This window comes from Alosa alosa, chromosome 3, assembly GCF_017589495.1.
Source record: "Alosa alosa isolate M-15738 ecotype Scorff River chromosome 3, AALO_Geno_1.1, whole genome shotgun sequence".
In the NCBI taxonomy this organism is placed as follows: Eukaryota; Metazoa; Chordata; class Actinopteri; order Clupeiformes; family Clupeidae; genus Alosa; species Alosa alosa.
In genome coordinates this window covers 36,964,724-37,036,812 of record NC_063191.1, presented here as the reverse complement: position 1 = coordinate 37,036,812, position 72,089 = coordinate 36,964,724, and the positions used below count along the sequence as shown (strand labels likewise).

Here is a 72,089-nt window from a genome sequence, read left to right as displayed (position 1 = left end):
AAGACTATATACCAGGGACGTGCACAGGAATTTTGAGGGGCAGTTGCTCTGACCTGAAAAAAGGGCACCCCCTAAAAAAATAAAATAAAATAAAAAATCACGGGCTATATGCAGGACTGAGAATAATAGCGTCTTTTTTTTATATATATACACAAAGAAGTAAAACACTGAAATACAGCACTCATTCACCTTAACTTATCATTATTTTAATGCCCTTAGTGGTATTTATGTTCTGCTCAGGCAAGATGTTTGAAATGACCTCTAAAATAGCCTGTTTTTTTAGATTACAATTATTTAGCATGCAGCTCTTTAATCCTGTACTTTCTAGCATCGTCTCATCTCATATTTGGTAATCATCACTTAGGCCTTCCTGTCCTGTGCCTCCTCCTGGTCCACATTTTCCTCACATATTCTGGAGGCTTGTGACTGCTCCTCACCTTAAATGTAATGTAATTATGAAACATTGCCATTAGTAGGCTACAATATGAGTCTGATTAATTAATCAATTCGTCTACACAGTGTCACGTCATCTTTATCACAGTGCAAAGTATTTGTCTCACCTGCTGGTTGGCTCAATACCCAAAATACTAGTGATAGGATTTAGGGATTTATTTTGGCTATGTGATAACGGGCTGCTTCTCTGCAAGCTATCTGTCTGATTATTTAGGCTAAACGTGGCAAACTCAGCCTGGATTTATGAAGATTTTAATTCATTTCATAACACTTGATGACGATGATCGTTCGTTTGTTATACATCCAGGGGCGTGCAGAGACCTTTGAAGGGGCAGGGGCTCAATTTTTTTTTTTTAAAAAGGGCACATGGAACAACATGTTCTTGTCTACACAGAGATCATAGGCTATAAGGCTACATCTTATTGATTAAATTCAAAGCTAATTTTAATAGCCTAGAAATCTAGACGCACCCTAGCGGCAGCAAATATGTTATTGCCTAGTCTGGCTTGTCAGGCTATAATTTTAATGTTTATCACAGTGAACTACCACCATTAGCAAGCTGGTGTCTTGCAGATTCACGTGCTGTGTGTGTGGCCACTGAGTGAATGTAGCCTACTGTAAAAAGAGAACGACCTGTGATGGTTAGTTAAACAACTACAGTAGCCTATGTCGTCGGCTTATGACGATTTAGAAAAGGTTTGCCTACTCTGTTTTATGAACTAGGTCTTCTAACCTAAGCTACTATAACATAGTAACCTAAACAGAATATGTTATGAACGTTCAGCCTTAGATTTTCGAAGCTGCCAGGTTATTGAAATGGATGGACCATGACACGGGTTTGATAGCCTACTTCATTAAACATGTAACAACTTTAAACATTTTATTCTCTATCTCTAAGCTGAATACTATTGCATGTTCAGATAGGCTAACTGCCAAGTGACCTTACCGTGCTCCCAAACGTCTACTGCAGCACTGTGCCTGCGTGCACCTTCTGAGAGTTCACTGAATGTATGACGTCACGGATTGGTGGCCGCAAGGTATTTCAATTAACACAGAAAATTGTTATTTTTGTAAATTTCTAATTTCACAAACTATTAATGAGACATTTTAGCTTAATATTCACGCGTTGGAACTAGCGGAAGTATTACAAATTTTAAAAAGTAAAAAACGGGTCTTGTCAAAAGGGCACTTGGACATCAAAGGGGCAAAAGGGCAGGTGCTAGAGCCCCTGTAGCCCCCCTTCTCTGCACGTGCCTGCATTGGAGAATAGCATATTACAGACTATGATACACATAATCCAACTAACAGTGATCAGTGACACAAACGGCCTTCTTGGTAATGGTCAGGCCACATGAGAGGGTAAACTGGTGAGAAGTCAGAAAGTGCCAGAAAGTCTCATTTGGTCAGAACACGAAACAGTGGTGGGAAGTGCTTTACAGTGAAACCTACACAGTGAAACTTGGCTGGTATTTTGTGAATGACATGGGAATTTTTAATCTTTTTTCATTTTTTCCTCTCCACTGGTGTGATGGCCTTCACCTAAACAAACACAGATATCGGTTACACTAAAGACTAGGGCCAAAATGGCATCAACATCTCAAACATGTTTGAAATCCATCCAAACTGAAGTGCAGATGTCTGATGAAAAGTACTGTAGTAATTGATCTCTGTGTGCTTTTGTGTAGGTGAGTTGTGTTTGTTATTTTTGTAATTCTTTGTTGGTTATCAGTAGGGTGCACTAAGAAAGCACACATCACATGGCTGAGGCCCTAGTTTCAAATACACACTGGCGAGATGGTCACATGGCTGAGGGCTCTAACATGTAACAGTATGTGAAAAGTCAGGTAGCCAACTTGCTAAATGACATAAGAAATTGGCGTGTCATTCTACGCCGTTTGGTACGGAGCCCCGGATATATCATGGGGAAAAAAAATAATAAGTTGTGGCCACGAAATAGCAATTCGTTCCCACAAAATAATAAGTTGTGGCCACAAAATAGCAATTCGTTCCCACAAAGTACTAATTTGTGGCCACGTAATATTAATTCGTTCCCACGAAATAGTAATTCGTTCCCACGAAATAGGTAATTTGTGGCCACGAAATATTAATTTGTTCCCACGAAATAGTAATTTGTGGCCACGAAATATGTATAGTCTAACGTGCACTGGACAGCTGGGTGAGCAAATCGAGCGCCAGTAGAAGCCTGTCGTGTCTTTTCTCATCACTCCCCACCAGCTCTCAATTCTCTGATTTACAACCGGGACGATTGAAACGGGGGACGAATGAAACATTCCGGTTTTCTCCGAGTGCAACGATGATAGACAGACATCATTTGGACAAAACATAGAGCATATTAACCTCCGTTGCTCAGCCAAATGCCATCCTGTTACGTCCTGTTATCACAGGAGTTACAGGCGATAAACGATTTTTGATGGTCACAAGTTTACTTCATTAGCGGTTTATTTTTTGATTATTAAAGAGTGTTTTTCATTTAAAGGTTTGACTTCGTGCTTATTCAGTAGAGCATTTAGTGCTCTCCCCAATCCCAGACGTTCACATTGCATGTTTGTTTGTAATGGATGCAAAACAGCCTATCATGTCTATGGGGGGATGATTGAAACACCTATTTGTCCCGACCAGGCAGTAAACCCCATTTATTCTAAGTCAATGCACACGTAGGCCTATCTGTGTTTATACTATATTTTATTCAGGTGAGACATGGAAAAGCAGTTTTAGAAAGATGCAAATATATTTGGGGCTATCAGGTAGGGGGTCGAGTTTTGTCATGTTAACCTATGGAGACTGGCGGCCTGTGGGTCATGAAGGGCACTTATTTGGATGTGTGGTGGCTTTAACCACCTAAAAACAGAGTGAAATAACATTTTGTACTATAAAAACATTATATAATTCCAAACATGCATTATTCTAGCTATATTAATGGCATAGTGCATGCTATTTCCATAACCGCGAAATACGCACATCACCATGACGGCAATGAGTTGTTAACAGACATGAACCAAGACATATAGCCCAGCAGCAATCTATCTAAAATAACACATACTTGAAGTACCATTCATGGTATGTTGTCAAATATTGAAGTTGTGGGAAGTTTACATAATTTAAGCTGCATGTTTCATTCGTCCCCCATGCTGTTTCATTTGTCCCAGCCAGGAGGGACGAATGAAACATAACGCACGTTCGACTTCTCCTTAAATAACTCTTGAACGGTTTTGTTCAGAGGTGTTAATGCTGTATTTGACAGAGGACAGATGTAGGTTGCTAGTGACAAAATATTAACTTTCAGTGTTTTACAATGTCTTTGTAAATTACGTTTCATTAAAAAGTGTTTCATTTGTCCTGGTTCTCCATCAGCCTCGGCGTTGCTCCTGACCGTCCATCTATCTCGGCACAGGTGCTCGGGTCAGCGCACCTCTGCGACGCAACGTTTTACAAAAGATAAAAGTGCCCAAGATATGATTTCATCAGCGCACGGCGTATGCAAATAATAACAAAGAAATGGAACAGTGGGTGTGAAGGCGTGAGATGAGATGAGGATGGGGAACAGTGATGGGTGTGTGGGTAGAAGGCGTGAGATGAGATGAGGATGGGGAACAGTGATGGGTGTGTGGGTAGAAGGCGTGAGATGAGATGAGGATGGGGAACAGTGATGGGGGTGTGTGGGTAGAAGTGGGAGATGAGATGAGGATGGGGAACAGTGATGGGTGTGTGGGTAGGGTGAGATGATGAGGATGGGGAACAGTGATGGGGATGAGATGAGGATGAGGGGATGGGGGAAAGTGAGGTGAGGGAGGGGGGTGAAGATTCACCTCCAGCTATCCCCCCACCCCCACAATATCTGGGACATAGAAAAAGAAAGAAAGAATAAAAGCTATACTAGGGCCTACAGGAAACCAACACGCATCAGAAATGTAATCAAACGTAACTAACGCACAAATTAGTGACCTACAAGGATACAAGGATACAAGGAAGTTTATTGTCACATGCATATAGTTACTGGAAGTAAGAAATGCAGTGAAATTATGTCTGGTGTCAGCCTATTTGTGCACCTATGGTTCCAGAGTAGCCTACACCCCTGAGTGGTTTGTCCTGGTGATTTTCCGTTTTTCGTTAGTGGCGTGCGCTATCAAAAGCTTCCATTTACTGCACCCTACTGCGGTGAGGTAGGGCTGTCAACAATATCGCAAAAGCTACCGGTACAATTTTCACAAAACTTATTGGAAAGGAGTAGCACAGGCTAAGGAAATCCCATACATGTTTGGAGCCGATCAGACTGAAAGGGAACATTTTCCATATTGTAGCCTATTCTCGTAATGATAGCGAAAGTGAAACGTTTTATTTTAAATGATGAATTTGTGCCTGTGTCATTTCTTTCACGTCTTTCAACATAAATAATGATAATAATCATATGCTAGTAGTGATGCCAGAAATGACCGTGTATAGGCCTCTTAGAAATGATTGTTGCATCTTGCATATTATTTAGATGCGCACTCAATCGTGCATCCATGCAGGCAAAATGTGATCAAATGTGGCGACAGCACACAAGTTGGAAAAAACGTTTACAATGTGATGATAGCCTACAGTTAATGTGAATCGCGGACAATAACCAAAGAAAGGAATTTGCACCTCCATTCACCAATTAAAGGCTGTAGTAGGCCTAGTGTTTCTACATGTTGGCACAAAACGTAATTTCTGTCAGAAGCCAGTCTATAATGCATACAGGGGTAACATGAAGTGAGTCAGACAGAAGAGGGGCCTGTCTTAGTAGCCTATTCCTGAATCCTGTCCCTTTCAAACTGTTAAAATTGTGTGATTAGCTGCCAGCATAATAAAATCTAAATTAAAAGACAAAATCTTATTAGGCCAAACCTATGAGTCTAAGCCTTAGTTTAATCTTCAGGTGTAAGTAATAAGTCAAAGAACCACATTCTGTGTAATATAGAGGTTATCATAAGATACTCTAGTTTGTAATTTCTTTTAAAGTATACATTTTGAACACAAATGGAGTCACGGGTCCAGGGATGGATTACTGAATGGGCCTACTGGGCCCAAGAGCTCAGGGGGCCCTGAAGCCCAAGCCTCTGTGTGAAGTTGCTTCTTCTCCACCCTTCTCTTTTCACAAAACTCACCAGAAGTCATCTGGTGGGTCATTTTTTTAAAAATAAAAAAATCTTCTGTGGGAGAATGCCTCAGGACCCCTCTATCTGAGGGGGGGCATCTGTGCCCAGGGGTTCATAATCCATCCATGCCATGCCTATGTCCGTCAAAAGTTTGGAATACCCTAATTGACTGACCTAACTAACGACTTGTTTGTGATTTTTAATAATATTTTTGCATGGTAGGAAATGTATTGAAATTCCCTCAGACCCCACCACAGATTTGGTCCCCCCCAATGTTGACATCATGACTACGGCCTTGTTGGAGAATAGCATATTTCATAATCAAAGTTAATACACATAATCCAACTAACAGTGATCAGTGTCCCAGTGAGTGAACAGTGACACAAACGGCCTACTTGGTGATGAGCCACAAGAGAGGGTACACAGGGCAAATGTGGGAAAGAGTCTCATATGGTCAGAACAGGAAACAGTGGTGGGAAGTGTACACATGTACATCTCTCAGTGAGTGCCATCCATTTTGTGACGTCTTTGAGCAAGCATCACAGAGAGAGACACCATGTCGCAAATGACCATGAGATTCCTTTGGTTCCTTGCTCTTATTTTGCAACCAGTATATTCAGGTAAGTTCTATTTTACTTGTTTTCTATCCAGAGTAAACATCACTTAATGATCTATAATATGTATCAAATCTTTGGGGAAGATAGCAATGAATATAGCCTGGGGCTCTAGCACTGGTACTATACAGATGAACAAGCTCCATATAAATCATATCATATTATTCTAATTATATTCTATATGATATCATATTATACTTGTGCCTTTGTATTTACATTCATATATATGGTCTATAATTTCCATTCCACTCCATTATAGACAGAATACCAGCTGAGATAAGTGGCATTATTTTTATTTTTTTTAATCTGGGCAGCAATTTCCAGATTACATTATAGGCAAGTATAATCCATGAGCCTCAGTAGCGGTGCAACTAAACAAGTCAGGAATCAGATCATTTTTCACTTCAGCAAAAAAAAGAGAGAGACATATAACTCAGCTTTGTATTTAGGCCTAATGATTATGGATTTTCAAATAATTGTCTCTTAAAGGGAAGTATGCTTCTGCGGATACGGTGTACACAACAAAAATGTTGTCTCCATGCAGACTTTTCCATATACACTGCACAATACTCACTTAACATATAAGAATAAAACAGAGCCAAGCTGAAAAAAACAGCTAGAAACCAGCTTATGCTGGTAGCTGGTTTTAGCTGGTTTTAGCTGGTCATTGCTGGTTTTCTTCCAGCTCTTGCTGGTCTTTGCTGGTGTAGCTGGTTGGGCCACCAGCTGGATATGCTGGCGTGACCATCCGAGGAAGCTGGTCATGCTGGTGTGACCAGCCTGTCTTGTGGGATACAGCTGGTGCAAGATGGTCATGCTGGTGACCAGCCTGCCAAGCTTGACCTTGTTGGTGCAAGATGGTCATGCTGGTTTGACCAACATAAGCTGGCACGGCCAGTTAAACCAGCAGTGTAGACCAGCAACACCAGCTAAATTGACCAGCTTGAGGTGGTATGACAAGCTAAACCAGCTGAATTACCATCGTTAGGTGGGTAAACCAGCTGAAGGTATGTTTTTGCAAGAGATTTGCTGGTCTAGCTGGTCAGGCTGTTTTTTTCAGCAGGGAACAGTAAGAATAGTAGGCTATGAAGAACAGTAGGATATAGCTATGTATACAGTAAGTATAATTACAGTATGTACATTTGTAAATAAATAAATAGAACACTATGGGTGGGATAGAATAGCGCAATTGTCCGTCGTGCAGTAGGGTAGTGCAAATGCACAGGCACATGCACATATAAAATGTTTTCAGTCATGATTTCTTCAAATAGTTAAAATGCACATTAAAAATGAAACCCAGCTAGTGTATTCTATTTAAACTGTGCAACCAAACTGTGGTTCACCTGCATGCTGATCCAGTGGGGTGGTCCATACACACCTATCGCACCAAATGCTTATCAATCAATATCACAATACTTTTTCATGGTAGGGAATGGTAGCCCTACAAACAATGTAGGCTACATGAAAGTGGAGTTGGGTAGAGCAACAAGCGTACATGACACAGTACATTTGGCACAAGTAGGCTATGTGGCATAACAGATTATGTAGGTCATTCAGGCTACTTCTGAGGGTGATGGTATGGGGAAAGAAGCTATACTGGCTTTCAATAAATGCTACCTCTTTTTCAAGGATACAATTCATGATTGTCATAATGAGGGTTAAGCGAGGTTGAGGTTGTTTTTATGTGTGATCTAGTGTCATTGAATGCAGTAAAGATAACAATGCATGTAGGATTGTGGCCAGCATATGCAGCATCTACTGTGTGCTCTACAGAACTCACTTAAATGTCACTTCTGTCAAATCTGTAACTATTTTTTTATCGTTTTTTATGCGTTCAGGGTAGGAATTTCCCACTAGCCCACTATAACTCCTTCTCGTACTGTTTGGTCTCTTTATTGTCTTACAGATCAAGTAAAATCGTACAGTTTGCCCTCTAAGCCCAACGTGTAATCATTTTGTTGTGCAGTAAAATCAAACAACTAAGCATTTTTAGCCGACTGGTCACCTGATAAAGTTTTACGCTGTTGCCCAAGTCAATGACAGATAACGTGAGGACGACCACATAGGCTTCAAATAATTTCGGTAGTTTGCAATTGCAAATCTATGTGTTACAGTAAGACGAACGTTTTCTGTTGTATGGGTTTTGTTAGGCAACATAAATTAACACATTTTGGTCTCTTTATTGTCTTAATTGTATATTGATTTACTAATTGTGCAGCACAAGTCAAATTTCATTCAACATGTACGTGCAATTTTTTTTATAATTAAGTGTTCCACGTGCGCTAAAAAGTGCCCAAATTAATTTAGCGCAAATTAATTTAGTCTTTTACGCAGTGGAGAAAGTGACAGCGCAAGAAAGTGCGTCCAAATTCACCCATTCTTCTCAGTTGAACTACTCGTGAAGTAGCCTAGCCTACTCATCATCACACAGACATCACAAGTGTCACATGAAAGAGCTTTTTCTCAGCTTTTAAACGTTGTTAGCCAATAATTGCTGTGTTGAACGGTTCGCGAGAAAAGTAAATAATATAATTCAATTTAATCATACATTCTACTGAAGGTTTTGCGTCCATGATCTCCCTACCCATTCATCTCGGTGGAATACTTCTTTTAACCTTTTAACACATGACAAACCATATATCAGAATAAACAGCAGACCTTACCGAACACAAAGGTGTAAAGCAGTCCCCTGTACAGTTAGCTGTTTTGAGTTTGTGAAAGTAGCCTTAATGATCACAAAATGCTAAGCATGCATCTAGGCTATTTGAGTTTCTTAAAGCTGAGCTGTGCTTAAATTGTTCAATACATGATTTCATAGCAGGCCAAATATAAAATAAATGTTATATATAGCCTAGATATCTGTAATTATTAGATGATCAGATGATTTACAGTTCTATGTAATATGTCATGTTTCATGTTTTTGTAATGTTTCATACAGTGATGCAGGTCTACTGCAGTGAATAGGCAAAATACAACTTTGATCATTTTTATATGCTACTACTGTATAGTTGGTGCCCTGACATGTGGCCTTTGTGCCCCCCGCCAAATATGCCCAACTGAAGGCCAAGTGGCCTTGCCCCCAGAATGGTGAGATTCCAAGCCTGGTTACGTTATATTCTATTGTTTTGTTTCTTTCCCTAAAGCACAAGAACATTTGGCATGTTGCCCAGCTGAGTGTTGCTAGTTCTCCTCTAGGTGCACAAGAACATTTGGCATGTTGCCCAGCTGAGTGTTGCTAGTTCTCCTCTAGGTGCACAAGAACATTTGGCATGTTGCCCAGCTGAGTGTTGCTAGCTCTCCTCTAGGTGCACAAGAACATTTGGCATGTTGCCCAGCTGAGTGTTGCTAGTTCTCCTCTAGGTGCACAAGAACATTGGGCATGTTGCCCAGCTGAGTGTTGCTAGTTCTCCTCTAGGTGCACAAGAACATTTGGCATGTTGCCCAGCTGAGTGTTGCTAGTTCTCCTCTAGGTGCACAAGAACATTTGGCATGTTGCCCAGCTGAGTGTTGCTAGTTCTCCTCTAGGTGCACAAGAACATTGGGCATGTTGCCCAGCTGAGTGTTGCTAGCTCTGTCACATGTGTCAGTGTTATTTGTTGTCCCTCCCCCTCTTCCCCAGCCGCTTCAGAAACACTGTGTGCTCAGAAAAATGGGTCAATTGAGTTAAAAGTGAAGCAGCTACCCGAGGGAACAAAAATCTCCTCCATTATCTGGAAACATGGCCAGGATAAAGCTGCTGAATGGTTTGAGGAAGATAATGTGCCACCTACTAAATATGGCACTTTCAACACACCATCTACATCATTGATCCAAGGTCAATGGTCCCTGAGGATCTCAAACCTGCAGTCAATATTCAATGGCACGTATTTGGCTGAGGTGAACAACAAGGACCCAACTCAAAGTCTGACCCTTACTGTAATTGGTAAGAACTACTTAACATGTTTTCTTTTGGTGTTCTTGTTTACATCTTTTATTGAAACGTATGGTGCTGTAACAACACACTCACAACTGTGAATGACAAAACAATCCATTGTTACAAACAAATAAAATAGAGGGAGGGAGGAAAAGAGGGAGGAGGGACACAGAGAGAGAGAGAGAGAGAGAGAGAGAGGCTGGCTAAACTTATCGAAAGGCCCTTTTATGAAAGTTGTCTTAATGTAATATAAAAACATATAAAAATCTCCCCATCAGTCAGTTGAGCAGTTCATATAAAGACATCTTTCCCTATTGCATAAATCTCAAACAATTAGCTTATTTAATGCCAAAGCCTTAATATATGTATCTAATTTAGATTACTTGGTATTGTATCCTGGGAATAATTCACTAATAATAATTTAAGATTGTATCTAAATTACATGTTCTTAATTGATTGATAAGTACAATATGTTGTGAGAGGTTTACATTACATTACATTTAGCAGACACTTTTTAAGGACACAGGTTTAAGGATTAATGTACCCTTAGTATTTTGATTCTCACATAGACAAATCTTGTTTAGCTAACCCAGGAGATTTTTTTCAGCAATTTTTGCTTGCTGAAACCTAATATACCTTCATATTGTCTCTACATGAGTTTAAACTGCTGGATACTCAACCACTAAAACAAATAATGCTTAATTGTTATGTCATGTATTTTTGTAAAAGTCACTCTACTGTGCCTGTTATAATCATTAAATTGTTCTGCTTTACTCACTCCTATGGAAGTAAACTATATTGTTGGCATGTGGACAAAACCAGGCATATGTAGGCATGATCTTGGGCTTTCTGAAACACTGATCATTTTTTTTAAATTATTTTCTGACATTTTATTGGTCAAACAACAAATTAATTAATTGAGAACATATGAAACATGTTTGTTAGTTGCAGCCTTAATGTTTATGGTTTTATCCTCCCTTGAACAGAGGCTGTTACAAAGCCTGTATAGAGTGCACCCCTGAATCTCCCAACTGCACCCTGACCTGTAAAGGAACTGGTGAGGGCCCCACACAGTACTCCTGGGCCTGGATTGGGGGAGAGGAGAACAAGCCTGTTTTGAATGTGTTGAGGAGTGAAGATCAAGAAGTCCTCTACACCTGCAACTTCAGTAATCCAGTGAGCTGGGAAACCAACAGTGTCTCTGTGCCAAAAAAGCATGTACCTGGTGGGTCATGACATCTCTTCTTTATCTTGCCTTATTTTTTGTTTGATATGATGATTTGTTCTTTGACATTTTCTGTCAAGGTATCATATCACCTTACACTTTCTAAAGACATCATCACATCACATGCTGGTAAAACCAATGCTTTGTGTCCAGTTTGAACAATACAGGCCTACAGTGTATGCTGTGATACCACTGCCTGCTGGTGCCTACCTTCCTAGATATCTCCTAGTTTCTTTCTACAAGCTTTATGAACTAAGTAGGCCTATCAATACATCAGAATGTAGTGCGTTAGTATATGAGTTTAGTCGTTGGGTTATTCCATGACAAATCATTCCATCTCATTTGTGAATGTGAACTTATTTGGATGCAGAGCAATGTTGCATCTGAAACACTACAGATAGGGCTATCTTAGGCTAGGTTGTGTGTGTGTGTGTGTGTGTGTGTGTGTGTGTACAAAATGAATAGATCCCACTGTCAGCTCAATGTTGTTTAATGTTATGTTTAATGTTGTCTTGGTCTTAATGTCCCTTTTGTTATGTCAAGCCAAACACAGCTCCAGGAATACCACATCGACACACACTCCATGTTATTCACCCTTCACTGTATACTCATACCTACATGCACGCGCACAAACATACAGACATACATCATCATCATCATCATCATCATCATCATCATCATTTCCCCTTGAATTTCCCCTTGGGGATCAATAAAGTATCTATCTATCTATCTATCTATCTATCTATCTATCTATCTATCTATCAACAGCAAAATCATCTACATTATGCCGGATTAATGTGCGCAGATTCACGCTAATTCAGAGTCAGTATTCAAACCCCTCAATTGCTCTATGGGTGACTTAAAGATAATATCACTTAATGTAAATGGTTTGAATAATGTCATCAAGAGGAAAAAAGATTCTGGTAGAAATGGATAAAGACAAAGCTGATATAGTATACTTGCAAGAGACACACTTAGAAAAGCAGGAACACGAGAAGTTAAAGAAAGTATCAAACAGTCAGGTATGGTATAGTTCATACAACTCAAAGAGAAGAGGAGTAGCAATATTAGTTAAACAACGTGTGAACTTTGAAATGGGACACGGTATGTAGAGAAGGACGGTATGTCTTAGTAGTGGGGAAATAGGAGAAATGGATTTCTCTTTGTGCAATGTATACTATCCACCACATATGGGTCCAGAATCGATGCTCACATTAATTGATTTGGTGGTTACAAAGTCTAAAGTAGTTCTAACAATGGCTGGGGACCTCAACTTGGTAATGAACACTAAATTGGACTCATCTAGCATCAAGGTACATCGGGCAGAGAAAAATGCAAATTTATTGAGGAGGGCCTGTTTAGAAATAGGACTCGTAGACGTATGGCGAGAGCTCCACCCTGATCAAAAGGAATATACTTGCTATTCTGGAATTTATAACAGACTAGATCATTTCATTATGTATAATAATAATGTAACTTTTGGTGAAAGAATGTAAAATCATATTAATATGTCAGACCATGCATCAATTTCTTTGACAATAACTCTACAATCCAGCAAGGGCAAATCCCTGTGGAAACTAAATAATTCACTTTTACAAGATACAAAATTTGTAGAGATGATCAAAAAGGAGTTCATAGAGTATATAAAAATAAACAACACAGGTGATATAAATCCAGTTATAATATGGGAAGGAGCTAAAACAGTAATGAGAGGATGCATCATTTCAAATTCTTCAGCTAAGATAAATAAAAGGCGGGTACAAGATAAACAGTTAATTGAAGAAATAAAGGATACGGAAAATAGACACAGTATAACAAATAGTGATAAAGATAAATTAAAGCTAAAGGTTAAACGGGCACAACTAGAGAAGCTACGTACAAAATAAATAGAAAAACTAATTTGATTCACACAACAAGAAGGCTATGATGGTGGACCAAAGTCCTTAAAAATATTAGCTTATAAACTCAAAAAACAAATGAAGAACTCACATATTGCAAAGTTAAGGACCCACCAATCTAAAATAATACCAGATAAGGATCAGATTGTAGAAGAATTTGCTTGTTATTATGAACATTTATACAGGCCAGAGGCAAATTTATACAGGCCAGAGAGCTATACGGGCCTATTTGAGAAACTTGAGCCCAAGTAGCACAAGAAAATAATGTGAAGCTAACAAAATAAGTTACACTACAAGAGGCAAATAAACAAATACAAGCCCTAAAACTAGGAAAATCCCCAGGGGATGATGGATTTAAAAAATAATTGTATAAAGTTTTTAAAGATCAAATTAGCCCCTTATTAGTGAAAGCATATAATTACGCATTAGACACAGGAACATGGGCACAAACATGGGCATCATCAATAATTACACTTATACATAAAGAAGGAAAGATGCCTCAGAATGTGCATCATACAGACCTATATTACTACTTAATACTGATCATAAGATAATTTCCTCAATCCTATCCAATAGATTAAAAGACACCATTACAGATATAATAACAGCGGATCAGTGTGGATTTATACCAGGAAGAATATTGGCCGATAACATTAGCCAAACTCTAAATGTAATGGATTACGCCCAATTAGAAAAAACAGACCTCCTTTTATTGACTTTGGATGCAGAAAAAGCTTCTGACTTGGTGAATTGGACCTTTATGTTTGAGACAATGACGAGCTTTGGCTTAAGCGAATTCACAAACTCAAGACTTCAAGGCCATCATGTATATAAAATGTTTTTTTGAAAACAACGAAAGGATGGAGGGCACATAGCAAAGTTTGGAGTTATTTCAGATGGGCTACAACAAGGTAGGCAAAATTGTGGTGCTTGTCAAAACCTTGGCGCAGCTGGAATAATGCTTATAGGCTGATGTTAAAGCGCACACAATGTTTAAAGTCATACACAACGGTAAATTGGAACAAAACTAAAGGTAACTTTAGCCTTTATAGGGCTGTAAAGTTGTCCAAATTAATAGGTCATAATTAGGCGTTGTTGTTGTAAAGATATTGCATGTAGATGTACTATATAGGCTACTAAATTTTTAGTTGACCAATGCACTAACAAAAAACCGTAACGGACAAATATTATCAAGGCTTTGAATGTTTCCATCTGTGCACAGGGTGTCTGTAGATCGGTGTGCATAGATTAAGCAGGCCCCATGCAGCATATAAAATAGCATCTGAATTTTGCGCCACTGACTTTAGACCAGGAGGTTCCTCGTTGGCGGAAAAACTGCAAAATATCCGAACACGCCCTTTCTTTTGCTGAAAATACATGTATCTGTGGAGGGGAAAATTCCAATATCGCTGACTGCAAAATAAGAAAAGACAAAAGGATGGCTGGTGTGCAAGATAGAGCCCTGAGTAGTCAAAGGCGATTCAAAACTAGTCAGAAAAGTCGAGACAGGACCAATCGTCAAAATTTCGGTGTCCACCACTCTAGTTCATCCAAAACAAACCAGAAAAGGGACTCAAAGTGCTAAATACCGGAATTTTCCTTTAGCAAAACTGATTGTGAAAATCTTACCATTCAGATTGTTGAGTGTGTAAGCACTCTATTTGGCCTCAACAAGATCACTAATTCTGGCTAATGGAACACTTTGTTTCTGAAAGCAGAATAAATCACAGGTTTTCAGCAGGAAACTACCTGTGAAACAAAGTCAAAACAAATGTAAATACTGAAATATAATATTTAAAATATTACTACCATCCAATTGCTCAGAGAAGCAGAGGACATCCCATAATTTTTTACTGACCTTGTTTTTCAGTGTTTGCTTTCAGGATAAGCTTAGATCAATTATTTGTTTAAAAATGTGGAAAGGGTACTGTATTTCACTCCAAGTTTAAAAAGAATAATAACACAGAGAAAATCAAGGATGCAATTTTGTATTGTTCGCTCTTCTATTCCTCTCTTATTCCTCGTATATAATTCAGAAAATGTCGCTGTCAATATGTTGCTTGGGCATATGTACTTAAAATCAATGTCTATAATCTACTCATATAGTGTTTCTATTATCTAGTGGCATTGAATAATTGTTTTATTGCTAAATCATACTGCACTCACATGTAAGTAGTGCTTCTTTTTATAGATCATATCCAAGTTGATTATATGTCCATGTTTGTTTTGGGAAATAAACTTCACATATTGCTTTATAGGTAAATGAAAAATAAATGAGTTTGACAGTCGATGACTATGGACTTCAACACTATTAGCCCCCAACACACACACACTGACACCAGTATGCAAAGATATCTAACAACAGTGCAAAATGTATAAAAGCTAAATTTATATTTGTGTGGATGTAATTGTATCATTATGGTGTCAAATTCAATGTAAAATTTTAAATTCTGCTTATATGACTGATCATTTATTTTTGTTGTTTAAACTATATAGCACGAGTGAAAGTGGGGTTGGATATTCCCATGTTAGATCGTCCCACGGGTGTTGGGAGGCCGAAGCCAGAGGGCAACAACAGCCGTGGGAATATCCATGACCAATCCCACGCATTAAAAATGTACAACAATTTACCACAAATGAAATAATTCTTATTGCACATCGTTCTACGCGATCAAAAATAGTTCCCTTTTCAATAGACAGCGTCTTGGTTGCTAGGTAACCAACATTCCAGACCCCTCGTTACGGCAAAGCCTTAACAATCTTTGGTTACGGGTCTTTGTAGTTTACATTGTCTTCTTGAAAGAAATGTGGAAATGTGGAAATCACATTCATATCTAGGTTTGCTGCATGCATGTTACAAGGACACTGGGCCATGTCATGTAAGGGACATGGTACTGCAAAAAAAACGGAAACATAATCTACATTGCAGAACCACTCAACTTTATTAATGTATAGTGAATAAATGTTACACTACTGTGCACAGCCTGACGTGACGATGATAGCTATGCGTTAGCAGCGGTTAGCTAATTATGCTAACGTTATCTACAAGTCTCCTCCAAGTGACAATCATATTATACACAATGCTGGCAATGCTGAGAACAATTAGCATCCTCGTTTATCTTACTTACATTGAGTTGACTGTGTGGCTTAATCCACAGATGTGGTGAAGCACTGTTTCGTTATGGTTTGCTAAGGAGTAACCCATTGCTTGAAATAGTGGAGAGCTGGGTGTCAAATCTTCACATTGTGTCGCGGAGTGATTTATTATTAGCTGTGCTGAGTCTGAGTTGAAATGTCTAGGGATATTCCAACTCATGGAACGTCTCTCGGCCAATCAGAAACAAATAAATCGTTCCATAGAACCCAATTGTTGTATAATGGTATTTAGACTGGATTTCCTTTTTAAATCTGGATAAACATAATCTTTACACCTCCTTTGTATATATTTTCTTTTTTACCAGCATAATCTACAGATGTTAGTTTATGGATTTGATCATCATAGTATCATAGCATCATATCTTCAGACCATACTATCAAAGGTAATAGTTATAAAAAATAGCACGGGTAAGACAATCCTAAATGGCTAAAAAAGGGCAAGTAACATTCATACATGTAGGCCCATTTCTGAATTTCCCAAAGAAGGCACGTTTTTCCTTAAATGGTCATTTGCTGCCATCTGTAATGTGGCAGCTAATTGGTTTGTTTGTGAAAATGTGTTCTAAAGTGAGCGCATGTCTAAAGATGGTAACAGCCAAGTTGATTTATAACTGAAGTAGCTAGCCAAGCATCGACCATTGAAATGAATAGAGACAATAGTTCCTCACTTTTTCCATGTCTATTACCTACATGATTTCCCCATATATTGACAGTGGTCTCTTCTGGGTTTAATCTCATGTTTGTATCATAAATCATGAGGTGTGTGATCCTCCACAACATACAACATTTGGATTTTATGCATCACCGTCTGTTGCTATGAGAAGTCATTCCTCAAGCTTCTTCAATCTCCCATTACAAAAATGACATGTTTCCCATTGCGTTTATGTTAGAATGTGTGAATACAGTGGCGACAGTGGTAATGATTTTTAATATACACAAATGTACAAAATTCACTTAATACTGAATGTGAATGTGTATGTGCTACAATGATGACCTGTTGAATATATGCCAACCATAATTTATTAAAACAACACCATAATATTTCATTTTGTCTGTCATCATTTTCATTTTAATGAATAAGAAGAGTATTTAAGGCCACAGTCAGGGATCTTGTGTGATTTCAAGCCCATACATTTTTTGCTACATTCAGCAATCATCCCCTCATGACCGCTAGCTGCCCATTCTGTGATTATGCTGTAAAAAAAAAAAAACGGTCTCTGCAGGCAGTGCAGGCTCCGAAAACTGGAAAGTGGGGTCAGCCTGGCCCCAAACGAAAACTTAACCCTGCATGGAATTTCTCTGGGGATACTGAAAGCAGGTATGTTTCTCTCTCTGGTATGTTTCGTTTGGTCCTTGCTTAAATAATGTATATAAAGTTTTATAACGCAAAAAACGCAAACGCAACTTCCTGCAAAACCCCAGTACAATTCTGCAACATCTCCCGTGAGACATGCCTGTCTGCTGTATGTTTTAGCTCCTCCTGTCTGACGATGATCAAGTCCGTCACAGTCCATCTCAAGCAGGCCTTATGACTATTTTCAAAGGTATTCAAAGCAGTTTTTAAGCTACTGGGATAGGATCCCCCTAAAGTTGCGAAGAATTTGAATTTTACACAACTCCCAACTGTCATAAATCACTCATGGGTAGCACCCTTCCCCCTTCACACAGTTCATGTGGATTTTTTTCACAAACTGGCTAATCTCTGAATAGCCATGTCTACTGACAAGATCATATTATGTGAGTTCATGCAAATACCATTGCACAATTAATGTAAAGCAATTTGTGATTCTCCGGTCAGGGGAGATCAAGTTGCAAGGCTGGTTCTCCATAGAGGGGTAAGCTATAGGGTTGCTGAATGCACACAATTCTCACTGATGACTTTGAAGCTGGGGCATCGGTACACACACCTTGGTCTGAGATGTGCCCGAGTAACAGCTGCTGGTGGTGGCTAATTTAAGGAAAGTGCTGTTCGAACAACAAACCGGTATAGGCCTCATCACAATTGCAACATGTTTAGAGCAGAGAACCCTTTACAGATTTGTATCAAAGCCCATTTCTGTCGCTCAAAATAAAATGGCCACAAACATAAAAGTAAAACTTCTGAGATATTATATGCAGAAAGTCAAAATGCTGGGCCCCTTCGTCCCGGATTACTTAGTTTGGCTGAGTGGGCTGATATAGGAAGTCTGTTGGTTGCTCCAAACATTTCAAACATTCTTAAAACCTTTTTGAGAATGATGGCGGCTACCGTGCTCTTGGGCGCATTCAATGCTGCAGAAATATTCCTGTATCTTTCCCCAGATCTGTGTCTTGACCCAATGCTGTTTTGCAGGTCTACAGACAATTCTATCACCTTGTGGCTTTGTGTTCACTGACATACATCAACTATGAGACCTTATAGACAGACATGTGCCTCTCCTAATAATGTCCGATGAATTCATTTAGGCACAGATGGACTCCAATGAAGTTGTGGAAGCATTCATTTACATAAATTTACAAGAAACTCCAAACACCTGTTTGTTTGTGGAATATTGTGTGTAGATTGATGAAAAAATAATATTTCCATCCATTTTAAGATGAGTCTGAAACATAACAAGATATGGAAAACGTGAAAGGCTCTGAAAACATTCTGGTTGCATTGTATATATATTGTATCTTATATGTCTGATGGATTACTCACATGATTTCACAGCTACATGACAGCCTTTCTTTTCTTCACTTGCTGTGTCTTCATGTGCCTTTTCACACTGGACCTGCTGGGTACAAAAGCACTTAATATACATCTTTATGTCCACCTGTTCAGATCTGTACTGTAAGATTGCATAACGCCCTCTCACAAAACAGAGGTATGGGAAAAGGGCTGGTGTACAATTGCACATCCTGTAAAGACAAACAAAAACAAACAAATAGAAACATGCTCACATCAAGACTACAAGGGAGACCATCTGTATCCCACTTCGGCAGCAGTGGTGGGTTGTGCAGAACCATCAAACAGCTCAGCCTGTACCACTTGACCAGCAGAGCAGAGACGTCTTTCTGCTCATCTTTAATAAACTCCTGTGGATTAGAAATAGTTACTATTAAATTGTAGAAAACATTTGGCATAGATACAAGTTATAATGCACAAAATGCAATAATGCACAAAATGAAATTGTTGTAGTCTGACAGTCATTGCAGAATTATAAAAGATAGTTTCACCCATCTTGCTGTCTTATCCAAGTCATATGAAAATAACTGGTCCCTACTGCCTCCAAGTGGGCACAGAAGGTAAATTCATCAGAAATAATCTTGGTCAAGATGTGCCAACAGTGACAGTTTTCATCCATGTGAATGGATATTACCTGAATCATCCTGCGATGGTGAGATTCACTGCAGTTGTACAGAGCTGTCTGGAGATTGCTGAACGCAAGCTGCAGATGACCTGGTGTCTATGTTGGGGGATATCACTTTTCATTTTAGATCAAGATACAGCCCTGATATGAATAGCAGTCATTTTCATGCATAAAAACTCTAAAGCAGGCATGTAGTGTGTATTTATTTAATCTGGAGAAGGTAATATGGATAAATCATTGATATCAAATATGTACTTTATCTGGGAAAATATGTTGTAGCTCCTCTTGTTTTTTCGTTGTGTCCCGTTTTGCAATATCAAATGTCCACTAAAGAAAAGCATAATATTCAACATTATTTATCATAGCTATTCAATGTCACAAGTGGACAACTGGATGCTCCAAATAAGTATTATGGGTATTATGAGTGGTTTTTGGCTTACAGTGTCTCTCAATCAATGATAGCAGCAGAAGTCTTTACTCAGAGGTGCAAGTGCAGACTCTCTTAGAAAGCTTCAATGTCCTTGAGGAGCAATTTGGGTTGCAGTAGCAGCAGCAAATACATACTGTAATGTTGTAAATATGCACAGTGTATATAGTGCACACTTGCTAACATCACAGTTGCCTTTGCCAGGTAAGTACCTATCAATCTGCTGATTGTTTTTCACCAGAATTTTTGTGTTCAAGTCTTGGGCTTGATTAATAAAATAAATGATCTTACAGTTATTTCCACTCACAGCATGAAACCTCAGCAATGGCTGTTTTTTTCCCCTTCATCAAAAACAATAATAATTAAATCGATTTATGTTTCTGTAAGATAACACAAACAACAGATTACCTGCATTTTCACCTTCAGGGTCTTTCCCTCCAGGCTGTTTTTCTGAGAGGTTATGGATTTCAGGGCTTTGGGAAACTCCTTTTGCTTGAGTTGGTTCAATTCTTCCCTGAGTTCTGTTTCGCTGCATGAGTCATTAGTGTCTTCAAATGATGTTTTGGCTTTAGTTCTATCAGAGGGTTTCATGCAAAACAACAAACAAAACAACAACAACAACAAAAACATTAAACAGCGTGAACTACACAACAACAACAACAACATCAAATCAACATCAACATCAACAACAACATCAACATCAACAACAACAACAACAACAACATCAACAACAACATCAACATCAACATCAACATCAACATCAACATCAACATCAACAACAACAACAGCAAACCACCTCAACAGCAAACCACCTCAACAGCACCTCAACAGCAAACCACCTCAACAGCAAACCACCTCAACAGCAAACCACCTCAACAGCAAACCACCTCAACAGCACCTCAACAGCAAACCACCTCAACAGCAAACCACCTCAACAGCAAACCACCTCAACAGCAAACCACCTCAACAGCACCTCAACAGCAAACCACCTCAACAGCACCTCAACAGCAAACCACCTCAACAGCAAACCACCTAGATAAATGAACAAGTGTTTAGGTCTTTGAAAGTTGAATGTGTAGATTGTCCTACAGCAGGGATGGATTACTGCACGGGCCTACCGGGCCCAGGCCCAGGGGCCCAAAGGGGTCAGGGGGCACTGAAGCCCAAGCCATTGCATGGAATCATTGCCTCAATATCAACAAATCAGGATGTAGGCTATGAATCTGATTGAATTTAGTATTGGCCATACCCAAAATGCACCAGAATACAGGAAATCACATCAAACAAGTTAAAACATTTCTGGGGGAGGACCCCCAAATCCCCCCTCTCACATATGCGACAATTAGTGGGGGGCCCTTAAGACATCTGGGCCCAGGGGCCTGAAAGTTCATAATCCGTCCATGTCCTACAGTGCAAACATACCTTTCATGTATAGGCCTATTTTCTGTGGGAATCTGTAGAATCTTTGCTCTAAAAGCAGAACATTGAAATTAATTCAACATTGCTAAATGTTCCTATTGGAAAAAGTCTTAAACAATGTGAACTTACTAATAACAAACAATTCCTCGTAATAGTTATTTAATTCTCATTTGAGAAATCAGAGTAGATAAATCAATATCAAAATCAGATTCTACTTCTACTCATGCTGTTAAGCGTATCATTCATAATCTGTCATTTCTTGAATAGCTGGCTGCCGAAATGTAGTTACTTATAGTTTAAAGAGGAAGAAGTATGCAGCTACTAATCCTCTTCTGAATATCTACAACTTACAGTTGTTTAAAATTGTGTCCACAGTCCTGACATGATTGATGAACATCTGTTTCCGAAGATCTAGAGAGGAGAGTATGATCATTATCACACATCATCAATGTTAACGTCCTTGCATGAAATAAATAATCTTGACACTTGAATGGTAGTTTGACATTTCCTGTGTCTCACCTCATATAAAAGTTTTCAGAACACCTGTATCAGCAAAAAATATATATGTAATTAACATATCACATACAGTTTGTACCATCAGACATACAACCGCTAACCCAAAGCATAATATTTAAAAATATGGCTGTTGTTGAGTAGGGTGCTGTGGCCAGAGGGGTAAGATGGTTCACTTGAGGCTCTGGAGATGGAAGTGGGACATTAAGCACACGTTTCATTTCTGTGGTGGAAGTGAGTTACGAAAGGAGCTCATCAACTCACAGATTTGTGTATTCTTCTTTACATTTCACACAGGGTGGCTTGTAGTCATTTTCCAATTGCCTTGCAGGGAGTGTACAGATTATTAGAAACAATAAAGTGTTTGCATATTAAATTCACTGTTTAAATGAGTCCATTCATCTTACTTTAGGACTGCATAATTCACTCTAAAGGCCAACGCACACTGGCAGTGACGCCAAAGTTTGGAACTCTTAGAATTACTTTTAATGGAGCAAAGCCAAAAGTGGCAACGTTTAGAAAATGTTTCTATCTCTTGAGTGTCAAATCCAAAGACGCATCTGTTGTCGCCAGTGGACGTTGGCCCTAAAATGCAAAATCAGTATAGCTTACTTAAAACAAATGAGCATGGACAGCAACTATTGTTTCCTTGTAGCCGAATGAATATGTGCAAGCCAAAAAACCTCATAGTCTTATATATTGGATACTCACTTGGCCTTCAGGTAATGATGGTAACTATAAAGTAAAAATAAAGGTAGGCTACATTGGTTTAGGTGATCTGTTTATATTCTAAGTCAACTGTGCATACTCTAGCTATATTTAGTTTATGAATTCACACTGCTGAAATATGTTTTATTGACATATTTACTGCTGAAATATGTTTTATTGACATATTCACTGCTGAAATATGTTTTATTGACATATTCAGCTTTACAGGAGCTTATAATGGTCTGACATTGTGTAATGTGGGTGGTAAAAATATTGGTTATACAATTTAGGCTACATACATTTATCCAAGGCATACAAAGATGAATAAAAACATTGTGAACTTACAGTTGCACAAATCCATCATCACACTGCTGGCAAGGTGTCGTATAAGCTTGCTCTGGTCTTAAAGAAATGTGTAAACTGTTTAGCATTCAGATTAAAAACCACAACATCTTTTAAGCAGAAACGCTGGTGGGAGATGTGTTAATTGCATCCTAAGTTAAACACCAACCAAAAAACTATGTCTAAAATATAATACTGTATTTGCAACAGGTAGAATGAACAACAAGTTAGTAATTTCCAAAATGCCTTTTGTTGTGTTCTACTACTGTATAGTATTGTTATACTACTCACTTATTGGCCAGGAATTCATTGTACCTGCATTTAAAACAACAACAACAACAACAGCATGTTCTACATTAACAGCATTAAATGTGCAAGTATGTAAAAATCCATGAATGTTACTAAGTTAATTAGGCTACTGCCTTTTTACCACCCATATCATCCATTTCAACTTACATGTGTGTTATATAATGGCCACAGGTCCTACAGGGATGCTGTGCTCTGAAAGGGAAAGACACACATTGTACATGAGATACAACAATTTGTTAATTTGTTTTAAGATATGTAACCTACAGTATAACACATTCAATGTATGGAGCGGTCCTTAGTGATATAACCACTACACTATGGCTATGGTAGATAACAGCACAAACACCAGATCAACATACATATCATACATACAGATCAACATAGTCTCCAGAAAGACCTCATTACAGACTTGTGGATTGTATGTTTATGGTTGTTGTTATTATTTTTCTACATTTACATAAATTCATTTAGCAGACACTATTCATCCAAAGTTCCTTATGTTAATTCTATTACAAGAAACTACATTATCCCCGGAGCAACCTGGGGTTAAGTGCTCAAGGGCACAATGGTGGCCGGGAACCCACAACTTATCAGCCCAGCTCCTTAACCACTAGCACCACTTCTGTTATTTAGTCTAATACCACACAAAGGACAAATAGGGACAAAAGCGTCTGCTGAAAACCGTAAACATAAGACCACTACATTCACCTGCCTCAGTCCTCATGTCAGTTGCATTTTATTGCATTTATTGAGGTAGCATACCATGCAATATAGCAATAGCATTCTACTGTATAAACGAAACAGTAATTCAGAAGAAATTAATAAATTAACACAGACAAATCCAGTTATATAGCGATTTACTTACTGCTTTAAGTTCCTGCCTGGCTCTTTTACTTGGGCAGTTTTTGCCAGACATGCCTGAACTCTAGAAGAAAAGAAGAAAAAGAGATAAACCAGCTGGATGCAGAATATACACAGAACATACACAGAACATACACAGAACATACTCCATCTAGCTGATCAGAATATACACATACTCTATCTAGCTGATCAGAATATACACATCCTCTATCTAGCTGATCAGAATATACACATACTCCATCTAGCTGATCAGAATATACACATACTCTATCTGGCTGATCAGAATATACACAGAACATACTCTATCTGGCTGATCAGAATATACACATCCTCTATCTGGCTGATCAGAATATACACATCCTCTATCTGGCTGATCAGAATATACACATACTCTATCTAGCTGATCAGAATATACACATACTCTATCTAGCTGATCAGAATATACACATCCTCTATCTAGCTGATCAGAATATACACATACTCTATCTAGCTGTCCTCTGCATGCACCATTGGAAAAATGATCAGAATATACACATACTCTATCTAGCTGTCCTCTGCATGCACCATTGGTAAAATGATCAGAATATACACATACTCTATCTAGCTGTCCTCTGCATGCACCATTGGAGAAATGATCAGAATATACACATACTACAAACATACACATAGCAAAAAAAGCTTTTCAATTTTACTTGACTGTTGACTTCATAAAGCAAATTTTCAGTATATTTTGAGGTTTTGTCTGAACCATAATGAAATTCAAAACAATGCGTGGTAGATAGTTCACCATAATGAAATTCAAAACAATGCGTGGTAGATAGTTCACCATAATGAAATTCAAAACAATGTGGTAGATAGTTCACCATAATGAAATTCAAAACAATGTGTGGTAGATAGTTCACCTGAAGTTTTCATTCTCCTTTTTCAAGGTCTCGGTTTTGGTGGTCAGACTCTCCCTGAATGAGCAACAGTGTGTGGTCACATTATTTGCAACATTGCAACACATTATTCATGTGTCCACTCACTTAAATACCCAAATAAAACAATATTTACCTTGATGCCTTCAGTTCATTGTATCTGTGTTGAGAGAGGACAAACATTTTATCAAATGTCTAATTCGAATCTGTTTTACTATTTAAACTATGTGTTTTTGTATTGCATGGTTTATTTATGTTATTGCATCTCTTTCAAGATCCAGGGAGGCATAAATAAAAGAGTTTGCAAATCCATTAAAAAGCTTTTGTTAGACTTCAGGAGAATGGAATGCACATGAACAGTGCAAAAGGTTCAGTTTGGCAACAAAAACTCCACATTCCTCAAAAGGATAGCATTAGTCATTGTTAAGTTGCACTTGGGTTTGCCCCTGTATGTAGCTTGTCTACATTGTACTTGTTAGTCCACTAGAGGGCGATAGAGTACAAGGAGTTCCAGAGCCGTATAGATATATACGGCTCAGGAGTTCTACTTTTGACCTCTATTTGGCATGTTCTTACTTGGTAAATACATAATTTGACATGCCCTTGCCTGATATATATGTATATGTATGCATATTATGTTCATGATTACATATACAGTAGACAATATCTGTGACTCTTTTTTTGTTTGGTTACTGGTAAGTTTATTAGAGCACATTTTTGGAGACCATGTTTTATAACAAACTACAAGCTAGTTACCTGATCTTTAAATCTCCATTCTGTTTTTCCAAAGCTTTCATTGTTGCTGTTAGCTTCTCACTGAAGTTAGGGAAACAATGATTAATTTACTTGAACTAGATTTCTTTTTTTCTGTGCTTCTGTACAGTATGTTCAAGTACAGTGAATGTGAATGTGTGTGAAACTCACTTAGCTGCCTTGTAGTCTTCAAATCTGTATTAAGAGGACACAATTTATGGGCATAAAGTAACAATACAATATCTATACATATCCATCCCTTAACAATCAAAACTGTGTCAAAATCCTAAACTTTAACTATGACAAAAATAAGATCATCATTAATGAATATGTAAATAAAAATCTGTCTACTATATAGCTGAAATACTGTACCTGGTTTTGAGATGTTCATTGTCTTTTTTCAGCATTTCCAGCTCGTCACTAAAAGCACAAGAGAAAGTTAGTGAAAGTTTCTGTGCTTCTGTACAGTATGTTCAAGTACAGTGAATGTGAATGTTTGTGAAACTCACTTAGCTGCCTTGTAGTCTTCAAATCTGTATTAAGAGGACACAATTTATGGGCATAAAGTAACAATACAATATCTATACATATCCATCCCTTAACAATCAAAACTGTGTCAAAATCCTAAACTATAACTATGACAAAAATAAGATCATCATTAATGAATATGTAAATAAAAATCTGTCTACTATATAGCTGAAATACTGTACCTGGTTTTGAGATGTTCATTCTCTTTTTTCAGCGTTTCCAGCTCGTCACTAAAAGCACAAGAGAAAGTTAGTGAAAGTCGTTTCTTCAGATCACTTTAATCAACACACAGTAGCTTTTGACAATAGCATTGGATTTATAATTCAATTCAATGTTCAATTATAATGATCAGTACCATTAGACCATACATTATCTGAAATCACTTTACAGAGCTCAATGCCTGAGGCACAACATGTCAAAGTCAAAGTCAGCTTTATTGTCAATTTCATGTACCAGACATACAGAAGAATAAAGAAAACATGTCTCTCTATGGCAATAGTAAACTCCCTTATAACAGGAAGAAACCTTGAAGGATGTGCATGCACAACGTAAATGTTTCTTTTTAATTATGAATGTTTCTTACTTGAGAATTATTGAATGGTGGAATTGAGTGCACCCATTGTATGTGTGCTGTGTGCTCCTGCCACTCAAAGACACAGGTGGGAGATTGGAAAGGTGTACCAGCGCCTACCTGCTTGTCATCACCTTCAGGGCTGCTGTGGGATCAATATGACCCTGGGCCCTCTCCTCAGAGTACATTTCCCTCCTTAGTTCCAGAACGCTTCTCAGTGGCTGGGCAGTTGTCACTGATGTCTCCTTGCCCATTGGCCACTGCCCCCGGTCCCTCCTGGTCCAGTCACGGCTGAGGGTCCCCTGCTGTGGCTCGTCCTCTAGACTAATCCCCGATATGCCATAGGTCTGCTGCAGGTGTCGCAGGCTAGCAGGTTCCCCGTGCCGCTTGTGTACCATGCTGGGTTCTATGTGAGAGTTGTGTGACGTCCGGTTCTGAGATGGTGTGGTCAGAAACGCAGATGGAGTAAAGGCCTCACCGTATCCTTCACACTTTGCCTTTCCTTGGTGTGTTCGGAGGCCTTGGTAAGTTGTTACATTAGACCACCCGCACTGGCATCTCCTGGGAACTTTTTGCTGGTTGGTTGCCATGGTGATTGGAGTCTTTTTGATAGACTGGAATGTGTAAGAAAGAAAGCCAGTTTCAGTACAAAGCACAGAGCACCCAAGTCACTCAAACAACTTGAAAAGTTGTATCTTGGAGGAGTGAAGGATTGGCGGTGAATTAAAGTCAAAGCAGATCATTCGGCTATATTTTAGTCAGTGTTTAAACCCAGGAGTAAGTGTAATGTTCTAAAGAAATGACATGAAAAACAAAACACTAGGCCTACACAACAAGTTTTGAAAGCCCTTCTGTGTTTTTCTTTTTCTTTAGGCTGATAATATCATCCTGGATACACTGATCTTCACAAGCAGTAGCTCTACTCTCGCTTCACTTAAATCTTACAACTTACTAACACATATATAGTTAAAATCAGTTAATCTCTGTCTGGTGTGAAAGGTTTAATGATAGTAAAACTACCATGAGCAATTTCAGTCAGATTACTTAATATTTTATGTTTTCCCTTATGGGTTATTTGCCTTATTGCTCATTTCATACATTTCCATTCATTTAAAAATCGATGTTTGTCAGCTAAACTTAGCTTATTCCACTCTTGTTCTGCCAACTCTCACTTCTTGGTTTCATGCCAGATGGAAGAGAAACGAAACAGAAAATAAACTAGTATCTCAGACCATTGAAAAGCATATACCTCTATCTCTGATCGTTGAAAAGCATATACCTCTATCTCTGATCGTTGTCCATATGGTTTCAGGAATCCTTTAAATAGCTCTTGATTTTGGCTGTTGATGAAGTTTTATTTCAGTTCATTGTGCAAGTGCCATGGACTTTGAGGCTTGTTTTAAACTCACGGGTATGATACTGTCTGCTCACTGCTCTGAGTGTAACGCCCTCTCTGCTCTCATGGGCTGGGCTAGTGAAACACATGCAGCGGAGCCTATGTGTAAACAAGCCTGATCGGGTGCCGTGGTCTCATTTAAAAGCACAGGCATTTAAAATACCCGGTAACACTTTACTTGCCCGTGGATTTTGAAGGGTACAGCTCCATAGACCTCCATTCATTCTGCACTTATTCGTGAGTGCCCTCAACAAGTACGGGAACTGCAACCAGTTCAGAAACCGGAAGTTTTCCGAAAGTGGAGGTTCTCCCCTTATTACACATTCTCTGATACTGTCAAGTGTAACCAAATACCCCGGTTTATTACAGTCATGGGGAAATGCTGCTCGATTTCATTTGTAGAGAGGTTGCCATTGCCACAGATATCCAACTGTCAGGAGCCTATTCCTTTAAAAAAATGTGATGTGTTAACTTTTGTGTTAACTATTATGAATTAAAAGCTAAATGAGATGAAACATGTATAGGGGAGACCGGGTATGGTTGTAACACATTTTTCTTCAGCACCTAAAACTACCATTTCTTTTAAAGCTACAGTTCTGGAAATTTTTGGCAAAGTACCCACATTTCTCTACTACAAGTGGCAACCATTTAAATCTCTTCAACTATATTACAGAATTTGTGAGATTATGACAAATACAGTGTGTACCTTTGTTACACCTATTGGGTTAGATTGTAACAGGTAAAAAAATGCAGAATAACAATGGAATTCCATTTGATATACTGATTTATTGCATAAACAGGGTACACAGGGTGTGAAAATAGATTCACCAACATATTGTATACCATACAATCCTTTCTTCACATAGAGAATGGAGATCATATAATAACGTTTTAAACTAAATATAAAAACCACAATGTTTATACTTTTGTGTGTGTATGTATTTGTGTCTCTCATGGAAAGAGAGAGAGGGCTGAACAGTTACACACACAAAGATGAAATTAAACAGACATTAAATGGGTCTACTAGCCCCATTCCACAGGTTGTAACATATTCAAAAAATGTGTTACAACCTACCCCACCACTGTCATCCATTGTTTAGCTAGCTGTATTAGCATGGTGCTTTGACATTAGCAAGAGAGAGCTACACCATTCTTTACTAGAGAAATTATAGTTTGACCTGATGTAACTCATACAACTGTATCTACAATGGTAAAAGCACTAGAAAAAAATAAATCTAAAAAAAAAAAGTTACTTTCTTACCTCAGATGTTGAATTTTTCTCCTTACTCCGGGATAAATGGCACTAACAACTTGAAAATGTCCATGTGTGATCGTTAAGGAAATCTGAGGAGTCAGAAACTGTCACATGGCTCATATCTTATCCCTGATTGGTGGAATTGGTGATGTTACAACTCTCCCCATGTTACAACCATACCCGGTCTCTTACTATCCTACTATTCAGCTAACTTATACAGCATTCGTGACAAGCTGTTTTTATAGACATTGTCATATTCAATTATATTCCAGTTCATGTTTCCTCCATGATTAAATCAGTATCATAAACTCACAGTGTCATAAAGAAATGTCACCAAGAAGACACCAAAAAACACGTTTTAAAAGCCTTCCTGTGATCCCTTATGGCTTTCTCATATATCATACATTTCAATTAGTCATTTCCATGCAGTAATTATTGATTTAAAGGCAATGTTAAAGGCAAATTATTGTTTGTCAGCTAAACTTGGGCCTCTGCTCTTGCTTGTTCTGCCTGCTCTCGTTTTCTGGTTTCATGCCAGATACAAGAGAAACGAAACCGAAAGGAAAGAAATGTTTCACACAAATGAGAAGTGTACTCTAAGTGTACCTCTATCTAAGTGTACCTCTATCTAAGTGTACCTCTAAGTGTACCTCTATCTAAGTGTACCTCTATCTATTATGTATTGTTGTCCATGTTATTTCAATAATCCTTTCAATAATTCTTGATTTTGGTTCTTGGTGAAGTTTAAATTCAGAGAGACTGGCGGGTTTTGGCTTTACGGTTGTGAGGGTTATGTTGCCTTGCCCTACCCTCAGGTCACTGATCAGTGTTGACGCCCGCGCTGCTATTGTGGGACATGCAGCAGAGCCTGTATGAGCCTGCCTGGTCTCATTGTCATTGCCACACTGTTTCCCAGAAATCATATGACCTGTGAGGAAGTTGGAACAAGTTCTTTTAACGATGTGTGGTGTGTTGACAGGCTTAGCAAGTATACCATTAATATTAGAGGGCAGAAGGAAATAATACATGCATGCTGTGTAAAAGTGAGACGCTAAAGCTAAATGAAACAACGCATGTATGTCATTATCTTACCATTCATCTGACTTATTCAAAATTCATTACAACCTGTCAAAGACAATTTCAGTCAGAGTGTTATTGTCATATAGGTTGCTACTGAGGACCAAGAACACAAAACACACACACACACACACACACACATTGCATTTATATAGCGCTTTTCAGGGCACTCAAAGCACTTCACAATGAAGGGGGAACCTCATTAACCACCACCAAAGACACTGAGTTAAGGTTCAACTAATGACATGTGCTCATGAATCCCACAGACTTGTTAATATGGTATGCTGTTACAATGGAATGAGGAAACAGAGGAAAGGTATATTATAGTTGTGCTTGTCCAACCCACACAGCAGTAGACTCCTAGGCGGATCCGCCTTCAAGACGCCAAACCCGTGTGACTGTCGCATTCGTTTTGGTGCCGCACAGAGGATCAGCTCCGCCTCCAGGCGGCCCCGTAAATTCTACTGTCAAACAGCGGATCCTGAGTGGACCCATGTCGGATCCGCGGGCGCGGACGCGCATTTACTGTAACGGTTGAACATGACTGTACACCAAGAGCCAAGAAGAGTCATACTAGTGGATATTTTCTTTGCTGGGACACGGTTGCGCTGAACCCTCTCGAGTAAGTGATATTTATTAATATATTGCGACAAAAAGCTAAACATTGGCCTTTTGTGGTTTTATAATCATCATGTTTTTAATTACGTTGTTTGATATTAGGACTAACGTTAACGTTAGTGCAACCAGAGACGTTTGTCATTTTGTGCAACAGTTTGTGCAAAGTTAACGTTATTGTTAGCTGTGATGCTCATATGAGTCTGTAGCCTATCTGATTTAAAATGGGATAGCAATTTCGGCAGAATATGTTATGGTAGTGTGATTTAAAAAACACACATTGTTATTTAACATTAGTCTGGTCTTGTCTGTTTTAATGTGTCGCTGTTGTCCATATAGTGCTACTATGCTAGCGGCATATAGCTGCTAGCTAGCATGCTGCTAGGCTTAATTGCATAAGTTATTGCTAATGTCTATTAGTGCTATACATATATTGAAATCACGTTTTGCGATGCAAACCTTGATTAAGGTGATATTGGCACTGGTATTTCAGTCAATGAAGTCAGTGAAGCACTCTGCTATGATGGCTACCTACAACTTTAGCATGTTGATTCACTGATAATGGTTTAGCCCTAGCCTCTAGCTAGCTGTGCATTAACGTTTGCATTTTGCCAAGTTTGGTCTCATACGTAACTTTAGTGTCTATCTGCCATCTTTGTAATGAAAGCCTCGGCATTTTAATCACTGTTTAAGTCGGTTCAGACAACTATTGGCATCGGTTTGTGATTTATTATGCTAACGTAACTTAACTGTATGGAACTTGGTCCCCATCTTCTATTTTGTTTGTTCTGCAGCGTCAACTTTTATCGGCTGGATTCTAGCATCTAACGTTACGATTGCCTCTGTTGGGTTTGCTTGATCAAGTAAGATACTTTCTGGGTTGTTAAAATGTAATGTGAACACATTCCCGTAGCATTCCAAAATAGACCAGAGATGCTTGTACTATATGTATATTTGGACATTTTGGGATTGCAATAACCATAATGATATCGTTATGTAACAGCCATCGTTTCGGGGACTCTGATGACAGTGAAGAGCCAGAAAATGGTGACTTTGCATCTCTGAGGTACCTTCCAAGGCAATTGCACTGGCAAAGTAAGTAATAACATTGAAATAACTAAATCATAATATTAATATTAGAGATATGGTTAACATTCTTAGTGCTAAAGACATTCCCCTCTCTTTGTATCTATTCCTCCAGCTCCACCATCTCGCCGAGGAGTGCCAGGCAGCAAGTCACTACCCCTCAACCTGGAGAAATCTGTTAAGGTAAAGACTGATCTCTGAAATAATATTGAATACAGTGGCCCCATCTATATTAACACAGCAGTAGTCACTCCATTTCAGATCAACAGATTGCATCTGCATTACCATCTGAGATTTTCTGCATACTTTATCCATTACTTTCAAAATCTCAGCCAAATATTTTGTCAGTTAAAACATCTGCATTCATGCAATATTGCCTGAAAAGTTCATTCATTATTATCAGATTGTATTGAAACACATTGATTTCAATGTCAATCCATTCATGGAGTTGATATAGATAGTGCATACCAAAATATTGAAACATACAAATTCATGTCCAGCATGACCAGAAATTTGTTTTTGTTTGCCATTGTTTGGCCCTGTAGCTCTCAGCCTACCATGGTTAACAGATCACAACCATTTATCTCCCTTAGCACCTCACCATGGGGCAGGACCGAACACTCTTCACCACCTCAACTCCTGCACCTGCACCTGCATTTAACATAACGGAGAGTTACTCAAGGTAGGGACTGATCTCTGAAATATTAGTGAATAGAAAGGCCCCATGTGTATTATCAATCATGGTTAACAGATTTAATACAATTTTTTACAATTTAATACAATTTTATACTACCATTTAATAAAAAAAAAATTCCCCTCTCCCACCTCACTATGGGCCAGGAACGGCAGTCCCTCCTCATCTCCCTCCACCCCCACACCAGCCCTCAACGTGCAGTTTAACAGAGGAGCTTTGTAAGTCATGTTTCTTTTTAAATTTAATCTCCTTAATACCTATCTCATATATTGTATTGTGTAAGCATACTTGGCTTTGGATGCTACATACCATAAACATAAACATATCTGTCTGTTTGATTACAGGTGCTGTGAGGAAAAACATGGTGACACGGTCTGCCACGGACACTGAGGTCACCAAACACGCAATCAGGTGTTTCAACCGGCGGTGGATCGGGCAACGAGGAGATGTGTTCCGCCTCCATCCACACAAATGGAGTAATAGGAGAAATAAGCATTAAACAATCTTTTTATTGAACTTCTTGTCATTCACCAGTTATTCATTTTCTGATATTTTAGCTGTGCATAGCGCAGTATTTCATTGAAGTTGTAGCCTATTAGATAAAATATTTCATGTCTGCACTGACCTAGGCCTATAAAGCACTAAATTAGGTTTTGACCACAAAATGAATGTAAAGTAGCCTAGGCAATGTAGGCTACTTAACAAAAACAGAATAGCTTATAACCTGTAACTTTCCATAAATGTCCATTTTATATTTCCATTGAGTAGTGATCACGTTTGTACAGTAAATTGATGTCTTGACTTAAACCTTTTCTGTTAGGTTTATTGACAGTATTGTTAAGTTAAAAATAATGAGGCAATGCAGATTAATCGTAGGCCTATATTGCTGTAGTAGCCTAGGCTAGGCCTAGTGATAGTTTTACTTTTATCCTATAGTTGCCTAGTTTTATCCTACAGCAAGAACAGAAGGAATTTTGAAAATGAGATAAACGGGTCCAAAACGGACCCGGGCCAGATGAGCCTTTGAGTCCGTTGCGGGTCCGCGGCGGATGTATGTATCGATTTGCGGATCCCAAACGGACCCGCCGCGGAGGTAAGGTTTTAATCGCGGATGCGGAGTGGATGCAGTGCGGAGCCACGGCGGGTCCGCGATCCGCCTTTGTAGCGGATCCGTTCCTGAGAGCATCTGGACTCCGATACGGGTCCGTTTCGCGGGTCCGTTCCGGAAGCTGTCATACCTCCGCGGCTTTTGCTGTGTGGGAAGGTGTCACACAATACACATTTCAGAGATTCATCTGTTTGGAGTCCAGAGGCGACAGATTGATGAATAGTTTATTCACATTAACAGGAATTACAAGAATTTAGTGATTTAGTGTATACATAAGGCCTAAGACTTTACTGTATATCAGACCACAGTCAAGGGCGTAGGTTTGGTCTCAGCTTTGGTGGGGACACATCCACAACTCCTGTTGTCACAATACCAACATTATTGTTTCAATACCAATAGGAAGTGAAGAATCTCAATTTCGATACTATTGCGATTTTTTTTTTATTTGATTTGGTTTTTGTGATTTGTGAGATAATTCACATCAGTGGCAATCATAGAATTTGATTGACCCTCCACACACACACACATTGAAAGTGATGGTTGTCATAGGTTTCTTTTTCATATTTTGGAATTCATATAAACTATACATTTATATTGATAATTATGTATAGTATTTTATGATCTGCATGATTACTAATAGCTAAACATATTTAGTAATTCGATTACATCATATTGATATTTAAATTATTAGGCTACACTTGTCTATATCATCACATTTGGTGTGTAAATCTAATTGAGTGCCTGTAACTTTAAGAGGGACGTGAATGCTGAAAAATAGTTTCGCAAGTGCAAGGATATGTGGATTAAATTCATCATGTTTGCTATGTCATTAGATAAAATAAATGTTCAAAAAACTAACAAGTCAAATCCCCCTTTCTGGGATAAGATCATAGAAGAGATAAGTGTCTCGCATTGTTCATTTCTATGAGTATGGAAATGCACCAGTTTATCTTTTATTTCTTTGCATTGTGCAGGCTACATTCACAAATACATTAGCCTACATAAACAGAATATACGAACAGGAAAATGTCTCGGATCCATTGTTTATTGCTACTGCAAGATTGGTAGCCCAATTAGCCTAACAGTCAGTGACGGTGACTTGTAGCCTGTGTGACTGTCCGTGCGGCACACCCTTATTCAACATGACTCCTAACTTTGGTTGAAAGATTACAGAAGCTAGGTTCGCTGTGACAATATCCTGGGGAATATCCTAACAGCTAATGCTATTTTACACAGTAAAATCCGCATTTGAAAGCCTGGTCACCAGTTGCCAGTTTGTATGGCTAATTATTTTGCCTATACTGCAATGAAAAAGCTTCGTATTTTTGGGTGGCATAGCTGCTCTACAAACCACAAAAGGGGCAAACATGTACATGCTGAAGGGCAAAGGGAATATCACAATACTCTGGCCTTTTATGGGATGGGTATTGGCAGACAGCCCTAACTTACCGTTGTCGTTGACCCGCTCGCTTGACTGCCGGTGCAAACAAGTACAGTAGCCTGACACTCCGTGCGTGTAGGCCTACTGTAGCGTGCATGTCAGATAACCCTTTCCCCTCCCCCTCTGTTTTTCAGCAAATTATATGACGACGTTCTTGTAGCCTGCTGTTCTGCTGGCTGTCGGAATGATCAGCAGCACAAATAAGTTCGCTACAATATTGATGGGGACAATTTTGTCATCTTAAAATATTGATTAGGACTAGTCCTTAGCGTCCCACCCTAAACCTACGCCCATTACCATAGTAGTAAAGCTCAACAAATAACTTCAAAACAGGCTTAAACTTGATGGCATTTTACAGGGAGTAGTTTCAATATCAACATCAGTCAGTTGAATGGATGACTGCAATCAATGATTTTCTTTTACAGCTTTATTTGATTTTTTTGTTGTTGAATTAGACACAATTTGCACAATTTTTAAGGAAAGACAGCAACCAAGAGTATGGATGAATGCCAATTACATGGCAAATTATATAGCGATTTCATTGTATTGGATCTGTGGTAAACTGTATCATCCCCAAAGAATAAGATTCAAATAGACCACTGGACAGTTTTCCACTGATGTTCACACATTGTTGTCTTTTGTCTTCTCACTGGACATCTAGAAAGATAGACACACATGATTAAAACATTACCATACACAAGTGTGATAAGAATGTATATCTTTATGTGTTCACATGTATTACCACTCCGACAGGTGGGAATATTTTCATATCTGGATCAGCTGCAGTGATTCTTGTGTCCCAGCTGGGTACCAGTGGGGGGTTGTGAAGACACATCAAACAGCTGATCTTATACCACTGGGCAATGAATGGGGTCAACATCGCTGGCTCCTCTCTAATTAAAATCTGTAGGTTACAACAGGAGAGGGAATTGATCAGATGTGCTAATGTTCAGTCCAAACATGGATGACTTTGTGCAGTGGTTCTAAGGGGGTCGGCAAAAATATGAGTGGGGTCACAAAATGATTGTAGTTTAAATTAAAGAAAATGTCAAAACAAATTTAGACCAACATGCTTAAAAACGTGGGTATTCAGTAGCCCTAGATTTAGGCTTACAGATTACAGTGTTTCCATAATGTTCCTCTGAATGTGGATTCTCTGTTTATGCAAATTCAAATCTCTACCTGTGCCTCTCACAATGATAAGCTTGAAGATGCTGTGCCTGAGCTTACCAGTGACAGAACACTGAGCAGCCTTCTTTTGCCAGCAGGGAGATTTATCCATTGGGAGATAATTCATCAGATTGCCAAAGGCTACCATTTGGTGTTGACATACAGTAGCATAGCATAGAGTGAAAATATGTTCTGCCTCCGCCACCACTGCCTCCCAACATTTTCCAAGTTAAAGTTATTTTTGTCAGTTTAAAAGAAGGTGTTCGAGGCAGAGACATGTTTTTTGAGAGTTGGCAGACAAAAAGAAAATAAAAACTGATTAAGTGGACAAACACAGACAAGTAGTAATGCACACACACAACACACACACACACACACACACACACACACACACATACATACACACAGACATACACACACACACACACACCACTCTCTCTCTTGCACACATACACACATGCACACACTTGGAGTTATATTGAATACAGGCATAGTAAATAACATTTGCCTGCTAACTTTTACATTTTTATGGACCTACCGTAATTATTTCCTTTCCTTTGCACAGCAAAGCCATCAGAAGATTACGAATTGCTTCTTTTATGTAATTGGATATCATCTGGAGGTTGAAATCTAAATTAATGCCTTTTTATACATTTCATAACAATCTATTGTCAAATCAATGTTTGCAAATCTTAAATGATGAAAGAAAATAGTGTCTTGTTTCTAAGAGGCTGTGAACGTTTTGTTAAGAAGAATCATTTTAGGTGCTGAAGAGATGTGTGTGTGTGTGTATGTGTGTGTGTTTTTTTTTTTTGCAATTCAAGTGTGGTGAAGGAACCCAAACAGTAGTACTGAAAGATAGCAACAATAAAGAAAGAGAAGCTGCACTGTGTTTAACTCTTTTATTTGTGACAACTGTTTTGTCAACAGCCTTCATCAGGGTTATAAATAATGTCACAACCCCCTGTGCCTTCTTCAGGCCTGACATAGAGTCAGTGCACCAACAGTGCCAGCCTGGCTCAACACCTGGGTTGAGGGTTTCTGTGGGTCACATCTCAGTAAGGCACATTTCCTTTGTTTTAGGCACTTTTAGGCAATAAATAGTCAAAAAGAGATTAACAGTGTGCGGCTACTCTTTATTTGTAATTCGAGAAAGCACCATACTAAAAACTCGCTTTAAAAAACATAAAAGTATGAAAGGCTGAACATGTACCGTATCCTTGTTGTCTTCCGCTCCATCATCAGGAAAAATACCATATAATCCATCTGTTTTAGCCTCCATGTCCTTCGATGCTTTTTCAAATGTGTTCTAAACATTAAAAACAAAAAAGTTGAACTAACTTAAACTTCAATAAATAAAAGTTTGTTTGTTTTCCTTCGTCAGATATAGTCTATATAGTAACATACAGTAAATGTACCTGAACTAATGAGGCTATGCGTTTTCTGGCCTCATCAGATTGAAACTGTTGTGAGGATATGATCTTGGGCAGGCACCTGAGTCGCAACTCTTCATATTTCGAGACAAGCTCAGATTGTCTGCATGGGTCATTCAACAGTTTTACATTTTGTTGTATTTCATCAGCGATTGATGATGCCATCCTGTAAGAATGAAGTCTATCATTATACTGTGCTATACAAGTAGGCTACAAACTTTACAATAACAATAAGAATCATTTCCAGAATGAGAAGGTGAAACTATTAATTCAGTCTGAAAGATTTATATGCAAAACCCAGTATATAAATGACAATGACATATGACATAAATGACAAGAGCATCTAAACCTACCTAGCCCGCAACTCCTTGTAGTCTTGCTGTTGTTTTTCAATTTTTTGTCTGCAGTTGGCAATGGATTTTTTGTGTTAAATGAAATTAATATGTGAATGTTTAAACAATATTCAATGCATATATCAGCTGAGGGAAAACTCACTCTGTTATTCTGCTGTCTTCTTGCCTGGCAACAATTTAAGGAAGCATTTTTCAAACATGATTACAAACATTAAACATTAACTAAATCTATGATCATTCTTAATACAAATTAAAATATAATTGGATGCATTGTATTATTACTGTAATCCATTATATTCAAACAATTTTCCAATGACTGACATCAACTTAATTGTGTCAGTGTTAGTTTGAGAATTAAATCAACTCAAAATATAGCTGCAAGCAGCAATGAGGGGGCCAAGCAGACAAGCAGGAGTTGCCATGGCATGTTTGTTTATCTCTCGGTCTGGCAGCAGAGGAGCTAGATCGTAAGATATCAGATGCTATCTCCACAGTTACATTTGACGGGGATAAAGACCGCGAAATGGAAAAAATCCGTAACTTTGACTGCAAATGTTATGGAAGAAGAAAGGAAAACTCTCTCCTTGGTACACGTTTGTGTAGTCACAAACTTTCTCCAGAGGTTATGTACAACATACGCTTGGATTCTCTGGCTGCCGAAAGAGAGTGGCAGGACATGGGAATAATTGGGCATCTCGAAGCAAACAGACGTACTTCAGAGATGACAACATCAACCAAAAAGCTCCCGAAAAAAAGAAAGTGTGCCCGGACGACTTATTGCATTGGAGGCACTGATGTCTGCAGGAACACCTTTCTGTTTCTTATGGGGTAAGTTATCTACTTTGCGTTTTGTGTCCATTCAAAATAACATGGTTTGCAAACGTGATCTCATGTTTGCTTTAGATTACTTTATCCATTGCTACTAGCTGGTTCTGTAACCCATTACAGATAGTTTCGATGGGTCATTAGCATCATATGACGACTAGTTTCGATGGGCAATTAATTTGAATAATGCGTGAATGTCTTGTATTGACTGATGGCAGGTACCTGGTGCCTTGTCATTGTCTGTGATTATGTGTGTGTGATTATGTTTATATTGTCATGTTTATAAGAGGTTTAATGTACTGTGGGTCTAGAGAGCGCTGCAATTTTAAATCTTGTATACATCCTGTTTTATGGTAATAAAATCATTCAACAAAGTATCTTCTAATTCATCATCCATCAAATAACACACATAATAACTGCAATGGTTAACCATGGTTCAGACCACTACAACACACTCTGCACTGCAGGCTGACAGATCAGTGACATGACAGGGGGAGGGTTGATCTTAATGTCATGCAAATGAGGAACATTGTGTTGCCCTCTATTGCTATTTACCCCCTATTCACATTCAACTCTGACGCAGTGCGTTATGACAACCGCCGGTGCGCAGCAATTAATAGTCACCTGTACAAGCTAGGTTGAGGTTTTGACAACAATATTCACATCATTGTTTACCTAAGTTTATCTTTTGTGCAGATCATATTATCAGAATCAGCCCTTTTGGCCTGGTTTGCGTAAACTAACAAGAAATCCCCCCACCCCATGGAAATCAAAGACTACGTTTACACGAAGCAGGGTATTTTCCTAAACGAATATCTGGCCATCTACGTTTGCAAATAAAGCTGCATGTACACGAGACCGTTTTTTTTTTTTTAAATGTGTTTACACGAACCCATGTACATACATGCTGTCATGAGCACGCCAAACCACAGTGGCAGTCTAACGATAGCCTCAAGCTCACATTAACCAATCAGAACCCTAAAAAGTAGCATGTGAGAACATGTAAATGTAAACATTGGTCGCACATTTGGTGTACTTCTGTCGCATACTGTGACGTTGGCTGCCCAAAACTCCGTTTACCACAGTTTAGAACCAAACGCATAAACAGAGTTTTCCAAAAAAAACACTTTGGCCGGAGTTTTTTTGGATAACCGTTTTACGGGGCGAATTCTCCGTTTGCGACTAAATGAAAGGCTCAAACGTAGGGAAATGTCTTCGTTTATAAAAATACACATGCTCGTGTAAACGGGGTCAAAGGCTACATATTCTTAACTGACTGGTCAAAAAGTGTGCACCTTATTATTATGTGCAGGTGTGTGACTTTGACTAACGTGCACGTGGCTGCAAATTGACTTTTAACTTATGTATTTTTTACCTATAGGCATTTTAAAGTATGGATATATGGTGTTTAGAAGTGTAAATATCAATTAGAAACCTAAATCTATTTATAATTATTAATTTGCAAACAAATAACTGCCGTCAGTGACGTCTTTGACATGAAGATCCCCGGAACTATGTTTTTACTATCATTCTACCACAGGTCGAGAGGTGTAGTTGTAACTACACAACTTTACGATAGTGGTTGTGAACGTTCATTGCTACTATGGTTTTGGGAAACACGAACATAGTGTAACGATGCATCAGACTATGTAAGTTCCACCACCATAGTTCAAACTATCGTTTTGGGAAACAGTACTTACATAGTCTCAACCATGTTAGTTGCTAACATAGATAGCAACGATGCTTTTGGGAAACGCACCCCTGATGAGGCATGGTCTGAAGATGGTCTGTGCCAATTTTGGTGAAGATCAGATGAAATGTGTGAATTTAGTTTCACTTTTGATCAAATCCAGTATGGTGGAAAATCCATCATGGCGTAAATTGACGACATAAAGTGCATTGAACTCGGATTGGTTCAAGGATTCCAATAATACCTCATTTTTGAAAATCAGGCCAATGGGTCAAAAGTTAAGTGTGTGAACGCACGTCCAACTTTGGCCTGTTGGTGGCGCTAGAACACTCAAGGTACCGACATGAAACTTGGTGGAATTATTCATGGGGCTGTCCCCAATCAGTGTGCCAAATTTCACAACTTTTTACCAGACGGTTCTATGGGCTGCCATGAAGGAAGAATAATAGGGAAGCAAATGTAATGGGTGCATACAAATTGGGTGCTAATTATCACACAATGGGTGCGTACACAATGGGTGCGTACACAATGGGTGCTAATTATCACACAATGGGTGCACACAATGGGTGCGTGCACAATGGGTGCATACACAGCTTTGCTAATTATCATTAGGAAATATACTGTGTTTTAACTACAAATGACAACTAAGCATGTCAAAATTAATTTAAGTACATGTTCTTTTGCTATGTTTCTTTACTTACAGATTGGCTATGTGCTCTTGCACCTTGTTTTGCTCTTCTGCCAGTCTTTCATGAAAGAGTAATGTTGTGAAATTTTGTCAGCATGTTTGGACTCACTACTGCATTAAAAACACGCTGCTATCAACCTTCAGTATATTTTCAGAGTTTAAAATGAGATTCAACTAATAAAAAGGGTTTATGTTTGAAGGTGTTTAATGGAAATATTGTGTTTGTTGTCATTAGGCATTTCATATGGATGTCAAAGTTTCAGCTACCGGGTTAAGTCAATTATTCTGGCTTAATGTCTTATCATTAAAATAGTAATATATAAATTTCATTGGATTTATGTAATTGTAATGTGGCCATCATCATTGAGAATTAGATCAAACATCTTCACTAACACTGTATATTATTAGGATATCACAAACCATTCAAGAGTTTCAATCCAACTAATAAAAAGTGTTTATATTTAAAAACACATTTAAAGACACAAATACTTTTTTCTTGATATAAAGGCTGACATTAGACATAAGCATTACCACTTCATATTTCAGATATGGATAGCCCAGACAAGATATAACATGTATAGATGGCCATTACAATGATTATTTGAGTATATGAGCTTAAAAGTTAAGGTAGTAGAATTACACTGAAAATAGCCTAGGGCTAAGAAGGGTTAACTTACTTTTGTTGATATTTTTCTTCCAGCTCAGTGTACCTTAAACAAACAAAACACAATCATTAGCATAAATCATTGTAAATATCACTGATATGCTCTTTCCAAAGCATTACTCCTGAAAGGTTATCTAAGTCTAAGTCCGCGGAGAGGAAATGGCACAAATCCAAACTAACTGATGACCTCAAAAACTACCAGACACTCCTAACCTCCTTCTCAGCCAGCATCACTGCTGCTAAGACTGCTTTCTACAATCAACAGCGCTACAGACACTCGAAAACTTTTCTCAACCTTCAAATCGCTACTCAACCCTCAGCTGCCTCCTCCTCCATCCAGCATTACTGCGGATACCCTTGCTTCATTTTTTACAAACAAAGTGGCGGCAATCAGCAGTCAATTCTCTACATGCCCACACAACGTATCAGACTCAGATGCCGCACTCCGACAAGATGCACATTCATGACAGTTTCGGTTGCATGGGAGGGAGGACAGAAGTGACGTTCACGCTGAAAGGCCTATATGATTCCAACTGTCTCACTAAATTGCATTATCCACACTCAATTCTCACTGGTATCTGCTAGACAACAGTTCATAGATTTCACATGTAAAATTAATTTTATACAACCCCACCTCCATCTTGCCTGTTCATAATTCTGAGAAATTCTTGAATTGTGTGCATGTGTGCATGTACATGTTTATGTTATGTGTGTGGGTGTCTGTGTGTGTGTGGGTGCTTGTGTGTGTGCCTGCGTATGTGCCTGTGCATGCAAGCGTACATATGTCCACTGTGTGAGTATGTCATAAGTATGATTACTGTGAATGTATGTGTGTGTGTGTGTGTGTATCTGTTTGTGCACATGTGTGCACATGAAATGGGTTAACATGACCCCTGGAGGCAAACATACGGAAAAAAATGGTCATCCTAGTCCCTACAGTTCTCAAGATATTCACAGAGAACTGTGTCTGCCCTACCCTCCTTTCGGGGGGTCTAGTCCAGCGGGGGGGCTACAGATCAAAACGAAAAACGACGGTTCCATGCTATCCATGTGGGGTTAAATGCCCACCAAGTTTTGTGTACCCCGGTCTTTCAGTGTCCCGGGAATCCTTGTTGGTGTACGGTCACTAAATGTACACATAAATTATTTTATTGTAAGGCCCCCCATGAATGAAAGTTCACAAAACTTGGCATGGATTCGGAGGGTGTCATAATGATCATACACTTTCAATTTCGTGCAGTTTTGACCATGTCAGCCAGAGATATTGTGTTGAAAACACCTAATTTTTTGCTTTTTAATTTTTAACTAGGTGGCGCTATACATGAAATAAGTGGTAATGGGATGGGTTGACATGGCCCCTTAAGACCAACATACAAAAAAAAGGTGGACCTCCTAGGCCCTACGGTTCTTGACATATTCACAGAAAACTGTCTCCGGCCACCTACAGGCCAGTTGGTGTATAGTAACATAAATTAATTTATTGTGTGGCCCCTCATGAGCGGAATTCCACGAAACTTGGCATGCATTCAGAGGGTGTCATAATGATCCTACACTTCCAATTTCGTGCAGTTTTGACTATGTTAGGTCATAGATACCTGCGATTACAACACCTCATTTTTACTTTTTTGTGTTTAACTAGGTGGTGCTATACATGAAATGAGTGGTTATGGAATGGGTTGACATAGCCCCTTGAGATCAACATACAAAAAAAAGGTGGTCCTCCTAAACCCTACGGTTCTCGAGATATTCACAGAAAACTGTGTCTGCCCTACCCTCCTTTCGGGGGGTCCAGTCCAGCGGGGGGGCTACAGATCAAAACGAAAAACGATGGTTCCATGCTATCCATGTGGGGTTACATGCCCACCAAGTTTCGTGTACCCCGGTCTTACAGTGTCCCGGGAATCCTTGATGGAAATTTGGACATGCGGGAAAAAAAAAAAAAAAAAAAATCTGACTAAACCTATATGACCGCCGCTTCACTGTGTGGCGGTCATAATAATAAGAAGCCAGGAGATTTGAAGATAGTGGATTCCATCCACTATAATAATTAACTTGCACATAGATGGCATCGGCGATGTCTTTGACATGAATATCCCCTGAACTATACTTCTACCACAGGTCGAGAGGTGTAATTTAAACTACAGCAGTGTATGTGAACGTTTGTTGGAACTAGTTTTGGGAAACACTTGTGTAGCTTAATGATGCATCAAACTATGTCAGTAGTATCACCATAGTACAAACTATCGTTTTAGGAAACAGTTGTGTTGTACTTGCATAGTTCTTACCATGTAAGTTGCTAACGTTTTTATGTGAGCGTTCATACCAGAAACGTCTCTTCACTGTCTATTCGTTTTTATGTGAGCATTCATACCAGAAACGTCTCTTCACTGTCTATTCGTTTTTATGTGAGCGTTCATACCAGAAACGTCTCTTCACTGTCTATTCGTTTTTATGTGAGCGTTCATACTCTTCACTGTCTATTTTGGCTGAAAATGCTCCAATGATGGAGCGATCACGGAACACAGACAAAATGCACGTGTCATGGTTTAGACCGCCACCGTGGCGTGTGCATTGCGTGTCTGTTTCGCTACTGTCGTGTCACGTTTCATGTAAGCATTCATACCAGAAATGTCTCTGATGTGGTGCTGCTGCAGCCAGTCTGCCTATTAAAACATCTCTTCACTGTCATCAAAATAATGCTTATAGATGGTGTTCAAATAAATGATTAACCAATAATTTTAACCAAACATTAATGATCCACAATTTACCATTTATAGGGATGGTATATTATAAAATGTCACATTTTTATTGCACAAACAAATTATTAGTAATAATCAGTATATTTGTTAATTATCATGTTATTCAGTCAGTTAAAAATGTGTTGCTATTCTGTTAAATAACTAGCGTACACAAATATCTGCTGTTAAATAACTTTTAACATTGAAAAACTTACTGAATTTGAATAGGCTATTTACCATTTTTTAGCTATGGTTATTCTAAAGTGCTACCCAAAATTCTAGGTAGCTAATTACTTAAATCCTAAATATTTCAAATCTGATAGTGCATTACAGGTAGAGGTAAGAGGTAACAGTAAGTGGGATGACTTTAATCAATGTTTTTTTTTTTCCATGCTTGATTTTTTTTTTGTCTGCAGCAATGGCCAGTTTTCCACTGATATTCATGCATTGTCCTCTTCAACTACTGTCCATCTCATTGTCCATCTAGAGAGATAGACATACAGTACATGATTAATATCACATTAGTATCACACCTATCTGTGTCATAAGATAGTGTACTGTACATTAACTAAGTCACAGTTCAACTGTTAGAATGTAATGTTTGTAACTCATGAAAATTGAGTAATGGCATTTGTTTTGCAAGTATATGGGATATTTAATCTTGGTAACTCACTGTCTAGATGACTCAGTGTCACTATTAACATTTGGGAGCCCATGTAAGATTCATCGCAACCATGTTAAATCCTTACCGCTCCAATGGGAATATTTTCATATCTGGATCGGCTGCAGTGCCTCTTGTGTCCCAGCTGGGTACCAGTGGGGGGTTGTGCAGACACATCAAACAGCTGATCTTATAGCACTGGGCAATGAATGGGGTCAAGATCTCTGGCTCCTCACTGATTAAAAACTGGTTGCAACAGGAGAGGGAACTTATCACAATGCCATGTGCAATAATGGATAGTTGATGTGATGTAAAAAAACACATGCACCGCTCACGCACTCTCTCTCTCTCACACACACACACACACACAAACACACACACACTAGGGGTGGAACGGTACGCAGAAGTCACAGTTCATACCTCGGTTCAGAATCACGGTTCGGTACAATGGAGGGAAAAGCAAATCAAAAATGCAGAAGGCAATGTTTTTATCGTGGATGTCTCAGGCTGTAGGGCCTACTACCTAGTGATAAAGGCTACGTTTATACATGGCCGGCTATTTTCATAAACGGACATTTCTCCCTCTCCGTTTTCAAAAATAACATTGAAAACTGACAGGTGTGCACAGAGACATTTTCCTGTGTATAAATGCCGTCAAGAGCATGCCAAACCTGTCGGTGGCAGTGTAAGGAGAAGCTCAATCCCCAGCCAATCAGAATCCCGATCACTTCCTATTTCTCGTTTGCACTGTATTTGCAAATGCAAACAGACAAAAAGCGTTTGCACATACGTAAAAATGAGTACCACCTTAATAGCATCGATGATCAGTAGCCAAACAAACTGTAAACATAAGGCGCTCACATGACGTTAAGCATTTTCTGGCGCGTAATGTGACGTTTAAGAACCTAAAACCCCGTTTCTCTCAGTTGACACGACAACACATAACCGGCGTTTTCAGAAATCTACACTTTGGCCTGGGTTTCTAGAAATTACATTAGCTGTCCCTAATGAACTAGTGCATCGAACAGTATAGTTCCGCATTGCATTAATTAGTTTGCACACTAATTTTATTTATTTTTATACCGTGTATTCTCCGTGTGAATTCATGTACCGAACCTTGACGCCTGTACCGTTTCGGGTTCAATACGAACAGGGTTCTAAATTAACTTTTTTGATCACCACCCAATGTGGCTGGTAACTTTCTAAAGATACTAGCCAGTCCCTCCAGGAATTTGCGATGTTGCGATCACAACAATTAACGCAAATTCAGCAAATCCTCGTGAATTCTGGGCGACCTCGCAATTTTGTCCAAACACCTCAACTTTTTTGCAAATTTGACCAATCATCATGGTTTCCCCGTGAAATTTCACCTACCACAACAGTCCCAGTCCCCCCACAACAGTAGCAGCAACTGGAATCCATGCATTTCCACGGAATTATTTTTGGAATCTGACCCCTTATCATACCTGTTCGTTCGTACTCGTCGCTCGATTTATCGTGACTAAATTCAAGATGGCGTTGAACGGTAAAATTCCTTAAGGTACTGTCTGGATAAATCGTCTTATTAAATAATCTACCAGTGCTTTTTCAAAGTTCTCCATGTCTCAATAATCATTTTCTGTGATAAAAACAGGGATTTCTTGTAAATGAGAGGCCAAACTGGAGGGAAATATCTGCGTCTTCCCTTTGTGTAAACGGGTCCAAAATCTCTCCCCTGAGCTAGCTGCAACAGCCTGAAGTGTGCAAAGTAAGATGTTAACAGTAAACGTTTTGGAGAGTGGGTGCGCCAGCGGAGCTGGCAAACTTTTGCCAACTTAATTAAAGCTTAACTCGCGTCACACTGTTCGCCAACAGCAACATTATCTTATTTGTTTTCAAGTAGCAGGGAATTCAAGCCAAACCGATGCAACTCTGCCATCAATCATTATGTTAAGCCCGCCTAACGACTCTATACACGATTTGATTGGCCTGATAGAAGTTTAATTTTTCTAGCTTACAAGCCAAACGGAGAGTTGCTAGACTAGCCCTGGCAGTAAATGTAATTTGCTGCCGCTAGGGTGCGTCTAGATTTCTAGGCTAGCCTAGCATAACAGATGGCCCTAAAAATGGCCAAAGAGCTTAATAGTACAATTAGTGAAAATAGCCTAGGCCTCAAAGGACTAATATTTGTGATTTTTTACAGTGGGTACTTACCTACCTAATGTAACTTCACAACAGTTCATGTCAGTTTTTTGTTTAGGTGTGCCACCCCAAGATTTGAAATTGCCTGAACTGGCCACCCCTGTTAACATTTCTGGGGACACCACTGACAAGCTAGGCTTACAATACTAGTCCCCCGCAGACTGTTGTTATAATTAGCAATATAATCAGCAATATTGCTAGAGTGGAAATTAAAGCAACACCAAAGCACTTTTCTGTCGCACGCATGGTATTTGTTTATCCAGCAGCGGCTTTGGAAATAACAATATCCACCGACAAGGTGAAGTGTGTTGCATGATTTTATGAAAGTGTGATGTATTGCGACTTCAGAAACGAGTCAAATTTGTAGTTTTTTATGTCTCATTCCATCGAACTACAGACAAGGATGGGCAGTATTTCTAATACGTGTATTTATAATACGTATTTCAAATACAAAATACTATTTTTTCATTTGAATTTTTATTGAGATGATGAAAATGCCTTCGTAGGTTGTATCAAAATACTTCAGTGTTGTGTAGTTTTGTATTTTCAAAATACTGTAAAATACTTTCTGTGAAAAACTGTGATGACATCTATCGAACTATCTATAAAGCACAAAATCTCTGTCTTTGTCTGTCTTTGGCACCCTCGCATGATCAAGCCCCCCTCAGTAGAGCGTTTATTTTCCTTTACTGGACTGATTAACAGGCCCCATAGGCATTGTCTGAATGCAACACTGTTTGAGGAGTTAGTTGTGCTTAATGTTAACACCTCCATGGCCACGACAGCCCCAACACATGTTAACACCTTCATGGTTTGAAGTGTCAGACGCCAGAAATGTAAGTGGCAAACACGCTTTATTGGCCTACAGGCTATTGTTTGTGCTAACACGCAAAGATATCTATTTACCTATTGCATCTGCCAGTGCCTATTTATCTAATCACACCCTTTAGTCGCTGACAATGTTAACTGTAGGTTAGGCCTATATTTAGTGTTTAATGACAATAATGTCCTAATGTAGCCTAATGTTAAGACAACTTTTCATGTATGGTTCATCAAGCTTACTCATAAACACTCGTTGCACCAAGGCTACAGGTAGCGATGTTCTGATGACCTGTATGACCATTCAACCAGTCAAGCATTTGTTGTAAAATATTGAAATTATGGGAAGTTTTCATAGCTCAGGCTAAACTGTATGTTTCTTTCGTCCCCAATGCCTGTTTTATTCGTCCCGATCAGGAGGGATAAATGAAACATTGCGCACGTTCCACTTTTGCTTGAATAATTCCTGAACGCAGCTGTGGGCAGCCGTGGCCTACTGGTTAGCACTTCGGACCAGTAACCGGAGGGTTGCCGGTTCGAACCCGACCAGTAGGAACAGCTGAAGTGCCCTTGAGCAAGGCACCTAACCCCTCACTGCTCCCCGAGCGCCGCTGTTGATGCAGGCAGGTCACTGCACCGGGATTAGTGTGTGCTTCACCTCACTGTGTGCACACTGTGTGCTGTATGTGTTTCACTAATTCACGGATTGGGATAAATGCAGACCAAAATTTCCCTCACGGGATGAAAAGAGTATATATACTTACTTACTTATACACAGGGCTAGACTGGCCATCTGGCATACTTTTTTCTTTTGGCCGAGCCGGTCTTCATAAAGTAAATTTTCCATAGTAGTGCGTGACAACAAAAGCATGCATGTGTTCTGTTCCCAGAGCTTTCTCTCTCTATGATCTGCAGCGTTTCTCAAATTATGAGCCTCCTCGGCAAGTAGATTGCTGATCTACAGAGCCATGTATTTAAAATACAAGATAGTATGTTGTCATTTGTATTTTATTTAGTTGGAAAAATGGCATCATATTTTCATATTTGAAATTCAGGCAGATAAGTAACATGTAGGTTGCTCACACACACAATACACTCCACCACCCTCAAGTTTCTTGAGAACTTAAGTCATCCAATTCGAACACATGGAACCATGTGGTTGCCCTGCAACAAGTTGCGCCATGTATTGCCTAAAGCAAAATGTTGAACATTTTATTTAATTAATAATTTGCCCAGACTTACTCACACACACCAGTGTTTCCCATAGAATTGAATTCTATTTGTGGCGGTAGGTTTGCAGAATTAACTTGAATACAACAGTTTTTAACAAATGAGCGTAGTGTGGTTTTGATGCAGATTTAAGCACAATTTAGCCAGTCGACTTTTATACCAACAATTGCAGGATTGTTGTTTTCTTTAAACTTGCATGTAGGTTTGTTGAGAGACAAGGAGAGGCTGTGCAAAGGTGCATATAGCTCTACAATGAACAAATTCCATCCAATTTAAACAGGACAACATGGGAAATCATTGTGTGGTGGTCAGTGTTGATATTGTGGTGGGCCGCCACAAAAAAGTCAATGTATGGAAACAGTGCACACAATACACTCCCTCATACCAGCCTCAAGTTTCTTGAGAACTTTAATGATCAGTTTCTTGAGAACTTTAATCATCCAATCGGAACACATGGAACTAACTATGTGGTTGCTCTGCAACATTGTTCAATCTGGGCATGCATCCACAATGTCAGAGACTTGTCTCCACTTTGTACTGCTTGACAAGTTCAGTTGTGACTTTTTGAGTATTTACTTAGTACAGTAATTAGGCGATGAGATGTAACGGTAACGCTTTAGAATAACATGTGCTTATTAGGTATTAAAAGTGCATAATAAGCAGTTAACAATTCATTACTAACAGTTAGTTAACTGTTGTTATCCTTTAATAACATTAACTAACTGTTAACATGCAGCTTGTAAGTGTTAATAAGCAGCCTTTTAAGTTACTTACAAGCATATTTGTTAACAGTTGTAAGTGTTAACAAGCAGCTTGTTAATGCTTGTTAATGGTGTATAAGACAAAGAGGTGGATAACTAATACGCTTATAAGACCTTTCTTACCTATTTGTAGTAAATTTTGCAGCCCCCCAATCTAAAGCGAGGACCATGTAGCCTAAAGCCCAACCTTCTATCTCTCTATATACTGTATCTCTCCAACTAGCTTGGTTTAGCTGTGAGAAATACACCTTCAAAATTGTTGCTGTGAGCAGAAATCGAACCCCGGTCTCCTGCATCAGAGAGTGCATCGCTACTTATTGAGCTACACTACTTTTCTTATACAGCTGATGAAATTGTTTATGTTGATTCTATATTCCGAAGTGCTATATCACACTAGCTATGCTTTTTACAAATATGTTTCTGATGGAAAAGTGGTGTTTAATTAATGCAGAAACAGACCACGAATGTTCGCCTCTGTTCAAGGCAAACTGAAACATGTTTTAAATCGATCCTAACGTTAAGCCTATGTTTGCAACTTTGAACCAGAGCTTTGAACGCACCCACTTATTGTCTTTAAGCCTCGGTTGCTAGGTAACCAAACTATATACAAAGCTGGCATATCTTTAGACTGCTGACAAACTGTTTTATGCGTTCATTGAACAAAGATTAAGGAAATTAAACACCACTTTTCCATCAGAAACATATTTGTAAAAAGCATTGCTAGTATGATATAGAACATCGGAATATAGAATCAAAATGAACATTTTCATCAGCCAATTAGGAACAATAGTGTAGCTCAACAAGTAGCGATGTACCCCCTGACGCGGGAGACCGGGGTTCGGGTCCTGCTCACTGCAACAATTTTGAAGGTGCATTTCTCACAGCTAAACCAAGCTAGATAGAGAGATACAGTATATAGAGAGATAGAAGGTTGGGCTTGTGGAACTATAGGCTACATGGTCCTCGCTTTAGATTGGGGGGCTGCAAAATGTACTACAAATAGGTAAAGAAAGGTCTTATAAAGTTTATTAGTTATCAACCTCTTTGTCTTATACACCATTAACAAGCATTAACAAGCTGCTTGTTAACACTTACAACTGTTAACAAATATGCTTGTAAGTAACTTAAAAGGCTGCTTATTAACACATTACAAGCTGCATGTTAACAGTTAGTTAATGTTATTAAAAGGATAACAACAGTTAACTAACTGTTAGTAATGAATTGTTAACTGCTTATTATGCACTGTTAATACCTAATAAGCACATGTTATTCTAAAGCGTTACCGATGTAACAGGCAGGTCAGCATAGTTGATCTGTTGACTGTTTGCAGGTTATGGCATGTCTTGTAGGCAGAGAAAAACTGAAAAACTCAAACACTGTCCACTTAATCAACAGAGTCAGTGTACTGATTAAGGAATAGATTAGATAGATATGGAAGGTTTACAAAGTGATATCATGCTCCTTTATTTTTGATACTTTCAAAATAGAAAAATACAGTGTATTTTGATACATGGTGTGGCTATGTATTTTATAGTTTATTTTGATACATTTAAAATTAGGGTTTTTGATATTTTCTTTTAAAATCCATTGATGTATTTTTTCCCCATCCCTGCCAACAGTTAGAGTAGCCAGGCAGCTACAGAACTACACTCTGTTGGCTGCATTGCTACCTAGGGCTGGCCCTGATGCAGGGTACTGTCGAGTAGTGAAGTGATATGCAGGTAGCCAATGTTTAAGTCACCTAGCTGAGTTAGACAGAAGGCGAGCCCTGCTTGCTCTGTTAAGGCATTTCTGTCCCTCCCAAACTGCATTAAAATGGTATGTTTAACAGCACCCCTGGACCCTCATAGGCCAATATGATCCTCAATATTAATCAAAATAGTAATAATAACAATAATATCAATAGAATATTAAATAATAAAGAAATAAACAAATAGACAAAAAAGCAGGTCAAATTATTTTAACAGCTACAAAAATAGATGGCCATAGATAGTGTAAGTTATTGTGGGGAAAATGTCTTGGATGAGTATATTTGTTTCATTTAATAGAATAGAATAGAATAGAATAGAATGGAATATATTTTAATATCCCCATGATGGAATTTGTTTTAGCACAGCATAGCCCAGTGACAGATAAATTACTTTAATATGTTTGGTTATTTGTATTTGCATTTTATTCAAATGCAAAGACATTTTATGTGAGAGTAAGGTATTTGTGTTTTTTGTCCTTCAATTTATGAGTACGGTGTTTGGTGCCTGGTTTCCCTAATGTAATTGTGCTAATTTCACATCTTGAGCCTGTTTATCTGGATGTTTTGCCTCATGCCACCCTTGAATTAATCAGTGCCTCACTAGTGCCACCCTTGGTAAAAATGTCTAGAATCGCCACTGGACAGGACTAGCTAAGATTACACACACACAGGCACAAGGACTTGAGTTCACAAGCTTATATTGCAACACTTGGATCAAGTCATCCATTTGGATTGTTTGTCTTTGAGTTGTCACTGATTCATAGTGGGCAATCTATTACACCAACTGGCTGGGAAGTGCAACAGTTGTAGAATCGGCACTCATAGCCTCATACATTCATACATCTCCAAACTCAAAAACAGTATAACCAGTCAATAAAAGTGGACTGTCAGAGCAGCAGAAAATACAAAAAAGCCATGCCGAGTGTCCTCCTGTTCGCTCTTAAACTTTCCATCACATTTGGTGCCTCTGCCTAGCCACTTCGTAAATTACGTGTTAGAATTACGACTGCACTTCAAGTGATCGAGAACGAGAACAATTCAAGTGATCACATACATGTAGCCTACGTTCAATGTTGCAATATTATCAGAAGGCCCTATGTGCAATTTGCTTTTGAGCAGGATCTTACAAGAACATTTCAAAATGAATGGAAAGACACAGTGATGATGAGATTTTGCACTCAGCTGTATCTAGGCCAGCTAGTGGTGAGTCTGTTATAGCCTATTTGTATTGTAGTCTATGCACCTATTCTATTAAACGCTGTGTGCTTGTCTATTAAACATGGACTATGACTGCTATGTTCTTGCACTATTTCCCCCCATGATCATATTGTTTGCTCAGTGCTCATGCCCCCCCATCCCGATTTATTTGGAAATACATTTTGATGTATTTGTGCCCATCCCTGACTACAGATCCGCTACCCAATCTGCAAACTTGCATAGTATGGTTATAGCCGTTCACCCTGTTACGAGTTGATAAACCACTGAAACATTTTTGGAAACATTATTTTAAGGTAGAAAAATAAACTCTATGGTGTTGCTTTAATGACATGGTGTTGCTGTTAAAGGGACATCAGGCAAACCACGATGCTTTTTCTCTACGAAACTCCTCCTAGCGTCTGTACGTGTCGATACGTGTGCGAACCCTCACTCGGTCTGAAGCTCTTTTCCTTTTCTTTGCATCTTCCGTCAAGGGTTTTCGCTGCTTCTTCGCCGGCTCTGCCATTATACATACGTTTGCAACAATCGCTAGCATTTTGTTAGCCTGCCTCTGTGCTGTGGATGCAGGGTGTACACTGATCCTGCTTCTCGCGATGTCTGAGACTTTGTGAGACTGAAGGTCGCCGGGTACGATACACTGAACTTGCAAGCGGGATATTCTTCCTACAGGCAATAGGGGCGGGCGAGAGAGTCTTACTATTCGCCCTGTAATGAGTCATTTAACCATACACCGACTTACGAAGATGACGTTGCCTGGTGTCCTTTTAATACCAATTCATTGAAGCCCTTTTAAGGTGTGATGAAAAGGTTTTGGTGCGCTCTATGCTCTAGGCTAAGCACCCTTGTGTTTCAATCCTAGTGATGTCCCTGGTCAAAAGGCTCTTTTACTCTCTCAGTTATATTTAACAGCTAAATAAATGAATAATAATGAAACACTGTTTTATGCACATTTTTATGGAATAATGACCTACCTTAATTTTGCCCATGTAGTCAGACCTGTCTCTGCGCAGCAAAGCCAAAGCCTGAAGATTGATCATTTTCACTTTTATGTCCCTGTATGTCATCTGATTGTAAGCATAGAAACAAATGTTATAATGAGAGTGAATCAGCACTTGTTATTGAGTTTATTGCAAATATAAGTAGTATATGGGGCGGTGGTAGCATAATGGCCAAGGTGCTGAGCAGTAGCCAGATATGTTGTGGGTTTGATTCCCGGCTGCCGGTTGTGGCCTTGAACAAATTGTAAATAATTGACATATTTAAGTTGCTTTAGATAAAAGCATCAGCTGAATGAATACATAGTAATTGGTAATATGTATTAGTACTATTACTATGTTTTGTCTTATCTACTTTGCACAGTCTATGGAGTATACCAGCTTCACTGGAAGTTGTATAAATATATATATGTGATAAATAAAATAAATAGAATATGAACTTAAAGGAGAGGTTCGGTGTGATATTGACCTAAAGTGTGTTGAAAAATGATACAGAGTGTGTCACTTTTGTGTCATAGCTTATCTCGGCTTGTCCCCTGCACTCCGAAATCTGGCGCTAGTTTTTCAATGGGGGTGCTTCGGGCATAGGGCTAGCCATGCACATAAATAACTGTTTTACACCATTTACGAGGCTCAAAGTAGCTCCACACTTCATTGGTAGACTTCCGAGGGTCCTGACATTTAAAACGAGACATTGAGAACTTTGAAAAAGCACTGGTAGTTTATCTACAGGACGATTTATACAGACAATACCTTCAGGAAGTTTACTGTTCGCTCTTGAATTTAGTCAAGCGACGAGTATGAATGAAAAGGTATGATAAGGGACCCCCATTGAAAACCTGTTGGTAGCATCTGCTAACTAGCGCCAGATTTCGGAGTGCAGGGGACAAGCCGAGATGAGCTATGAGACAAAAGTTCACACTCGGTATCACCAGAGCCCGTCTACGGAGAGCCTGGCCACTCCGTATTAAGTCCCATTGTACCGAATTTTGGCTGCAGTTCCACCAGAGTTCCACTGGGGGCGTTCGCCATGAGTGCAAAATGAATGGGAGTCAATGGAGCTAGACGGCTAAATTTGTCTCTTTCACCTGATTGTCGTTGACAAATCTCAGATTTGATTGTAGTTTGTGTAACTTTAACATGGGTTGTAGGTCAAAAGTTGAATGAACGAGTACTTATGTCCTTTTGATTTCTTTTGATTTGTCGTTGTTGCTAGATAACACGCTAGCATTGTGCTAATGAATGACGTCATTGACACATTTGATACTCAACCAAGTGTATTTTCTTTGCCTCCCCTTTCGAATGCAATACTCAAATTACTTGAAAAAAAATTATATCCCGAGAAAAGTGGATTTTGAGGGGTACAGCTCCAAAGACCTCTATGCATTCTGCACTCGTGGACGAGCGCCCTCATGTGGAACTGCAACCAGTTCAGAAGCCGGAAGTTTTCCGATACCATATGTGTGTTGCTTTTCCCCTCATCATCAAGGAAAATATATTCTAGGTCATCTGTTTGTGCTGTCATGTCCTCCTGTGCTTTTCCGTATGTGTTCTAAACATAGAAAATTGTTTATTTATTATAATTCAGTTAAACTGAGCAAAACTGTATTGTCAGATTGTCAGGAAAAGTAAGATACAGTAAGTTAAGTACCTTAACCGATGAGGCTGTGCGTTCTCCGATGAGGCTGTGCGTTCTCCGATGAGGCTGTGCGTTCTCCGATGAGGCTGTGCGTTCTCCGATGAGGCTGAGGCTGTGCGTTCTCCGATGAGGCTGTGCGTTCTCCGATGAGGCGGTGCGTTCTCCGATGAGGCTGTGCGTTCTCCGATGAGGCTGTGCGTTCTCCGATGAGGAGGCTGTGCGTTCTCCGATGAGGCTGTGCGTTCTCTGGCATCATCGGACTGAAACGGTGGTTTGGTTATGATCCTGGGCAGAAACTTGAGTCTCAAATCTTCATATTTTAAGACAAGCTCAGATTGTCTGCATGGGTCATTCAGGTTTTCAGATTATTCAGAATGTTGTTGTATGTCAGTAGAGATGGAAGATGCCATCCTGTTTGTATAGAATATAGAGTCAGACTGTGCTATTTAAAGTAAGTCACTATTAACATTTACAGCGTTAGTGAGTGAGAACGGTTTTAATTCAGTCTGGAATATCTCATTCACATACCAATCCCATGTAAGTACTTAGGAAAAAATGATAAAAGCATAAAATAGGAATAAAAGGTATACAACTTACCTGGCGTGGAACGCTGCATATTCTTGTTTAAGTTGTTCATGTTTTTGTCTGAAGTTGGCAGGGGAATTTATTTTGTAAAACTTTAATAAAATGAATGGAAATTGTCACTGCATATATAATATACAGGAAGAAGACTCACTCTGTGATTTTGTTCCTTTCTTCTCTGCAACGGCAACAACAGAAAAAATATTCCAAATTGTTACCAATATTAAACATTAATTAAAACTATAACAGATTTAGCACAATGTGCAAATACAATTGTATACATTAATTTCATTATATTTAACTTCACTTCATCAAGATATCAATAAATTACATACCCTGTTTAAACTACAACCCAAATTCTAAAAAGGTTGGGACACTTTGTAAAACTTAAATAGAATTCTATGATTTACAAATAATTTCAACTATTCTCTACATTCAACTATAACATTCATGTTTGGTCTTAAATTAATATGTGCAATTTTAGCAATAGTCTGTTCATGGTTTCATTATAATCTAATGTATCTTTGCATAGTTTTAGACTAAGACCACTGCAGTTTGTATGTAAACCTCACACCCAATGCATATTCAGGTGATCTTTGGGATAAAACAGGATTGCTCTTGGCAATAAGGTCTCTTATTCTTCTGCTATGGCTGTCGGGGGAAAGTCACGCTGACCTCTCAGCCTCTCTTCTCTTGACTCTTCTTTGCATTTGCTCTTTGCTTTTGCTCTTGGCTCTTTCTGAATTCTTCTGCTACGGGGGCAAGGACTCTCCTTTCTCTGACCCCCTGGCTTCCCTCTCACTCCCTCTCCCTCTCTCTTTCCTTCTCTTGTTCTCTTTCCTAATTTTGGGGTTTGTTGTTTTCCTTATATTTGATTAATTGTTTTATCTGGTGTATTTGACATTCTCACTTGTTAACTTGTTAAGTTTAAAATGAATATTTAAATTATTTAAATCCAATAAACTATTTTTTAGTGAATAGATATTTTGTTAATATGCCTTCCATTTCAGTGGCCCTTAAAAATATATAAGCATTGGTGCCATTGTTTGCTACATAGATATATTCATAAATCCTTTGGACTTTTCAAGCCCTTTAAGCCCCTTTTTGCTAGCTGAATTTAAACCCCAGAAGTGTTTATTGTTATGAAGACACTTCACATTGTGACGTCACAAATTTCATAATGTGATAATAATCATTACAACTGCGTAAATCCAATTAAATATTGTCAGTGATAAGAAAATCTTAAATCAGAAGCATTTATATGACTTACTTTTGTTGAAATGCTTCCAATTCAATACACCTTTAAAATAAAACAATGAATCAACTACAAAAGTCAGCATAATTCTGAACAAAAATTACTGGATGTGCTCTTTCCAAGTCATTATAGCCTGGTCACAACCACCTAGATGTCTTTTCAGCGAGATACTACACTGACAGACCTTAAAGAAAAAAAAAATTGCATTTCATTTTTAAGCATTGCTGCTATTTTTTGCCACCTACGTAACAATATGTATTTCCATAAACCCTTTGAAGTGGACTTCTCATATATAAATCCTTTTTTGCTAGTTGAATTTAAACTCCAGAAGTGTTTATTGTTATGAACTATATACCTTGTTAGGACATCAATGAAATATTTTTTTTTAGATAAGAAATGAAGCCAGAAGCATTTACATAACCTACTTTTGTTTATGTGCCTCTTCCAGTTGAATTAACCTTAAAACGAACAAACAAACAAAGAAAACCCCATCATCTTCATAAATAAACATACATATCAATGTTCTTTCCAACCATTACGCAGTACAGAAAAAAGACACTTCACATTGTGATGTCACAAATTTCATGTGATGATAACCATTACAACTGTGTAAATCCAATTAAATAATTTGTCAGTGATAAGAAAAGCTGAAATCAGAAGCATTTATATTGACTTACTTTTGTTTATATGTTTCCAATGCAATACGGGGGATAAGGGATCAGATTCAAAAAATAATTCAGTGGAAATGCATGGATTCCAGTTGCTGCTACTGGAAGAAACTGGAATCCATGCATTTCCACTGAATTATTTTTGGAATCTGATCCCTTATCATACCTGTTCATTCTTACTCGTTGCTTGACTTATCGTGACTAAATTCAAGATGGCTGCAAACGCTAAACTTCGCGGAAGATACTGTCTGTATAAATCGTCTTGTAAGTAAACTACCAGTGCTTTTTCAAAGTTCTCAATGTCTCGTTTTAAATGTCAGGGCCCTCGGAAGTCTACCAATGAAGTGTGGAGATACATTGAGCCTCGTAAATGGGTGTAAAACAGTGATTTATTTGCATGGCTAGCCGATGCGAAGCACCACTATTGAAAAAGCTGTTGGTAGCATCGGCTAACTAGCCAGATTTTGGAGTGCAGGGGACAAGCCGAGATGGGCTATGAGACATACGTTCACACTCATGTTTCAATACACTTTAGGTCAATATCACACCGGAATTCTCCTTTAAACTCCAGAAGTGTTTATTGTTATGAACTACTGTATATACCTTGTTAGGACATCAATTAAATATTTTTTTTTTCAGATAAGAAATGAAGCCAGAAGCATTTACATAACCTACTTTTGTTTATGTGCCTCTTCCAGTTGAATTAACCTTAAAACGAACAAATAAACAAAGAAAACCCCATCATCTTCATAAATAAACATACATATCAATGTTCTTTCCAACCATTAGGCAGTACAGAAAAAAGACACTTCACATTGTGATGTCACAAATTTCATGTGATGATAACCATTACAAATGTGTAAATCCAATTAAATAATTTGTTAGTGATAAGAAAAGCTGAAATCAGAAGCATTTATATTGACTTACTTTTGTTTATATGTTTCCAATGCAATACACCTTTAACCCTCTAGGCACCACGGTCGAGTTTACTCGACAAGATGTGGCACTGACGTGTGTCATCCCTGAGTCCGAATAACATCATGCTTTAAACAAAACCTACAGCTACAGCGCATTGAATCAGTGCGTGCAATACCGGAACTAGTGTGCGTGTGAGCCATTTTATCAATATTGTCAACGTCAGCAAGTATTTGCATTAGATTATCTAATGGCATCAAAAAAGTTTACCCGAAATGAAATGTTGGGTCTTCTATTCACGGACCCTGATTCTGAAGGGGAATATCTGCCTTCAGAAAATTACGGTGATTTGTTTAGTGACCAGGCTTCAGATGCGTCCCTGCCTTGCAATGGTGCAGCTGAACAAAGTGAGAGTTTAGCCTACACCAAGCACAAACGTTGAATCCTTTGCCCAATGTCAGTGGTGGGAATAATGTTTCACGGGGTCGGAGTGTTCATCGGGAAGTTAGCAGGCGTGTTAGTGGTGTGGCGAACGAGGCTGGAGGTAATGTCCATGCAGCGCTAGCTTCTTTGTCTTCTGACCGTGTACCTCTCTAACCTGACTCTCGCCAGATGAATTTCGTTCCGCCTAGCTCCACTCACATCCATCTGGGATCAGTTCCATTGAGAGTGATTTCGGCACCAGATTGTATGGTAGAGCCAATCAGGATGCAGGGCGGGAGTTTCATAGATGTGACGTAGCGTAGAAGCGACTGTGTGACTGTTCTCAGCGTCACAAGTTGGCTTCGATGTGAGTGGTTGAAGTAGCATATCAATAGATGACGGACAAGTGGCTTAACCAATCATATGCAAGCATTTTTTGATTAGGCCCAGCCTTCTGAAGCACCACTCCAATGGATTGATCCCAGATGGATGAGTGGAGCTAGGCTGAACGAATTTCATCTGACGAGAATCAGGTTAGTACCTCTCCACAATCGCGGCGACAGTAACGTGGTGGAGCCTTTGTCTTTGTTGTCGTCCTGGAAACACAACACTTCTGCTGCTCTTACACAACTTGCACCACTATGCCACTTTCTTCTTACTCAGGTCAAACAGAACTACCCAAGCCTTTTATTGGCCTGACTTTGCACTAGTATTTTATTGACTGTCTATGCACAATTTCAACCAAATTTTGCTGCTCTTATTTTTTCATTACTATATGTGCCCTCTTATTTACTTATTTACTTACTTTTTTGTTGACTTGAATGTTATGTTTGTCTGTGGACTTAAAATTGGTAAAATATGTCTTGTCTTCACCGTGGGATAGTGAGAAACGTAATTTCGATCTCTTTGTATGTCTGGAACATGTGAAGAAATTGACAATAAAGCTGACTTTGACTTTGACTTTGACTTATGCCACTGGGTGTGTTAGACGAGGTCGAAGTGCTCATAGGACAGTTAGGGGGGAACGTAGAGGCAGTGTGGGAAGTCGCAATGAGAATGACAGTAGGCCTAGTCCTTATGGCAAGCCGATTGAGCATTTATTCAGATATCTTGATATCAGGCATAATTGTCATGTACATGCAAGCCATTTCTGCCCTCTAGTTAACTAGTGAGCCATTTCTTTCAGCCAAAATGCCCACTAGTTAACTAGTAAGGCCCAAATTCTCTCTAGTTAACTAGTTCATATGTTTCATATCTTACTAGTTAACTAGTAATGCTCAGCATGTTCACTAGTTAACTAGTGGACATTGAAATGTGCAATAGTTAACTAGTTTAAAGACTTCTATATTTTACTAGTCAACTAGTAAGGTACAAAAATGTTTACTAGCTGACTACTGAATGTCAAATTCCCACTTGTTAACTTCTATGTAATTTGGCCAGCCGCTTGAGCATTTATTCTGATATCTTGATATCAGGCCAACATGCAAGCCATTTTTTGTCAACTAGTTAACTAGTGAGCCATGTTTGTGCACACTAGTTAACTAGTGACAGCATAAATGCCCACTAGTTAACTAGTAAAGGCCAAAATGCATACCAGTCAGCTAGTTGAAGGCTTTTGGGTCTCACTAGTTAACTAGTGACAGCCAAAAATGTGCACAAGTTTACTCGTGAAGGCAAAACTCCTCACTAGTTAACTAGTGAATCATAAATGGCTTACTAGCTAGCTAGGTGATGGCAGCAGGCTCACTAGTTAAATAGTTGATGCATCCTTTGTCCAAACGAGTTAACTAGTGAGGTCATAAATGTATACTATTAAACTAGTTCAAGCCTAAATTCACACTAGTCAGCTAGTGGCCCAGAAATAAAATTAGGAGGTGGAGAACTCTGGAAATTGAGGCTTTCTATTGGCTCCCTATGTCCAAATAGAACATAACAACCAATCACAGCACAGAATTGCACAAAATCCCACCCACAATATTTGCATGTGGCCCACAAGTTAACATGCTGGCCAAAGGAACTTTAACTAGTAAACTAGTGGCTTCAGTGTGACACTTACATGTAAACTAGTGAAGGCAGAACTGCTCACTAGTTAACTAGTGAAGACACAAATGCCCACTAGTTAACTACTGAAGACCATTTCAGTCCCACTAGTTAACTAGTGAGATGCCAAAATGGTCACTTGTTAACATAAAGGCAAAAATACCCTCTAGTTTACTAGTGAGGGTGTTGTGGGCCTTACTAGTTAACTAGTGGCATGTATATTTTGTTCACTAGTTAACTAGTTACACCTAAAAAGAGAAACAAGCTGACCGTTTTTGTCCACTAGTTAACTAGTGGAACAATTGAAGTCTCACTAGTTTGCATGTGTGGCAGTGAAGCAGCTCACTAGTTAACTAGAGCCTGAAACGGTCATTATGCAAATTCTAATGAGAGGGTAGGTAGAAGACTCCTATTGGGTATCATGTAAGAATCCCACCCAGTCTAAATGTAAATTTACTCTTCACAGCCTTCCCCTAGTGGCTAAAGTGACACACTGCTCTGCAACGGTACTTCAGTATAGATAGTAAAGCAGAGCCTGCAGTATGCAGTATATCATATTCTGTCAAAATGCTTTAACAAGTGAGCTCTTAGTGATCCACACCAAAGATTCAAGGGATCGACGTTATTGTTGCTAGGCAACCACAGACATAAATGCATCCATTCAGTAGTGCTTTTCTGATTAATGACTGAAAAACAAAAGATTGTACACATTAACTGCACATGGTTTCAAAAGTAATTAAAAGCTCAAAGATCAAGAAAAAAACTTCATGGACTTCTAAGGAATTGAACCCTGGTCTCCCACATGATCTCCTGCTGCTTTATCACTTGAGCTAGTCTTGCCACATTAGTAGGGGGGCCTATGTGTCTAATTTGGGGGCTTGTGGGATTCACATGTTAATATTTGGAGAGTATTATATCTTTGTTCCAATCCTTCGACCCCCTCCAATTTGCTTACAGAGCCAACAGGTCTACAGAGGATGCCATCTCAAACCTCACGCACCTTAACTCACCTGGAGGAGGGGAATGGGAATTATGTGAGGATGCTGTTCATTGACTTTAGTTCAGCATTCAACACGATAGTACCTCTCACCTTGGTCACAAAGATAAGGGCCTTAGGACTGAACACTGGATATTTGACTTTCTCACCAACCGTTCACAAGTGGTTAGAGTGGGGGGATCTGACATCTGACACATTAACCATCAGCACTGGTGCTCCCCAAGGCTGTGTTTTGAGTCCACTGCTGTACAACATCTACACACATGACAGCAAAGCCAACAGTAGTCATACCTCCATCATCAAGTTTGCAGATGACACAGTGATCTTGGGCCTGATTAGTAACAACAATGAACAGCTTTACTTGGATAAGGTTGATGAGGTGGCACGGTGGTGTCAATCTAACAGCTTGACACTGACTATCAATAAAACCAAGGAAATGGTAGTGGATTACAGAAGGCAGCAGCAGAACTACAGTTACACCCCACTAATGATCAGCGGGCAACCTGTAGAGAGAGTCACAAGTTTTAAATACCTTGGTGTCCACATTACTGAAGACTTAACATGGACTGTTAACACTCAATATGTTCTGAAGAAGTCCAGACAACGACTCTACTTCCTTCGTCAGCTAAGGAAATTCAAAGTTTCTACATCCATCATGAAGGCCTTCTACACTTCAGCGGTTGAGAGTGTTCTAACTGGTAGCATCTTCACCTGGTATGGGAACTCCACAGTTAGAGATTGTAGTACTCTGCAGAGAGTAGTGCGGCTCAGCTGAAACGCTATAAGAACTCAACTCCCTGCTCTACAAGATATCTATTCCAGAAGAGTACTCCTAAGAGCCCAAAAGATTCTGAAGGACTCTTCTCATCCTAACATTGGATTATTCCTACCGCTGAAATCAAGAAGACGCCCATGTAGTCACAAAGTCAGAACTGAGAGACTCAGGAGAAGTTTTTATCCCCAGGCCATCCAAACTCTTAACTCACACTATACTGACTTTGCACACATTCACTCCTTAGCACTCATGACCCCCCCCCACACACACACACACACCTACATGACTTTTAGCACTTTTAAATCCCTCTCCCTATGCTACAGACCTTTTATTTATTTTCTTATTTCATCACACGTCAAAACACACACACACACACACACACACGCATATCTGACTTTCTCCAACTTTTGCACATCTCCATATAACTTTTTATTTATTATTTTTGATTTCTCCTCCATCTACCCATGTCCTTGATTGCCTAGCCTTTCTTCTCCAACACACATATTGCACACTGCCCTCTCCCCACATACACAGCACACTATCCCATCTCCCCTGTCTTCCCCACAACACACACACCAAGACCCCTGGCAGTTGGGTTAGCCCCTTGAGCCGTGGATCTGCCCAAGGTTTCTTCCTTAGTAAGTTGCTCTTGGGTGCTCCTTGTTGGTGCCCCCCCAATCCCAATCCTCCCCCAACTTCTTATGCAGCCCTTGCCACTTAATCTACTAAACCCCCCTCCCCCCATAAATGCACAAATAGGCTGACACCAGACATAATTTCACTGCATTTCTTACTTCCAGTAACTATATGCATGTGACGATAAACTTCCTTGTATCCTGGTATTCTTGTATCCTTGTTCTAGGGGTTCTTAAGAGTAAAAAAAAACGTGTCTAGGTTTTAAAGGACCCAAATCAAAGGTCAAATTCAGGACCCAAATCAAAGGTCAAATTCAGAAAAGGTCAAATTTGGTGTTTTGTCCATAAACCTCATATTGCTGGTATTATAGCATAGGGTTTGGTGCCAAAAAGCAAAGATATTCTACAAGGTAGTGTGCAATAGTGGACCACATAAACAATACAACATTCTAAAACATTTTTAGGCTGATGATTGATCTCTTTAACAAGAAATTGTGCCTAAAATTCTCTAAATTGTCAGCTTAAAAAAAGAATACTATACTATCAATTCTTGCATATTAGTGTGCTTGAGTGTAGGCCTAGCCTGCTCTGCCAGTTCTTGTCTACACCCATTCAGAGCACAAAGTGCAGAGATCTCTGTTAAATCAAGTTTAATAGACTTTTAGTACCAGCTGAAGTCTGTAAGGCCTTTCGTAGCCTATGCAAGTGTGAAGATGTATGTAGCCTGTGATATGGATAGGATATCCCTCATCTTTTGAGAACCTAACCATGATTTCTGTTTTATTTGAGTTCAAAAGCTCATGTGTCAAGTTTGGCTAACAGGGTTATTTAATCCGGTTTTATGGAGAGGTTTAGTTGTGTATCATCTCCTAAACAACAGGGCCCCCAGTACTTGAGGCACTCCATATTTTACCATAATCTGGGTAGATGGTTTATTATGGACCTGTACAAATTGTTGATGGTTAGGAAGGTATGATCTAAACCAAGTGAGTACTGAGTCTTTGATGCCTATCAAATTTTCAAACTTAAGTAGTATGTCATGGTCTATGGTGTCAAAGGCAGCGCTGAGGTCCAGGAGGACCAGTATTGATACAAGGCTAGGTTTTTTGAGGGAGGGCTTAATAACAAATGTCACGACTGCGGTACATGCCCTGATAGCATTGAATTATTTATAATCTAGAGCGAAACATCATCCAGGAAGGGGAGACCAGTCTTAAGAAGGTGAGTAGGAATAGGGTCTAGTAGACTAGTTGTAGATTTTGATGAGGAAATTGTGGAGGTGAGATCTAATATATATGTAAATTAATTAAATGTTGTTCGAGGTCTCATCTGTGATTCTGTTATGTTTTGCTATCTTTCAGCAATGGAATATGTGTATTTGGTGAAACTGATTGGTTATTGATCTTATTTCTAATTGTTTGACATACAATAATACTGACATACAATCATACTGTTGAAAATAACTGTTCTGTGAACTTTATTCAACATAGCCAGTGATTTAGGCGAAAATTATGGTGTTAATTACAGTGAAATATACCATTTCAAAAAAATAGGGTTGAAAGACACAGGTAAAAAAAATGGAGACATAATTTTTCTCCATGTTCAATGACCTCTAAAGACAGTCCAACCACTTTCCAAAAATTAACATTTAAAACCCACAGAAACCACATAGGCCCCCTGACTACATCAGCATTACTATCATCAATGTTCGTGTTACTGAAGTGTTTTGTTGCTAGGCAACCATATACAAATGCCTCCAGTTTTATCGCGATTTTCAGACTAATAACTGAAAAACTAAAGATTGTACACATTAACTGAACGAAGATTACAGCAATACACCATAACTTTGTCACTAGAAATGTTATCAATACATATTGTTATGCTCAAACGATCTTAGTTTATAAAAGTTTGCTCTTAGGACAGCCTGGACGAAGTCAGCCATGTTTTCTAGGTTTCTGAGTGCTAAATGGACCAATCAAAATCCTTGTTCCGCCTTCTTCATTTGCATGCAAGTGCGACATTGCGCACTATCTAACTAGTGGCCAATGTTATGTCTCACTAGTTAACTAGTGGCACAAAATGCCAGCCGTTTGTGTATTTATTCAAATTCCCCTTGTTTACTAGCGTGCGGGGCATTTTTCTCCTGCTAGTTCACTATGGACAGTGTTTTGTCCTCACTAGCTAACATGTAAGGCTCAAAATGCCCTCTATAAGCCAGTGAAAGGCATTATAATGCAGATATGCTCACTAGTTAACTAGTGAGCATGTCCTATTCCATTACTAGTAAACTAGTTAGGCCAAACATGTCAACTAGTTAAGTAGTGAAGGCCAATGTCACTAGTTAACTAGTAAGAGTACATTTTTTGCATTACAAGTGAACTAGATAGCTCCAAAAACAGCCACTAGTGTGTGTCTTGTGCGCACTAGCTAGTGAGCTCCTTCACTGCCACACATGCAAACTAGTGAGACTTCAATAGTTCCACTAGTTCCACTTCCACAATGGTCAGCTTGTGTTTTTAGTTTTTTTTTGTGTTTTTAGGTTTAACTAGTTAACTAGTGAACGAAATATGCATGCCACTAGTTAACTAGTAAGGCCCACAACACCCTCACTAGTAAACTAGGGGGTATTTTGGCCTTTACATGTTAACAAGTGACCATTTTGGCATCTCACTAGTTAACTAGTGGGGCTGAAATGGCCTTCACTAGTTAACTAGTGGGCATTTTGGGGCACACTAGTAAACTAGTGACACTTTTTGCACCTCACTAGTTAACTAGTGAAATGAAAATTGCCATCACTATAACCTCCTCCTCACCTTCACCATCACAGGCTATCGTACCCCCACCATCACTGGATATTGCACCCCTCCCCCACATGGCGATCACGAACAATGAGGCAACAACGACCTCAGTCAACAGCCATCAGACACACAGATCCCAGATGCACCCCTCCCCCTCCCCTTACACCCCCCATCATCACAGCAAATCAAGTGAGAGCTAAACTAAAGAAACTGCACACGAATAAGGCAGCGGGGCCTGACAGACTGTGTCCAAGGCTACTCAAGGCCTGTGCTGCTGAACTGGGGGAGCCACTGAAGCACATCTTCAATCTGAGTCTACGCCTTGGACAAGTTCCAACACTGGAAGACATCATGTCTCACCTCTGTCCCTAAAAAGCCACATCCTAGTGAGCTTAATGACTACAGACCTGTCGCTCTAACATCACATGTTATGATGAAGACAATGGAGCGACTGGTCTTAGGTATGCTTAGACTTGTAGTCAAGACCGCCTAAACCTAGACCAAGACACTACCAAGACCAGAGGGTATCAAGACCGAGACCAAGACGAGACCAAGGCCAAGACAGACTGCGTCAAGACCAAGACAAAGTCGAGATGAGACCGAGACGAGACCAAGACCGAGACCAAAAAAAAAAAGAAAAAAAAACAGCTAGTGAGCTAGTGTTACACCATAACTTGCATCAACTGAATAAGAGCAGCATACTGGGGTAAGAGGTTCAGTCCCAGTTTAAATTCAATTTAAGAAGGTATTATTTCAACTACAGACAGAACAATGCAGAGACAGAGCATGTCATGAATGTGTGTGACTGTGAGCTCACTCACTGTAAATGTTTTCGTAGACTGGGTGAGATAAACTATGTATAGCAATTGCATGACAGTTGTTACTGCACTATTAGAGGATTGAGACTCCTTTGTCTGCTGTTGAGGACTGATATTACTGACTGACTGGTACTAACTGGTCCAAAAGTCATCTGATAAAACAGCTAACACCTCCAACAGCTATGGGAAATATGTAACTAATTACAATTATACTTAATTTGTAGATGAAATTGAAGATGCACAATTATAACCTTGCCAGAAACAGATTAAGCCTGTGAAGTCAAAACAATGTGATATGCAGATGTTATTCAAATGTCAATGGTCACATTTATTTAGTTAAACAACTCCATTTGAAATAAAATACAGTAAACAACAATGACATGCGCACATGTCACATGAATCAAATGCAAACTACAAATTCTACATACCAATACGGAATTCGCTAGGTGTGACTGAGACTGACAGCTACGATGTAAACCTAACGTTTCGCGCTGGCTACACTTGCGCCTTTTGATTGGATGAGTTTCTTAATCACAACAAAATACATGTATATCATTGATTGGTTGCATTTTAAAGGTTGCATTTGAAGGGTGTGAAAGGCGAAATAATTTAATGTTGCATTATCGAATGTTATGTTTTGTATCATGGACATTATTTGTTGCAAATCTCCCGACCACTATGTCGACCTGAGACCGCAAGACCAAGACAATGAGACCAAGACAAGACAGAGGGATCCGAGACCAAGACAAGACCAAGACCAAAGACGGTCGAGACTGTGACAAGACCGAGACCACGTAAAAGTGGTCTCGAGACCGGTCTCGAGACATCCAACTCTAGGTATGCTAAGACCCCAGGTACGCCATGCCCTAGACCCGTTACAGTTTGCATACCAGGAGAAAGTGGCCGAGGACGATGCCATTACTTATCTTCTACACAGGACACATTCTCACCTAGACAAGGGGAAAAGTGCTGTGAGAATCATGTTCTTTGATTTCTCAAGTGCTTTTAACACCATCCAACCCCTCAGACTGGGAGACAAGCTCTTGCAGATGGGTGTGGACGCTCACCTGGTAACCTGGATTACAGATTACCTGACTGAGCGACCACAGTTCGTCAGACTGAAGAACTGTCTCTCTGACACTGTGATCAGCAGCACCGGAGCGCCACAGGGAACTGTGCTCTCTCCAGAAATAAGTCTGGCATGACCAGATATTTTAAAAATAATTTAAATAACACAAAACAACAATATAAGAAACGGGCTGCGGTTGATGATGGTAGCAGCCAGGTATTCTTCTCTTACGATCCTTCACATCGAAAGCGACATTACGGCCAACCTGACGAGGCATGGAGGATGCAAAAAATGAAAATTACTGTTGCACTAGTATGGACATGTTGCCGTGCCAACGTTGCAATAAAGGTTGCCTAAATGCCATATAAATATCCCGTCAGCTTACTAGCCTAATTGATTTTGTGTTGTGTGTAGTTTTCGACTTTTTATTCCACTTTGTTTAACAGCAAAGTGGCGAAGCCTTGTTCACCTGTTTGGAACTGGCTGGTGAATGTGACGCGCGTAGGCCTGGCTAGATACACCATGACCCTTTTTGTGCATCTAGGCCTCCTGATCGCTGTGGATTACTTTTTTGTGTCATTGGATTACAGCAAAATATGAATAATTTTTTCTTAACATGTCTTAACGTAATGGCGTGATTGCGCTTCGTTTCTGCGTTTGGAGAGGCATCAGACTGTAGGTAAACACTTCCTTTGATTCTTGGAGTTCTCGCTATGATTTAGGTCTGCCCTGCACTCAATAGCCTACAGTTTGGAGTTTACTTACTTTGCGTTTGTAGAATCGAATTTGAGTTTTCAATGACTCGGTCTCCTTAAGCTAAGCATAGGTACATGAACCGATGCATCTTGTTATTTAAAACTCCACTCTGCTAGGTGGCTCACCAGCAGCAGTCTTGAGGCGTCGGAGGTTTAACGTTCCACAAGCACAGCGCTAGGCTATATAGTTCGTTTTTAATACTGTAGCAAACAGAAATGTCAAGATGGCAACAGGTCATTACATTATTTAATTGACTCAAAAGTGAGCAGCAACCAGACTCTATGGGCTAAGCCCCGAATGTTTTCAACTGCTAGGCGACATCATGTTAATTGCGTTTCAAACTGTGCTGCATTGGATTTCATAAGGACAAATTGTTAAATTGTTACAATGTAATTATATATATCTTTATTTAGCATGTTTGTTTTCTCCATATGTGCTTATACTGTGTTCCTCAAGTGGTAGGCCAGGTCTCAGCAGCTAGGCTACAATTATTTATTTATTTTTTGTTTTTGTCATGGGTGCGCAGGTGGGTCCGTGTATCATTCGTTCATTTGATATTCAATTGAGAATCCAAAATGAAAAAACGAAAAAAGGACTTGTTTTTTCATTATTTGTTTATGAATGTGATACAAACCAACAAATAATGCTTTGTTTTTCAGACTTTTGATTTCATGATCAGATCAAAAGTAGAACGTTTAAAAAACGGCCTCAGGCCCAAAACTGATTTTGATATTTATTTTTTTCCGATTTCTGTGACCTGGAAGTCTATCCAAGTCACTTTCCTGGTCTAGACCTGTCAGTGCTCAGTGCTGCCAATTCAGTGACTTTGTTGCTAGATTTAATTTTGGCCATCCCATAGCGACAGAAAATATTGTCTAACAACTACAGTATAGCGAGAAATTGGCAAATTGGCGATGGCAAACTTGGTTTAGTTGAATCGACAGAAAATCATCTCCCTTCTCATGCCTGTTTCGTTTATGATCATCGTGTTCGCCCAAAGCATTATAGAAGTAATGACTGGCCTAGGCTATGTAGTATCAGCCCATATTAGGGAACTAGGCCTAGATGTTAGATCTATCAGCTCAGATCATCATTTGTCGCCATTGGAAGGCAGCCAGCTGCAGTAGCCTTCTGGTGAGATTACACCATAGACAGTAGCTATGACAGGGAAACTAGGGACACATCATTCAACAAGCACATTGATCAAAGGAAAGTATAGTATAAGTATATATACTTTTTTGTATTTCCCCGTGAGGGAAATTTGGTCTCTGCATTTAACCCAATCGGTGAATTAGTGAAACACAAACAGCACACAGTGAACACAGTGAGGTGAAGCACACACTAATCCCGGCGCAGTGAGCCGCCTGCTTCAACGGCGGTGCTCGGGGAGCAGTGAGGGGTTAAACGTCCCACATACTCGACGCACCCGACCAGTAGCGCGACAATGTGACGTCACAGAAGCGCCGTAACCATTTATACTCGCGCGTGGTGGTCGCAACACTAGTTGCAATATTCTCCTGAACAGAGGTGTCGCTGTTGTGAAAAGACTAACATTAACTACTTACACAGCAGAAGAAGCTGCAGTAAGAAACACCAGTAGCTAGCCTCTGTGATGGTACTTCAGACTTTGGTTGCTACTATTCACAACTACCATCATCATTATCATGTAGTTTCCAAGGTGTGTGCACAGGATATAGTACTAGATAGGTACTTTAGTCATCCCGAGGGACATTTTAATAATTTAAACAGTTTAGTTAGCTGGCTAGCTAGCTAGCAGCTGGCTGAGTTTGTGTA

At 39.1% G+C, this 72,089-nt stretch overlaps 1 protein-coding gene and 3 long non-coding RNA genes across 11 annotated transcripts; 1 reads left to right on the top strand and 3 right to left on the bottom strand.

Annotated features, from left to right (window-relative positions):
• Positions 1-17,399: 17,399 nt before the first annotated feature.
• Positions 17,400-29,795, bottom strand: si:dkey-61p9.7 (uncharacterized protein LOC559161 homolog). 7 transcript variants are annotated; one of them, XM_048239021.1, is made up of 24 exons: positions 29,735-29,795; positions 27,198-27,691; positions 26,689-26,736; positions 26,488-26,511; positions 26,351-26,398; positions 26,150-26,173; positions 25,982-26,041; positions 25,362-25,385; positions 25,211-25,264; positions 24,313-24,372; positions 23,595-23,639; positions 23,430-23,453; positions 23,142-23,198; positions 22,800-22,823; positions 22,353-22,412; positions 22,095-22,118; positions 21,927-21,986; positions 21,579-21,626; positions 20,565-20,730; positions 19,985-20,056; positions 19,739-19,825; positions 19,320-19,454; positions 19,078-19,153; positions 17,400-18,979 (listed from the first exon to the last, which is right to left on the bottom strand). In XM_048239021.1, the coding sequence occupies exons 2-24, from the start codon at positions 27,665-27,667 to the stop codon at positions 18,969-18,971; spliced, it is 1,701 nt and encodes a 566-aa protein (XP_048094978.1). In that variant the 5' UTR covers positions 27,668-27,691; positions 29,735-29,795; the 3' UTR covers positions 17,400-18,968. The 7 variants fall into 7 exon arrangements, with proteins under 7 accessions (XP_048094978.1, XP_048094977.1, XP_048094976.1 ...); XM_048239020.1 differs by lacking the exon at positions 29,735-29,795 and adding an exon at positions 28,327-28,511; XM_048239019.1 differs by lacking the exon at positions 29,735-29,795 and adding an exon at positions 28,357-28,511.
• A 1,416-nt stretch (positions 29,796-31,211) lies between these two features.
• On the top strand, positions 31,212-33,133 carry LOC125291984. The gene is made up of 5 exons (XR_007193105.1): positions 31,212-31,427; positions 32,215-32,283; positions 32,424-32,515; positions 32,622-32,689; positions 33,100-33,133. It is a non-coding gene; the product is annotated as an uncharacterized LOC125291984 (long non-coding RNA).
• A 4,325-nt stretch (positions 33,134-37,458) lies between these two features.
• On the bottom strand, positions 37,459-38,501 carry LOC125291999. The gene is made up of 3 exons (XR_007193123.1): positions 38,338-38,501; positions 38,133-38,228; positions 37,459-37,535 (listed from the first exon to the last, which is right to left on the bottom strand). It is a non-coding gene; the product is annotated as an uncharacterized LOC125291999 (long non-coding RNA).
• Positions 38,502-45,703: 7,202 nt separating this feature from the next.
• On the bottom strand, positions 45,704-57,326 carry LOC125291994. Of its 2 annotated transcripts, none has more exons than XR_007193116.1 (7): positions 57,301-57,326; positions 57,162-57,209; positions 56,577-56,975; positions 56,382-56,477; positions 54,902-54,994; positions 46,060-46,217; positions 45,704-45,793 (listed from the first exon to the last, which is right to left on the bottom strand). It is a non-coding gene; the product is annotated as an uncharacterized LOC125291994 (long non-coding RNA). The 2 variants fall into 2 exon arrangements; XR_007193117.1 differs by having other exon boundaries at positions 56,577-56,849; positions 57,301-57,317.
• Positions 57,327-72,089: the final 14,763 nt, after the last annotated feature.

What these genes read in the sequence shown, in the direction of transcription:
- si:dkey-61p9.7 (XM_048239021.1), bottom strand. Translation starts at nt 27,667, where the DNA reads ATGGCAACCAACCAGCAAAAAGTTCCCAGGAGATGCCAGTGCGGGTGG. An exon ending in AATGGAGATTTAAAGATCAG is followed by an intron (nt 25,386 to 25,981) that starts GTAACTAGCTTG and finishes CTCTCAACACAG; the next exon opens with ATACAATGAACTGAAGGCAT. An exon ending in CCCTGAAGGTGAAAATGCAG is followed by an intron (nt 20,057 to 20,564) that starts GTAATCTGTTGT and finishes GCTTTTCTTTAG; the next exon opens with TGGACATTTGATATTGCAAA.